Source organism: Palaemon carinicauda, chromosome 25 (assembly GCF_036898095.1).
Source record: "Palaemon carinicauda isolate YSFRI2023 chromosome 25, ASM3689809v2, whole genome shotgun sequence".
NCBI classification, from domain to species: Eukaryota; Metazoa; Arthropoda; class Malacostraca; order Decapoda; family Palaemonidae; genus Palaemon; species Palaemon carinicauda.
The window spans coordinates 100,905,465-100,977,553 of record NC_090749.1 but is presented as its reverse complement, the minus strand read 5'-3'; the positions used below and the strand labels follow the sequence as shown (position 1 = coordinate 100,977,553).

The window sequence follows — 72,089 nt, the reverse complement described above, 5'->3', positions numbered from 1 at the left end:
CAGAAGGCAACGTTATGTAACTGCTTGATAGTCTGTGAACTGTCAAAAACTGAACTGTCAACCACAACAGGGCGTGAGGACATACTGCAACTGGTGCATTAGTAGCAGACCAGAAGGCAACGTCATGTAACTGCTTGACAGTCTGTGAGCTGGCAACAACCAAAGCTGTGTGGGGAAGCCTCAACTCCTGACTGACTAGTCTGCTGCGGGCGAGTGGCGGTAACCACAGTGGGTTGCGGAGGCTGACACACCGTGTCAAAACACGGCAGCTTGTGGTAGCTCACGCACGGCAACGGAGTGCTCCGTGTGTCTGTGGGAGTCAGCATGCGTCTGGCAGGGTCGACCTGCGCATGGGTGGAGGAGCTCTCACAACAAGAGTGTGGGAGCAGGCAGCCATGCTGGGCGCACAACCGTGGGCAGGTTGTAGGCAAACGGGGTGCATCGTCAACCTTCTCCGCAGTCGGAGTGTGGGAGCAGGCAACAACCAAAAGCGAAGTGGTGGTGCGTGGTGGGGACTGCCGTGGGTTGCGGAAACTAACGCATCGCGTCAAAACACGGCAGCTTGACTCCACCTTCCCACTGCTGATGCGGTAGCTCACGCATGTTAACGGAGGGTGCCGCACGTCGGATAACGTTAACATGCGCCTGGCAGGGTCGATTGCGCATCGGAGGTGGAGCTCTCCGCAGCCGGAGTGAGGGAACAGGCAGCCTCAGCGTGAGCTGGGCGCACAACCGTGGCAGGTTGTAGGCTAACGGGGAGCAGTGTCAACCTTCTCCGCACGAAAACTCCTGCATAACCGCAGCTAACTGAGTCTGCATAGACTGCAGTAGTAAAGACCACTTAGGGTCTACAAAAACGGCAACAGACGGAGCTACTGTCCTTTGTGACTGAGGGTCTAAAACAGCTGGTGCGGCAACAGACGGAGTTACTGCCTGTTGCGGTACCACCTTGCCTCTCTTGGGGAGGTGTGCAGTCGTCAGATGACTGCAGCGAGTCCGAACTGACCCAGTGGCTACACCTAGGCCGTTGGACTTGCGCGGAAGGGACCGACTTGCACTTAAAAAGCTGCAAGATGTGGTCCATGGTTTCTTACGAGAAACCTCTTCCGCAGACGAGGAATAAAATGGGCTCTCTCGTCTTTGTGTGGGTGGGGCGATCTTGGGTAGATACGCCCGAAACCACGGAGGGAAAAACGTCTGTTCGTTGATCAAGGCCTGTGGAACCCATAAGTCGTTCGACATTACTTCTCCCCTGGGCTTGGGAGCTTGTAAGAGGTCCCGGACTAGGTGAACGACTGCACGAACAGACGAACCCTCGGACGCAACACTGTAACACTTTGCGCATATCACTTTATCACTTTTGATTTTCTGTTTTGCACTTATTTCACTGAAATCGAAACTTTAACTGATTTCTACCTGAAACACGCAATCCTATCCTTCATTAAAAGGTAGTAATTGCGAAAACAGTCTTACAATGCAACAGAAAAACATAAATAAGATAAAGAATTCAGTGGCTGGAAAAGTGACTAAACACTAGATCAAAGAAACTACGTTTTACAATCTCTCACCGCACAAAGCCTGGGGAACAAGAGTAAAACCCTAGAAACGTTTTACCTTCTTCCCCTACAGCGACTAGGGAGGAGAGTAAAAAAAAAAAAAAAAACGAGAACGTTACCCGCTTGAACGAAACGTTTATTCTCCTCTCTCTCCCTCCGTCTCTATCTCTCTCTCTCTTCTCTCTTGATTTCGCACCTGAGAGAAGAGCCCAATTATATATCGTTAAAACATGTTATTTGCTAAAGGAAAAAAACTGAAAGGTTTTCCAAATAAAAAGTTCCTTTAATTTAGAATTTAAACCATTTAAGCTAAGAAAGAATGAACGAAACGCTAGAATCGGTTTACTCTTACTGCAAAGTGAAACCGTGATACACTCTCTCTCTATCGTAACGATAGAGCGCATGTTGAACGTTCTGAACGTCAACAACTGCGTAGACTAAAAACGGATTTTGAGCGAAGCGAAAAATCTATTTTTGGGTGAGATAGCCATGGCGTCCTGATGGAAGGTTCCTGTTTGGTAGCTTCCTTGGGTATAAGACTACTAAGATATTCCCAGAGAATTTAACCACAGGTTATCACAGAATTCTAACTTCTGGAGCGAGTATCTCAAAGGTTTCCCTTTAAGACATCGTAATACAACAGGGGACACGCATGTTTGAACGTGCCACATAGCTATCTTCACCCCGAACAGAGTTAATGCTTCGGTGTGTAAGGGCTGAGAATAGCTGGGAGCCGTTCCACAGCTAATCTCACTCGTGGCTACTACTGATACTCGAGACGTAAACAAACGGACGCCATTGCTCTGATGACGTCACGCCCGTCTTCATCCTGAAGCCAGTTGCTGCCCATCACCATGATACAATTGTGTAGGGTGGGAACAAAACTGGACAAAGTAGTAGGGAGGGTCCATCAGGACGCCATGGCTATCTCACCCAAAAATAGATTTTTCGCTTCGCTCAAAATCCGTTTTTTGGGCTCAAGCCATGGCGCTGATGGAAGAGTACCAGAGAATCAATGTATCGTGGTAGATTTTTCCCCCAGTGTTAAGTGCCTGGGCATTGACAAAACAGCAAAGTAATCTTAGGTAAAGAACCATAGGAACGAAGTATCCTGCCCCCCATTGGTAGGAAGTTCCCATGGGCTATGCCGACGTCAAAGTGGTATTGAAGGGCTATTCATCCTGACAGAAGAACTTGAAGAACTTAGAGATGAAGCAGAATGTTTGATATTTGTATAGGAACATTCTAAATTAGACCAGTGGTGGTTGGGCACTGTGTATAGAGTTCATCTCTTGGTTATCAGAAGTAAGTATTCGTGTAGGAACCTTACTGAGACAGGGTGAATATAATTTAGGATTAGACATCTTAAATTCTTCATGACCATAAGAAAGGAGGAATAAATAAAACTATGACAGTATGTATTTCATAGTAGGTAGGAGCTGAAAGAGACGCATAAGTAATAAAATAGAAATTTTATTTCACAATGCAGAAATTAAATAATTTACAGCAAAAGTAAAGTTCATTTACAGTAATAATAATGTACATAGAAATAAAGGCTTGCTCTTGAATCTGAAAAGGAATTTCAGGGTTAGTAGGTACTCGTTCTCGAGGAACGCAAGTCTTTAAACAACACATCATGCTCAAGGCATGCGGCACTTGTGTAACACTATGACATTTCACCTGGGATAAGAACAGTTATAAAAGCACTAAGTGTTTTTAGACATCACTATGAATCGCTCGAGGGTCAACATAGGCACCCGAAGAGTTAGAGTCCCAAGTAACTCACTGTTCTACGCAGAGTTAGGTGCAGGTTTCATAACACTACCTGCGGCTACCACAAAATGTTTGACTTCGTGCACTTGTTTCGCATAATGTTTAAAGAAAACTCGCGAGGACTTCCAGCCCGTAAAGTTTTTAAGGCTTTCAAAGTCCATGCTCTGAAAAAAGTTCAGAGAAGAAGCCACTTTTCTAGGATCATGACCAGCGGGTGTACTGTTCGGATCCGCTCTGCGAATGAAGTAGGTGATTTTCGCTCTTAATTGTTTCAGTGACAGGTCGCTGCCCGATGTTTCTCCTTTGAAGAGTTGGCCTCCACCAAAGTTCGAAGTTCTGCGAAGATAGACCTTGAGACTCTCTACTGGACATAGAGAGACATCCTCCTTCAGGGGGCATATTCTCCAAGGGCCCCATCTTTTGGTGGGTAATTCGTTTTTAGCGAGAAACGTCGGATCAGGGGAGAGGGTCACTTCTCCTGAATCGGCAAACAGGATGTGTCCCTCTTCTCTTGATAATGCCACTATTTCACTGACTCGAGCTCCCGAAGCGAGAGCAAATAAAAATATAACTTTCTGAGTCAGATCCTTGAGGGGGCATGAATCGTTGTCCAAGTTGGAGGCGAAATGGAGTACCTTGTCTAGTGACCAGGAGATCGGTTTCGGAGGGGGTGCTGGGCGTAGGCGAGCACATGCTTTTGGTAATTTGTTAAAGATGTCGTTGGACAGATCAATTTGGAAAGCATATAGAATTGGTCTAGTCAAGGCCGATTTGCAGGTTGAGATCGTATTGGCTGCTAATCCTTGTCCATGAAGGTGAATGAAGAAGGACATACAGAAATCAATGGTGATTTCTTTAGGATTTTTTGCCTTGACAAAGGAGACCCATTTCCTCCAGGATGATTCATATTGCCGTCTCGTGGATTCGGTCTTGTATTCCTCTAGGAAGTCTAGACTTTTCTTCGAGATCCCAAACCTCTTCTTTGCGGCAAGGGAGAGAAAATCATGAGATGAAGGTCCTTGATTTTCGATGATGAAGCGAAGACAGTCGACTTCTGTACTTGTTGAGAGAGAACTGGGCCCGGGAGAGGGATCAGCTTGGGCTGCAGCTCCAGGACCAGGGGGTACCAGTTGCTCCGGGGCCACTTGGGAGCCACTAGGGCCGCTGTCCCTTTGAAGGTTCTCAGTTTGGAGAGGACTTTCAACAGAAGGTTGGTGGGAGGGAACAGGTATATCTTTGACCATCTGTTCCAGTCCAGTGACATGGCGTCCACCGCTTCTGCTTTGGGGTCCTCGTACGGGGCTACGTACAGAGGAAGTTGATTGTTGTCGCTCGTTGCAAAGAGATCTATCTGAAGTTCTGGGACTTGATGAGAGATGAAGGAGAACGATCTTGCGTCTAGAGACCATTCCGACTCTATCGGGTTTGTCCGAGATAGAGCATCCGCTGTCACATTGCGGAATCCTTGTAGGTGAACTGCAGACAGGTGCCACTTCTTCTTCTCCGCCAGACGGAAGATTGGGAGAAGCACCTGATTTATCTGGGGCGATCTTGAGCCTTGGCGATTGAGACAACGAACTACCACCGAGTTGTCTAGGGTTAGACGGATGTGGATCGAGGGCGGCGGGGATAACTTCTTCAGAGTTAGAAGGACCGCCATGGCCTCCAAGATGTTTATGTGGAACGTCTTGAATAGTGGAGACCAGGTCCCTTGAGCCTGTTTCAGGTGGGAGTGACCTCCCCAGCCTTCCAGTGAGGCATCCGTGTGGATGTTGAGTGATGGAGGAGGGTATTGGAGAGGAATGGACCTTTTCAGGGCCTTTGCTTCCGACCACGGCTTTAGGAGGCGTCGAAGTCTGTTTGGAAGCCGTCTCTTGAGGTCTCTTCGAGCGATGGATGCCGAGCGTCTCCAGACTCCCGCGGCATCCTTTAGCTGTGCACGAAGCACTGGGTTTGTCACTGAGGCGAATTGTAGAGAGCCTAGAACTCGTTCCTGCTGTCGTCTTGAAATGCGTTTGGATTTCAGTAGTCGCTTGACAGACCCTGCTATTTCCTTCCTTTTCTTCTGGGGGATGGAAAGGCGGTGTGACTGAAGATTCCAGTGGATTCCCAACCACTGAAACTTCTGAGCTGGAGAGAGGCGAGATTTCTTCTCGTTGATCTTGAATCCCAGGTGTTCTAGGTACTGGGTAACTTCGTTGCAAGACTTTGCACACTCTTCGGGCGATGGAGCCCAGACTAGCCAGTCGTCGAGGTAGGCCATCACCTGGACGTTTCTTAGGCGGAGCTGTTGTACTATGGCATCCGCCAGTTTTGTGAAGATCCGAGGGGCCACATTGAGGCCGAATGGCATGGCCCGGAAGGCGTAGCTTTTCCTTTGGAGTCGAAATCCTAGGTAGGAGGAAGCGTGATGGTTCATTGGAATGTGCCAATAGGCATCCGCCAGGTCTATAGAGACCGTGTAGGAACCTTGAGGCAGAAGGGTCCTTATTTGTTGAAGCGTCAGCATCTTGAATTTGTTGTTCTCTATGAACTTGTTGAGGGGGGATAAGTCCAGAATGACTCTGAGTTTGTCTGAGTCCTTCTTGGGAACGCAAAACAGTCTCCCTTGGAACCTGGTGGACTTTACCTTCCTTATCACCTTCTTGTTCAAGAGGTCTAGAACATATTCTTCCAGAAGGGGGGTCGATTGCTGGAAGAACCGCTGGAAGATTGGGGGTGGTTGCGTCCAACTCCAGCCTAGACCGTTCTTGATGATGCTGTGTGCCCAGGGATCGAAGGTCCAACGATCCTGGAATTGGCGGAGTCTTCCTCCCACCGGAAGCACTTCATTGCTTCTGGTGTCCCGAGGACTTGTTGCCTCGGCCGCTAGCTCCCTTTCCTCCTCTACCTCTGGAGGGACGACGAGATGCGTCTCTGCTTGCACCCCTGAACGAGCCTCTACCTTTGGCATGAAAGGTAGTGGATGGTTGCTCAAAGGCAGGGGTGAAGACCGGTGACTGTGACAACACCGGTTGGGGGACCAATTGAAAGGTCTGTTGTGGTTGGGCAACCACTTGGGAGGTAGCGGGTCCCGGAAACTGACGTCGTTGCTGACGTTGCTGGGGTTTTGGTTTTTGAGGTTTTCTCTTAGGCTGAGGTCCTTCATCCTGAGAGGGTTTCCTTTTTCTGGACATGCCCCACTTGTGGAGAAGGTTCCTATTCTCCGTGGCGGCTCTGTCAGTTATTTCCTTGACAAGGTCAGAAGGAAACAGGTGCTTTCCCCAGATGTTGGAGGAAATCAGCCTCCGGGGTTCGTGTTTCACGGTGGCACCGGCAAACACGAATTCACGACAGGCTCTGCGAGCCTTTATGAAGTGGTACAAGTCCTTCATTACTGTCAGTAAGTGGGATTTGGCTAGTACCATGTAGTGATCTGGTACTCTTGTGTCACAGGCCATCACATCCAGTTGGACTTGATGAGAAAGAGATGCCGCAAGCCTCTCCTTCGTGTCTTGTTCCCGGCGAAGGAGGTGATCGTTGAGCTTAGGGAGGTCTTCATTAAACTGACGTCCGGCGACGTCAGGATCGAGCCTTCCCACGACGAAAGTATGCTGAACATCTTTCCAGTGTCGAGCGTCAGGGGGGGTCACGATGGAGAAGGGTCTGCACTCCTCCAGTGCAGGGCAGGGTTTCCCTTCTTCCGCCGCTTTAAGGCATGCAGCTAAGGCCTTTTCCAAGAAAGGAAGAACCGCAGTGTCAGGTGCAACGTACGTAGGATGCTTCTTGCTCAAAGCCGGAAGCTTAGAGCAGGTAAAGCCCCTACTCTTAAATGCGGAGGCTAGCATAGCCTGGGCCTTTGCGAGATCGAACACTATCTCTTCTTTAGGTTCGGTCTCTTCCTTCGAGGCAGGTTCGGAACGAAGCCGGACGTAACAGTCCGGGTAGGCCTCGAAGCTTGGGAAGAACTCCACATCTTCCAACGGGACCGTGCCGATCTTGTCACTAACAAAGATCCTGCCGGTCGCAATAACCATATGCTCTGCATACCTCCACGGGTTGGCATGAGAGCAAGCTGGGAGATCCTTGACCGAAATCTTCTTCGGTTCTCTGGATCCAATCATCGACCTGATGGACTCCTGGTTCTCCTTCAGCCTGTCGTCCATGACGGCTCTAATCAGCTGGATCAGTTCTTGGGTAGAAGAGGAAGGATCCGGAGTTGAGGAGGTAGACGGAACAGACATTTCCGTCGGTGTAGGAGTAGGAGGAGGGATGGACGAGGGAGCAGCTCCAAGCTCCGACTCGGTGTACTCCACCTTGTCTTCGTCCTCTTCGGCTCCTTGAGCCATAAGCGTCTTCTCCGTGTCTTCCGAGACGTCTGAGATCTGTTCATCATCCTCGGAATCTAAACGACACTCGTGCATGGACTGAGCCATGACCACATCAGGTTCCACCGTAATTTGGACAGTGGGGATCGTATCTTTTGGTACCACTGAGTCAGAGGAGGCCTTAGGGAACAACAGGGACCTCAGTTCTTCGGTGGCCAGGTACGGTCCAGTAGCATTTTTCTGAAAGCCACGCACCCACTTGCGCAGCTTTTCACGAGAAATGTCTCTAACCTCCGCTGAGGGAGGGTTATGGAAGGCCTCAACTAGGTGGGCCTGGCAGACCGTACAATCCAGTGGATTCCAAAACTTCAAATCCCCTTTCTTGTCTGCACAAGGGGCGTGAGTCCTGCAAGCCGTATGCCCGTAAAACTGCGGGCGTTTCACAGCGCAGAAGGCGAAGTCACACTTCATCTGCTCCTCCTGTGGAAGAAAGAGAAAATGAGTATGGGGGAGTCATAAGAATGGCTCTTAAACTAAGTTAATATTAATCATTAATTTTAACTTAAAGAAGGTGTGATGCATAGAGAATGAAAACAGTAAAGGAGAACATGCTCCATGCATCCCGCCCGGCTGGTTACCACAAGCTTGGTCCTTGGATAATCCAAATGACCGAGATCATTGGATATAGTTTCCTAGGATTCCCAGTATTTTGGAACTCCATGGAAAACCAAGGACAAGATTGGGATCGAATTCATTCGGTTCCCAGTTAAGAGCCAGAAGGCCTCATTAAAGGGTAACTGCTTCTGGCAACCAGCCGCGCTAAGATGCACATAGCATGCTGGAAATAGAAGAATGCAAAGAGACAGCATGATCACTAATAGAGCAGTACTAGGTACTGATCTTAATAGCGGAAGCAGCTTATCTGTTTGCGATATAGGGCTATCCTAGTCTTATGATAGCTACAGTAAGGGGGTGCAAGTATTCTTGACGCCTCCGGGGCATCCGGCAAGCCGCCGGCATGCCGGAGCTCGCTCCAGCATAGATTCTGGCATTAGAACAGACGATTTTCAAAAGTCAGTTAAATACCAGGATGGCGGCCGCCGGCACAACGGCGGCACGCCGGCAGGAAGCGGCGGCTCCGGCAGTCGGAGGATGCCAGGTTGGTGACTGGGATAAGGATGGTAAAGGCAGTATCGGGTTGCCGGCAGTATATGCCGGCACTCCGGTGATCGACCGGCAAGCGGACGATTAGATAGGAGTAGGAGAGCCGCCGGTGGTAGCCGGCGGCAGCCGGCAGTCCCTTGGTACACGGGGGGCTGGCGGCAAGGGTAGGGAAGTCACCAAGTAGGAGGCAGGTATTGCCGACAGTAGAGGCGGCAAGAGACCGGCACCCGGATAGAAAGAGAGACAGGGGGAGGGGGGAAGGGATGCAGGAAGTACCGTCAGGGTTCCAGACATCCCTCCCCCTCCCTGAGGGGGTGTACCCATGATAGAGGCAGGCTCTAACATCCATGAGCAGGGGTCACTAGGGACCGGGAGCTAGGTAGCCCAAGGGAGGGCTAGGGAACACCCAAGAGGGGGGGGGGAGACTCCCATATGCAGAACTATACTAGTAACTAACCTTATAGGACACTATGAGGGTATATGTACCAGAGTGGACTGCACAAGGAAGCTCGGGTAGCCCTACTCTTCCACCCTAAGGAGGAGTTGTAGGACAGGGGACAGATGAGTATAAACTAACCTAAGCATAGGCTAGGCTATACAAGAGATAGGTGGGGAGGGAGAAGAGAGAAGTCTTCCCAGGAAGGGTTTCTGTACCAGAGCGGCCACTAAGGGAAGGGAGGACACTCCCTAACCTAAGATCAGGCTGATCGGCTAAAACGGTGCAAGAGTACCGTTTCAGCATGGAACAGAGAAACCTTCCTAACCCGACCTAGAACAGGGCTAAAAGTCCTGAACTAGACAAGGAAGAAGACATATCGCTATCGCAGGAAAGTCATAGACTATCCTAGCCATAGAGGTAGGCTAGCCTAACCTCACTCTCAGACGCAGCCCTAAAGGGGGTTCATTCCTTTAGGGAGGACAGAGAGGCGATATATACTCTATTAGACAATTAATCCCTTTACTCAGAAAAGGGATCAAGGCTAAATAGAGGGAGTGCCAAGGCAGGGGATGAAGGAAGCATATAGGGGTCCTAAAATTAGGTTAGGCTAGAAAGAATCACTGACTAGCCTATCCCCCATATGGTCCCTGAAGGCGAAAACATTTGCATCACTGTCAAAAGTATTGTAAAATAATAATGCCACTATCTTCATAACTTAGTCTAGGATCACTAATAAATCATGCATGAACACTTGTATGTAGGCTCCTGGCCTGGGGGCTATAGTAGCCGACTGGTATGAGGTCAATCGATGACCGATAAAAAGCGTCTAAACACGATATAAAAGTTCCTAGCTATGAAGACTAAATAAACTAATGTATTCGATTAGTATATAATGCCGGAAGCGTTGTTGTGGCTAACTAAATAAGACATGCAAAACAACAACGACGCCATAAAATGGCGGGTCCGGTAGAGGCACAGCTCTGCCACAAAACATCAATTATTTCGCAAAATAATATTTACTTTACGGCCAGAGCTTAATTAAACAATACTGGAACCTTGTACTCAACTTTCCAGAAGAAGGCGAGGCTGAAGGTAACGACATAGCGAAGATGCAAAGCGATAAAGATAACACAAGGGAAAATCCGTCTAAGTAGGGCAGCTACTAAACAAAGGATGAAGACGGGCGTGACGTCATCAGAGCAATGGCGTCCGTTTGTTTACGTCTCGAGTATCAGTAGTAGCCACGAGTGAGATTAGCTGTGGAACGGCTCCCAGCTATTCTCAGCCCTTACACACCGAAGCATTAACTCTGTTCGGGGTGAAGATAGCTATGTGGCACGTTCAAACATGCGTGTCCCCTGTTGTATTACGATGTCTTAAAGGGAAACCTTTGAGATACTCGCTCCAGAAGTTAGAATTCTGTGATAACCTGTGGTTAAATTCTCTGGGAATATCTTAGTAGTCTTATACCCAAGGAAGCTACCAAACAGGAACCTTCCATCAGGACGCCATGGCTTGAGCCCAAAAAACTAAACGTTAGTTCATCTTTGAAAACAGTACGAGACTATCAAAGAAATTCTTTCATAAAACATTAAAATTAAAAAAGTATTAAATTCTTTAAAGGTTAAATACGATATAACGGGCTCAATGTTAATTAACTTCGGTTCCAAGTTAGGACCGCCTACTATTAGGAAAGGTCGCATATAAACAAACATAAAAATTTATTTTTTATAAGTTTATAATAAATGGAAAGTTAATCGAAGAGGCCTATAAAGGCGGAGAGATATAAAATAAATAGAACTATAACGTGTTAAGCAAAATTACCAAAAACCTAAACACACTTCCGTCTAAGGGAAGGGTCGGCCATTTAAAAGTGAAAGAGAGTCCATACTCTCTTCGTCACCATAATTAAATCTATCCAAAACGAGTTCAAGTTTTGAAATGATGAAAAAACCCCTGCATAGCGAAAGCTCAAAACTGGAATAGTGTACTTCACCAAATCGTTGTGAAAACAAATCCAGTTAGGGACGGCGTATTTAGTAGGTCTTGCCAGTGGCACGACAGAGAGAAAATTGGTTCTATGTTGACATCGAGTACTTGAGTACCTACTTGACAGATGGCGCTGTTGATGTACACCCCCACCTGTATAGCGATCGCTGGCGTATTCCGCCCGTAGGTTTTTTCTGTCGGGCAGCAGAGCTGACAGCTATATGATCATCGGGTAAGTTTAATATTGAAAAAGATGAATTTCTGGAGTTTTAGTACTGATCAGGAGTAACAGAGAAATCCATTACATAATTCCTACCTAAAAGTGGCAGGAAGAGCTATCCATGCACTGCTTCCCTTTGCGTAGACATGTCTTTGGGAGACAGGCTTTTCAAGTCCTTTGCAAATCCTGTTTTATTAAACTGATGCCATCCTTTGTTATTGGCGTCCCTGGAAAATCCAATAACGAAGGGTCAGATAGGGGAAAATATTGGCTCTTAAAAGAAGGTTTCTGTTTCTTGTTTTCTTAAGAGGAAGAAGCAGAAGGGAACAATCTATTTTAGCTTTCCTCTTATGACAGCTACTGAATTTCTCCTGTTAGGATTACTTCGACATGCAAGACACAAACAATAGGGATCTACCTTCAACCGACTCATGGAGGTACCATAAGGACGACCTTCAGGGGCAGAGCAGGTTTCCATACATACTTGAGAAGCACTCATGATCACAACAATTGAAAAGGAAAAGCACATTGTGGATACCGGTCAAGCAGAGGTCCGTTTGATGCAGCAACCAAGACTGAAGTGGAGATTGAGACACCGGCTCCCACACGCCTACCCAGCGCAAGTTGGAGCAGAGGACAACCATACAATGGTGCCAGACCCACAGGATTCCCTTTATTTTGGTCATAGCAAACCAGGAATAGAGTGTAACCCATATAAATGATGAGGGTTTGTATTTGCGTAGGAACAAATGGAGCATTTAGCAAAATAATTTCAAAGGGCTTCTATTACTGTACATAATAAAACAATTCTGTACAAGCAGGTTTTAATCAACTTAACTGATGGCCATATCGTCAACAATTATGCTGCAAAAACACTTGCACTTTTGAGTAAAGAAAAAGAGATTCTAAACCAAAGATGATTTTGGTTACATCTGCATGAAACACATTATGTGGCGTTTTAATTCTGGATTTTCAGGAACATATCTATAATCTTTAGATAATGCAAGTATGTGCAGATAAAATGTTATACCTAACTTGAGAAGGAAATCAGAGCTTGAGAATGTGTACAGTTACAGAAATAAGACCCAGTGATACTCACATGCTGATACTGGCAAGAGTCCAGACAGGAGATGGTGTGACGTTCGGTTCACAATTGAGAAGTAGTTCTTGGAGGTTAGACTAGACCAAGCTTCTATGTGACCCGAGGCCATCGGCAGCAGCTTCCATGTCGTGTCATGGCTTGTTTCCTTTCTGCTCTTGATAAACATTGAATTGGTTCCCTGGAGAATAAAAATAAGAATCAAACCATAATGTAATAAGGATAATCTGGTTAGATTGGATTAGAGAATTGGGCCTTGGGAAGCCTTCAAGCAGACGTGTAACATGTGGGAAAACCCCATAGTTGCAGTATGAAGGACAAGCAGAGAGGTTGGAGAGCCAGATGCAAGAAAGGAAGTGGGAAAGAGGTACTGTATAGCAAAAGGTTAAAAAGGATGCCTACAGTGAACCACTTGTAGTGTGTTGGTGGCACTACTCTTCTCTCAGGGTTATATAATTTACAATATGGAAAAAAGGACAGAAACATATTTTATGATGTGGAAAACTAAAAAGACACAGGGAAGACAGGAATAGGAAAGGAAACCAGTTGATCGGAATCCACCAACAGTTGTCCACGAAACAACTTAATGTTTGAAGGCAAATGTTTGAAAGTGAGGTTTGAACAAAGTTTGAAAGCAAAATTTGAACATACAGTTTGAAAGCGAAGTTTGAACATACAGTTTGAAAGCGAAGTTTGAACATAAAGTTTGAACGTAATGTTTAAAAGCAAGGTTTGAACGTAGTTTGAAAAAGAGCTGAGAACATAAAGTTTGAAATGGAGGTTTGAATGTAGTGTTTGAACGCAAGGTTAGAACAATGTTTGAAAGTGAGGTTTGAATGTAAAGTTTGAAAGCGAGGTTTGAATGTTATGCTTGAAGGCAAGGTTAGAAAGTTATGTTTGAAAGCGAGATTTGAACATACAATTTGAAAGAAGTTTGAACCTAAGTTTGAAAGCGAGGCTTGAACTTAAAGTTTGAGAGCAAGGTTTGAACCTAATGTTTGAGAGCGAGGCTTGAACCTAATGTTTGAGAGCAAAGTTTGAACATGTTAGCAAGCAGGGTTTGAACATAATGTTAGTAAGCGAGGTTTGAACATAAAGTTTGCAAGCTAGGTTTGAACATAAAACTTGAGCGAGATTTGAACCTAATGTTTGAAAGTGAGATTTGAATGTAAAGTTTGGAAAAGACGTTTGAACGTAAAGTTCGAAAGCGAGGTTTGAACATAAAGTTTGAAAGCAAGGTATAAACGTAATGATTGAAAGCAAAATTTGAACATAATGTTTAAAAGCAAAATCTGAACATACAGTTTGAATATAATTTGAACGCGAGGTTTGAACATGTTTGAAAGCAAGGTTAGAACGTAAAGTTTGAAAGTGATGTTTGAACGCGGTGTTCAAAAGCAAGGTTAGACCAATCTTTCAAAGTGAGGCTTGAATGTAAAGTCTGAAAGTGAGGTTTGAACGTAATGTTTGAGGGCGAGGTTTGAACACGAAATTTGAGCATTCAGTTTGAAAACGAGGCTTAAACGTAATGTTTGAAAGCAAGGTTTGAACCTAATGCTTGAGAGCGAAATTTGAACGTAGTGTTTGAGAGCGAGGTTTGAACGTAGTGTTTGAAAGCGAGGTTTGAACGTAGTGTTTGATAGCTAGGTTTGAACCTAATGTTTGAGAGATTTCAACCTGTTTGATAGCGAGGTTTGAACGTAGAGTTTGAACGTAGTTTGAGAGGTTGGAACGTAGTGTTTGAAAGCAAGTATGAACGTAGTGTTGAGAGCGAGGTTTAAACGTAGTGTTTAAGAGCGAGGTTTGAACGTAGTGTTTAAAAGCGAAGTTTGAACGTATTGTTTGAGAGCGAGGTTTGAACGTGGTGTTTAAGATCAAGGTTTGAACCTAATGTTTGAGGGAGATTTGAACCTAATGATTGATGGCAAGGTTTGAACGTAGGGTTTGAATGTAGAGTTTGAACGTAGGGTTTGAGAGCAAGGTTTGAACCTAGTGTTTGAGAGCAAGGTTTGAACCTAGTGTTTGACAGCGAAGTTTGAACATAGTGTTTAAGAGTGAGGTTTGTACGTAAAGTTTGAAAGAGGTCTAAACGTAATGTCCAAGCTAAGTTTGAATGTAATATTTGAAGGTACGGTCTGAAAGTAAAGTTTGAAGATAAGGTTTGAACAAAATTTAAAAGTTAGGTTTGAACGTTGTAATTGAAAGCGCGGTTTGAACGTAAAGTTTGAAAGCGAGGTTTGAACGTAGTGTTTGAGATCGAGGTTTGAACGGTGTATGAGAGCCAGGTTTGATCGTAGTGTTTGAGAGCGAAGTTTGTACGTAAAGTTTGAAAGAGAGGTCTAAACGTAATGTCCGAGCTAAGTTTGAACGTAATGTTTGAGCAAGGTTTGAATGTAATGTTTGAGAACAAGGTTTGAATGTAATGTTTGAGAACAAGGTTTGAATGTAATATTTAAAGGGACGGTCTGAAAGTAAAGTTTGAAAATAAGGTTTGAACAAAATTTGAAAGTGACGTTTGAACGTTGATATTGAAAGCGAGGTTTGAACGTAAAGTTTGAAAGCGAGGTTTGAACAAAGTTTGAAAGCAAGGTTTGAACGTAGTGTTTGAGATCGAGGTTTGAACGTAGTGTATGAGAGCCAGGTTTGAACGTAGTGTTTGAGAGCGAGGTTTGAACGTAAAGTTTGAAAGAGAGGTCTAAACGTAATGTCCGAGCTAAGTTTGAACGTAATGTTTGAGCAAGGTTTGAACGTAATGTTTGAGAGCAAGGTTTGAATGTATTATTTGAAGGTACAGTCTGAAAAGGTTTGAACAAAATTTGAAAGTGAGGTTTGAAAGTTTAAATTGGAAGCGAGGTTTGAACGTAAAGTTTGAAAGCAAAGTTTGAACGCAATATTCTAAACCAAAGTTTGAGCATACAGTTTGAAAGCAAAATTTGAACATAGTTTGAAAGCAAGGTTTGAATGTAGTTTGAAAGTGAGGTTAGACCGTAAAGTTTGTAAATCAGGTTTGAATGTGAAGTTTGAAAATGAAGTCTGAATGTGAAATTTGGAAGTGAAGCTTAAATGTGAGGTTCAAAATGCATCACATTTAAGAAAGGGAAAGGGAAAGGGAAAGGGAAAGGGAAAGGGAAAGGGAAAGGTACATTCTGGAAATTTTGGAAATTTTTGTAAGTTATAACTTCATGAAACAAAGTACTCGGCTATTTGAGAGTACAGTACAGTATAACAAGGATACTCGAGTATTATATTCATTTCCGGATAAGTCTTCCAATTTCATCGTATTTTCCTGCCTATTGAATAACTGTATAGAATAATAATTGCTCTGTATATTTCAAAACCTCAACAAGTGACATTGGCTGACCAAATATCAATGAAATGGATTTTACACAACAGAACATTGTTCACTGAACTTTACATCTCATCGAACAAAGATCAGTAAAGGCCTTTATGCTTACATCCAAACAATGACAGTTGGACAGTGAGAGCCTGGTGGTGGTGACTAGTGATGGCAGCACGAGTGGTTGGTGTACGATTAACGAGAAAATAGTCGTACGTGCAAAAAGATTTTTTTAGTGTGTGTACTGTACTAGAAAAAATAAGAAAGTAAGAAAATTGGGTGCAGAGATAAGAAAATTTGGGAAGTCTTGTAACAGTAATACTCGTGGGAGTTGGGAAGCGAATAGGAACTAGATTTCACATATTATACGAGAATGGATCCAAATACATTTAATAATCTCATCTCGAAACTGGATATTTCTGCTGAAGCCCCATTACAGGAAACCTTCCTTTTCCTGTTAACAAGATGCAACTATGCACCACTTCAATACAATAAAAGGATTTCCGGTGTCAGCCATTATCGGCGGATATATTAAGGTATATCTCACTAATTATTCATTAGCACCAAAAATAAATGTCTTTTGCGTTTAAATTGGGAGTTTTCCTACTAAAAAAGTATTTTTTTAATTAGAAAATGTTGTTCTGACCGGAACTATAATAAAATAAAACCAATTTGTCTTGTCTATACAGAATTGGTGAAAAAAACCTAACTTCATACTTAAGGCAACGATTTTATCAAACTCATCTCCCCAATCTTTGTCCCCCAGGTACAAGTCTCGTTGCTTTGGTAAAAGCTCCCAAAATTTGATAAAAACTATACAGGTCTTTATTCGCTGCTTCTACGCTTCTGACGTCACCTTAAAGTTCATTGTGTGGACGGAGCCTCAGAGTTTTGTATATTTCTCTTAATTACAAAATTTTCTACAGACAACAGAAGAAACAGCCTACGATGTACAGTGAACCCTCGTTTATCGCGGTAGATAGGTTCCAGTCGCGGCCGCGATAGGTGAAAATCCGCGAAGTAGTGACACCATATTTACCTATTTATTCAACATGTATATTCAGACTTTTAAAACCTTCCCTTGTACGTAGTACTGTTAACAAACTACCCTTTAATGTACAGAACATTTAATGCATGTACTACAGTACCCTAAACTAAAACAGGCACAAATAGTAAAGGTGATTTTATATCATGCATTTCCTAAACATGCTAAAAAGCACGATAAAAAATGGCAACCAATGTTTTGTTTACATTTATCTCTGATCATAATGTAGAAACAAACTGGAGGTAGAGCTTTGCTTATTACCCAGACATATTTCCCATACTTTTCCCTTAGAACTACATCACATCTTCCTACTTTAGATATATATATATATATATATATATATATATATATATATATATATATGTGTGTGTGTGTATATATATATATATTTATATGTATACACATATACATACCTACATATATACATAAATACATGCATACATATATATATATATATATATATATATATATATATATATATATATATATATTACTGTATATATATGGGTTATGGAAAAAATCCGCGAAGTGGTGAATCCGCGATGGTCGAACCGCGAAGTAGCGAGGGTTCACTGTATTCTGTTCTGAAATGCTGCACCTGACACAGAAGGGGGGGGGGGGGGGTTTTGACCTAAGTCAGGTTAGGTGGAGGTACCTTAGGCCAGGACACATCCCATTGATGTTATTGCAAATAAAACAACGGCAAAGGCAGTCGGTTACAGCACAGGATAAGATTACGTATAGAATGCAAAGACCCTTGAATAATGCATACAGGGCAGAATTTATGGGGTACTGTCAACTGCAAAAACCTTAAAAACGGATTTTGAGCGAAGCGAAAAATCTATTTTTGGGTGAGATAGCCATGGCGTCCTGATGGAAGGTTCCTTTTTGGTAGCTTCCTTGGGTATATAACTACTAAATATTCCCAGAGAATTTAACCACAGGTTATCACAGAATTCTAACTTCTGAAGCGAGTATCCTAAAGGTTTCCCTTTAAGACATCGTATATCAACAGGGGACGCATGTATTAACGCGCCACATAGCTATCTACACCCCACATAGAGTTAACACTTTGATGTGTAGGGGCGGAGAATAGCTGGGGAGCCGTTCCACAGCTAATCTCGTTCGTGGCTACTTTTGGTACTCGAGACGTAAACAAACGGGCGCCATTGCTAAATGACGTCACGTCCGTCCTCATCCTGAAGCCAGTTGCTTGCTGATCACCATGATACAGCAGAGCAGGGTAGGACCTGAAAAACTGGACGAAGTAGCAGGGAGGGTCCATAAGGACGCCATGGCTATCTCACCCAAAAATAGATTTTTCGCTTCACTCAAAATCCGTTTTTTGGGCTCAAGCCATGGCGTCCTGATGGAAGAATACCAGAGTATCGTGGTAGATTTTCCCCTTTTAGTGTAAATGCCGAGGGCTTTGAACAGGTTAGCATAGTAATCTTAATAGAAGAACCGTAAGGAAGAGAACTTCCTGCCCCCCTGGCAGTGAAGTCCCCACGGGCCATGCTGAAGATCAAAGTGGTCATCGAAGGGCTACTCACCTTGCTGGGAGAACATGAAGAACTTGGAGACAAGACTGAATGGTTGGCATTCATATAGGAACATTCTCAAGGGCAGACAAGTGGTGGTTAGGCACTATGTTAATAGAGAATCGTCTGGTCTCTAAGATATGAAGTAAGTAAGTATTTGTGTAGGAATATTACATTGCACAGGTGAGTATATAATAAGGGTTGAAACCTTAGTAATCTTCATCGAATATAAGAGGAAGGGGATAAAACTATGACAGTCATGTATTTCATAGTATAAGTGGGAGCGGATTGAGACGCACAAGTAATAAAATAGAAATGTTATTTTCCTTAGTAAAATAAATTTTTGAATATACTTACCCGATGATCATAAAGCTGTCAGCTCTGCTGCCCGACAGAAAAACCTACGGGCGGAATACGCCAGCGATCGCTATAGAGGTGGGGGTGTACATCAACAGCGCCATCTGTCAAGTAGGTACTCAAGTACTCGATGTCAACAAAGAACCAATTTTCTCCTCTGTCCACTGGGTCTCTATTGGGGAGGATGGGTGGGTCCTTTAATTTATGATCATCGGGTAAGTATATTCAAAAATTTATTTTACTAAGGAAAAATGTTATTTTTCTTAGTAAAATAAATTTTTGAATATACTTACCCGATGATCATATAGCTGTCAGCTCTGCTGCCCGACAGAAAAAACCTACGGGCGGAATACGCCAGCGATCGCTATACAGGTGGGGGTGTACATCAACAGCGCCATCTGTCAAGTAGGTACTCAAGTACTCGATGTCAACATAGAACCAATTTTCTCCTCTGTCCACTGGGTCTCTATTGGGGAGGAAGGGTGGGTCCTTTAATTTATGATCATCGGGTAAGTATATTCAAAAATTTATTTTACTAAGGAAAATAATATTTTTCAATATTAAACTTACCCGATGATCATATAGCTGATTCACACCCAGGGGGGTGGGTAGAGACCAGCATTACATGTTGACATTATATGAGCTAAGTATTCCGTATTTCATTTTAGCAGTTATTCAAAATAACAAGCATAAAATAAATAAGTACCTGGTAAGGAAGACGACTTGAACAATTACTCTGCCTTTTTAAGTACGTCTTCCTTACCGAGCCTCGCGATCCTCATAGGATGCTGAGTGACTCCTAGGAGCTGAAGTATGAAGGGTTGCAACCCATACTAAAGGTCCTCCTCAAAACCTCTAATCTAGGCGCTTCTCAAGAAATGACTTTGACCACCTGCCAAATCAAGTAGGATGCGAAAGGCTTCTTAGCCTTACGGACAACCCAAAAATATTTCAAGAGAAAGATTAAAAAGGTTCTGGAATTAGGGAATTGTAGTGGTGGAGCCCTCACCACTACTGCACTCGTTGCTACTAATGGTCCCAGAGTGTAGCAGTTCTCGTAAAGAGACTGGACATTCTTAAGATAAAAGACGCGAACACTGATTTGCTTTTCCAGTAGGTTGCGTCGAATATACTTTGCAGAGATCTATTTTGTTTAAAGGCCACGGAAGTTGCGACAGCTCTAACTTCGTGTGTCCTTACCTTCAGCAAAGCTTGGTCTTCCTCATTCAGATGGGAATGAGCTTCTCGTATTAACAGTCTGATAAAATAGGATAAAGAATTCTCTGACAAAGGCAAAGATGGATTCTTAACTGAACACCATAAAGCTTCAGACGGGCCTCGTAAAGGTTTTTAAATAGAACTTAAGAGCTCTTACAGGACATAATACTCTTTCTAGTTCATTTCAAACCATGCGATAAGTTTGGAATATCGAACGATATTGGTCAAGGCCGAGAAGGCAGCTCGTGTTTGGCTAGAAAACCAAGTTGTAGAACATGTAGCCGTTTCGGATGAGAATCCGATGTTCTTGCTGAAGGCATGAATCTCACTGACTCTTTTAGCTGTGGTTAAGCATATCAGGAAAAGTCTTAAAGGTGAGATCTTTCAGGGAGGCTGATTGAAGCGGTTCGAACCTGTCTGACATAAGGAATCTTAGTACCACGTCTAAATTCCAACCAGGTGTAACCAAACGACGCTCCTTCGTGGTCTCAAAAGACTTAAGGAGGTCTTGTAGATCTTTATTGTTGGAAAGATCTAAGCCTCTGTGACGGAAGACTGATGCCAACATGCTTCTGTAACCCTTGATAGTGGAAGCTGAAAGAGATCGTTCTTTCCTCAGATATAAGAGAAAGTCAGCTATTTGAGTTACAGAGGTACTGGTCGAGGATACGGATACTGACTTGCACCAGTTTCGGAAGATTTCCCACTTCGATTGGTAGATTCTAAGGGTGGATGTTCTCCTTGCTCTAGCAAACGCTCTGGTTGCCTCCTTCGAAAAGCCTCTAGCTCTCGAGTCTTTCGATAGTCTGAAGGCAGTCAGCGTGGAGGCCTTGGTGTACCTTCTTTACGCGTGGCTGACGTAGAAGGTCCACCCTTAGGGGAAGTGTTCTGGGAACGTCTACTAGCCATCGAAGTACCTCGGTGAGTTATTCTCTCGCGGGCCAGAGGGAAGCAACTAGCGTCAACCTTGTCCCTTCGTGAGAGGCGAACTTCTGCAGTACCTTGTTGACAATCTTGAACGGAGGGAATGCATATAGATCTAGATGTGACCAATCTAGTAGAAAGGCATCTATATGAACTACTGCTGGGTCCGGGATAGGTGAGCAAACTATTGGGAGCCTCTTGGTCATCGAGGTTGCGAAGAGATCTATGGTTGGCTGGCCCCAGGTGGCCCAAAGTCTCTTGCATACATCCTTGTGGAGGGTCCAATCTGTTGGAATTATTTGTCCCTTCCTACTGAGACAATCTGCTATGACATTCAAGTTGCCTTGGATGAACCTCGTTACAAGTGAAAAGTCTAGACCTGTTGACCAGGTGAGGAGGTCCCTTGCGATCTCGTACCATGTCAGAGAGTAGGTCCCTCCTTGCTTGGAGATGTACGTCAAAGCCGGGTGTTGTCCGAGTTCACCTCCACCACTTTGCCTTGAAGGAGAGACCTGAAGCTTTTCCGGGTCAGACGTACTGTCAGTAGCTTCTTGCAGTTGAAATGCATTGTCCTTTGACTCGAGTTCCATAATCCCGAGCATTCCCTACCGCCTAATGTCGCACCCCAGCCTACGTCCGATGCGTCCGAGAAGAGAACGTGGTTGGGAGTCTGAACAGACAGGGGAAGACCCTTTCTAAGGTTGATAAAGTCCTTTCACCAAGTCAGACCAGACTTTATCTTTCCGGAAACCGGGATCGAGACCGCTTCTAGCGTCTTGTCCTTTTTCCAGTGAAAAGCTAGATGATACAGAAGAGGACGGAGGTGTAGTCTTCCAAGTGACACAAAAGAACCACGGATGACAGTGTCCTTACCAGACTCATCCACAGCCTGACAGGGCAGCGTTCCTTCTTCAGCATCTTCTGGATGGATAGCAGGGCTGGGGGTTGATCGTCTAGTTCAGCAACGTCCTCATCAGAGGGTTCCTTATCCGAAACTGATGAGGAAACGGCAACGGAGTGGGCAACGTCTGACTCGCTGAATCCGGTCGCACTGGTGGATGCGTGACGGAGCCGGACGCAATATCATGGTACTGCTGCACAGTCTGTGAACTATCAACCATGGGGACGCGAGGAAGTACAGCGTCAACCCGAAACTGTCTAGACTCTCTGGGTTGTGCAGTCAACACCCTACCGGGTTGCTGAGGTTGACACACTGCGTCACAACAAGTCACCTCTGCTGGTTGTTGAACGTCTTCCTAGTGACACACTTCAACAACCACCTCCGAGTGTCGCTTAACGTCAACGTGCGACTGGCAACCCACACTGGGTCGCATCGGTGGAGGAACCACCTCAACTGGCGGACGCGAGTAGGATACCTCAGTGTCAACAGGGCGCACAACCAACCGGTAGGAAGGTTGTTGGCCAGAAGGTTCTTCTCCGTAAAAAGTCCTCTATCAAGGACACAAGCTTGGACTGCATGTCTTGCAGCAAAGCCCATTAGGGTCTACGGGAGCAGGTGTGGCAACAGACGGGGTTAGCGACTGAAGCAGAACCATTTACCATCCCTGGAAGCCTTGTAATGCTTTAATTAAAGTCCATAGGAGGCTAAGCAGCTTAAGGCTCCTCTCCAAATGACAGAGTCCTCAAAGGAATATCAGTAGGAGGGAGAACAGCACTTTCTCATCTACAGGAACCTTGTCCGAGAAAAGCTAGGTTATCTCAGTGAGGGTCTCACTGGTGCATAAGCAGCAGACCAGAAGGCAACGTTATGTAACTGCTTGACAGTCTGTGAACTGTCAAAAACTGAACTGTCAACCACAACAGGTGCGTGAGGACATACAGCACTGGTGCATTAGTAGCAGACCAGAAGGCAACGTCATGTAACAGCTTGACAGTCTGTGAAGTGGCAACAACCAAAGCTGTGTGGGGAAGCCTCAACTCCTGACTGACTAGTCTGCTGCGGGCGAGTGGCGGTAACCACAGTGGGTTGCGGAGGCTGACACACCGTGTCAAAACACGGCAGCTTAACTCCACCCTCCTGTTGTTGTGGTAGCTCACGCACGGCAACGGAGTGCTCCGTGCGTCTGTGGGAGTCAGCATGCGTCTGGCAGGGTCGACTGCGCATGGGTGGAGGAGCTCTCACAGCCGGAGTGTGGGAGCAGGCAGCCTCAGCGTCTGCTGGGCGCACAACCGTGGCAGGTTGTAGGCTAACGGGTGCAGCGCCAACCTCTCCGCAGCCGGAGTGTGGGAGCAGGCAGCCTCAGCGTGAGCTGGGCGCCCAACCGTGGCAGGTTGTAGGCTAACGGGTGCAGCGCCAACCTCTCCGCAGCCGGAGTGTGGGCGCACGAAACTCCTGCATAACCGCAGCTAACTGAGTCTGCATAGACTGCAGTAAAGACCACTTAGGGTCTACAAAAGCGGCAACAGACGGAGCTACTGTCCGTTGTGACTGAGGGTCTAAAACAGCGGGTGCGGCAACAGACGGAGTTACTGCCTGTTGCGGTACCGCTTTACTGTACCTCTCTTAGGAGGTGTGCAGTCATCGGAAGACTGCAGCGAGTCCGAACTGACCCAGTGGCTACACCTGGGCCGTTGGACTTGCGCGGAAGGGACCGACTTGCACTTAATAAGCTGCGAGACCTTGGTCCAAGGTTTCTTACGAGAAACCTCTTCCGCAGACGAGAAGTAAATGGGCTCTCTCGTCTTTGTGTGGGTGGGGCGATCTTGGGTAGATACGCCCGAAACCACGGAGGGAAACGTCTGTTCGTTGATCAAGGCCTGAGGAACCCATAAGTCGTTCGACATTACTTCTCCCCTGGGCTTGGGAGCTTGCAAGAGGTCCCGGACTAGGTGAACGACAGGCACGAACAGACGAACCCTCGGACGCAACACTGTAACACTTTGCGCATATCACTTTATCACTTTGATTTTTTGTTTTGCACTTATTTCACTGAAATCGAAACTTTTACTGATTTCTACCTGAAACACGCAATCCTACCCTTCATTAAAAGGTAGTAATTGCGAAAACAGTCGTATAATGCAACAGAAAACATATATAAAGATAAAGAATTCAGTGGCTGGGAAAGAGACTAAACACTAGTTCAAATAAACTACGTTAACAATCTCTCACCGCACATAGCCTGGGAACACGAATAAAACCCTAGAAACGTTTTACCTTCTACCCTACAGCGACTAGGGAGGAGAGTAAAACGAGAACAACGTTACCCGCTTGAACGAAACGTTTTTTTCTCCTCTCTCTCCCTCCGTCTCTATCTCTCTCTTTCTCTCTAGATTTCGCACCTGAGAGAAGAGCCCAATTATATATCGTCAAAACATGATATATGCTAAAGGAAAAAACTGAAAGGTTTTCCAAATAAAAAGTTCCTTTAATTTAGAATTAAAACCATTAAAGCTAAGAAAGAATGAACGAAACGCTAGAATCGGTTTACTCTTACTGCAAAGTGAAACCGTGAAAAACTCTCTCTCTATCGTAACGATAGAGCGCATGTTGAACGTCCTGAACGTCAACAACTGCGTAGACTAAAAAACTAAACGTTAGTTCATCTTTGAAAACAGTACGAGACTATCAAAGAAATTCTTTCATAAAACATTAAATTTAAAAAGTTATAAATTCTTTAAAGGTTAAATACGATATAACGGGCTCAACGTTGATTAACTTCGGTTCCAAGTAAGGACCGCCTACTATTAGGAAAGGTCGCATATAAACAAAACATAAAAATTTATTTTTATATGTTTATAATAAAAGGAAAGTTAATCGAAGAGGCCTAATAAAGGCGGAGAGATATAAAATATAGATCTATAACGTGTTAAGCAAAATTACTAAAAACCTAAACACACTTCCGTCTAAGGGAAGGGTCGGCCATTTAAAAGTGAAAGAGAGTCCATACTCTCTTTGTCACCATAATTAAATCTATCCAAAACGAGTTCAAGTTTTGAAATGAAGATAAAACCCCTGAATAGCGAAAGCTCAAAACTGGAATAGTGTACTTCACCAAATAGTTGTGAAAACAAATCCAGTTAGTAACAGCGTATTTAGTAGGTCTTGCCAGTGGCACGACAGAGAGAAAATTGGTTCTTTGTTGACATCGAGTACTTGAGTACCTACTTGACAGATGGCGCTGTTGATGTACATCCCCACCTGTATAGCGATCACTGGCGTATTCCGCCCGTAGGTTTTTCTGTCGGGCAGCAGAGCTGACAGCTATATGATCATCGGGTAAGTTTAATATTGAAAAATTTTATTTCACAATTGCAGAATATTAATGAAATGCAATAAATATGTAAAAATAATTTACAACAAATTATAATGTACATAGTAATGAAAGACTTGCTCTTGAATCTGAAAGAGAATTTCAAAATTATTAGTAGGCACTCGTTCCAGAGGAACGTCAGTCTTTAAATTAAAACACATCATGCTCTAGGCATGCGGCACTCGTGTGACGACTATGACATTTCACCTGGGAGAAGAACAGTATATGAAAAAACACTAAGTGTCTTTGAAATCACTACGTATCACGCGAGGGTCAACATAGGCACCCGAGGAGTTAGAGTCCCAAGTAACTCACTGTTCTATGCAGTTAGGTGCAGGTTTCATAACACTACCTGCGGCTACCACAAAATGTTTGACTTCATGCACTTGTTTCGCATAATGTTTGAAGAAAACACGCGAGGATTTCCAGCCTGTGAAACTCTTAAGGCTTTCGAAATCCATACTCTGAAAGAAATTCAGAGACGATGCAACTTTTCTAGGATCGTGACCGGCGGGTGTACTGTCAGGATCCGCTCTGCGAATGAAGTAGGTGATTTTCGCTCTTAGTTGTTCCAGTGACAGGTCGCTGCCCGATGTTTCTCCTTTGAAGAGTTGGCCTCCACCAAAGTCCGAAGTTCTACGAAGATAGACCTTGAGGCTCTCTACTGGACATAGAGAGGCATCTTCTTTCAGGGGGCATATTCTTCAAGGGCCCCATCTTTTGGTGGGTAATTCGTTTTTGGCGAGAAACGTCGGATCCGGGAAGAGGGTAAGGTCACCTGAATCTGTAAACAGGATGTGGCCCTCGTCCCTTGATAATGCCACTATTTCGCTGACTCGGGCTCCTGAGGCAAGAGCAAAGAGAAAGATAACTTTTTGAGTCAGATCCTTGAGAGGGCACGAATCATTGTCCAAGTTGGAGGCAAAATGGAGCACCTTGTCCAGAGACCAGGAGATCGGTTTTGGTGGGGGTGCTGGGCGTAGACGAGCGCATGCTTTCGCCAGTTTATTGAAGATATCGTTGGACAGATCAATCTGGAAGGCATACATCAGTGGTCTAGTCAAGGCCGATTTGCAAGTAGAAATCGTGTTGGCTGCCAAGCCCTGTCCATGAAGGTGAATAAAGAAGGACATGCAAAAATCAATGGTGATTTCCGTAGGATTTTTTGCCTTGACGAATGAGACCCATTTTCTCCAGGATGATTCGTATTGCCGTCGTGTGGATTCGGTCTTGTATTCCTCGAGGAAGTCTAGACTTTTCTTCGAGATCCCAAACCCTTTCTTCGCGGCTAGGGAGAGAAAATCATGAGATGAAGGTCCTTGATTTTCGATGATGAAGCGAAGACAGTCGACTTCTGTACTTGCTGGGAGAGAACTGGGCCCGGGAGAGGGATCAGCGTGGGCTGCAGCTCCAGGACCAGGGGGTACCAATTGCTCCGGGGCCACTTGGGAGCCACTAGGGCCGCTGTCCCTTTGAAGGTTCTCAGCTTGGAGAGGACTTTCAGCAGAAGGTTGGTGGGAGGGAACAGGTAGATCTTGGACCATCTGTTCCAGTCCAGTGACATGATGTCCACTGCTTCTGCCTTGGGGTCCTCGTACGGGGCCACATATCGAGGAAGTTGATTGTTGTCGCTAGTTGCGAAGAGATCGATCTGAAGTTCTGGGACTTGGTGAGAGATGAAGGAGAATGATCTTGCGTCTCGAGACCATTCCGACTCTATCGGGCTTGTCCGGGATAGAGCGTCCGCCGTCACGTTGCGGAATCCTTGTAGGTGAACTGCAGACAGGTGCTATTTCTTCTTCTCTGCCAGACGGAAGATTGTCAGAAGCACCTGATTTATCTGGGGCGATCTTGAGCCTTGGCGATTGACATCGAACTACCACCGAGTTGTCTAGGGTTAGACGAATATGTATCGAGGGAGGCGGGGAGAGTTTCTTCAGCTTTAGAAGGACCGCCATGGCCTCCAAGATGTTGATGTGAAACGTCTTGAATAGGGGAGACCATGTGCCTTGAGCCTGTTTTTGGTGGGAGTGACCTCCCCAACCCTCCAGCGAAGCGTCCGTGTGGATGTTGAGTGATGGAGGTGGGTGTTGAAGAGGGATGGACCTTTTCAGGGCCTTTGCTTCCGACCACGGCTTGAGGAGCAGCCGAAGTCTGTTTGGGAGCCGTCTCTTGAGGTCTCTTCGAGCGATGGATGCAGAACGTCTCCAGACTCCCGCGGCATCCTTTAGCAGCGCACGTAGCACTGGGTTTGTCACTGAGGCGAACTGTAGAGAGCCTAGAACTCGTTCCTGCTGGCGTCTTGAGATCCGTTTGGATTTCAGCGATCGCTTGACAGACCCTGCTATTTCCTTCCTTTTCTTCTGGGGGATGGAAAGGCGGTGTGACTGAAGGTTCCACTGGATTCCTAACCATTGGAACTTCTGAGCTGGAGAGAGGCGAGATTTCTTCGCGTTTATCTTGAATCCCAGGTGTTCTAGGAACTGGGTGACTTTGCTGCAGGATCTTAAACAATCCTCGGGCGATGGAGCCCAGACTAGCCAGTCGTCGAGGTAGGCCATCACCTGGATGACTCGGAGGCGGAGCTGTTGTACGATGGTGTCCGCCTGCTTTGTGAAGATCCGAGGGGCCACGTTGAGGCCGAAGGGCATGGCCCTGAAGGCGTAGCTTTTCCTTTGGAGTCGAAATCCTAGGTAGGAGGAAGCGTGGTGGTTCATTGGAACGTGCCAGTAGGCATCCGCCAGGTCTATGGAGACCGTGTAAGAACCTCGAGGCAGAAGGGTCCTTATCTGTTGAAGAGTCAGCATCTTGAACTTGTTGTTCGCTATGAACTTGTTGAGGGGGGATAAGTCCAGAATGACTCTGAGCTTGTCGGAGTCCTTCTTGGGGACGCAAAACAGTCTCCCTTGGAACCTGGTTGACTTTACCCTCCTTATCACCTTCTTGTTCAAGAGATCTAGGACATATTCTTCCAGAAGGGGGGTTGATTGTTGGAAGAATTGCTGGAAGGTTGGGGGTGGTTGAGTCCAACTTCAGCCTAGACCCTTCTTGACGATGCTGTGTGCCCAGGGATCGAAGGTCCAGCGATCCTGGAATTGGCGGAGTCTTCCTCCCACCGGAAGCACTTCATTGCTTCTGGTGTCCCGAGGGTTTACTGCCTCGGCCGCTAGCTCCCCTTCCTCCTCTGCCTCTGGAGGGACGGCGAGATGCGTCTCTGCCTGCACCTCTGCTTGAGCCTCTACCTTTGGGACGAAAGGTAGTCGTCTGTTGCTCGAAGGCAGGGGTGAAAACCGGTGACTGGGACAAGACCGGTTGGGTGACCAGCTGAAAGGTCTGCTGTGGCTGAGCAGCCACTTGGGGAGTATCAGGTCCCGGAAACTGCCGTCTCTGTTGACGTTGCTGGGGTTTTGGCTTGGAGGATTTCCTCTTAGGTTGAGGGCCGTCGTCCTGAGAGGATTTCCTCTTCTTCGACATGCCCCACTTGTGGAGAAGGTTCCTGTTCTCCGTGGCGGCCTTGTCGGTGATCTCTTTCACAAGATCAGAGGGAAAGAGGTGCTTACCCCAGATGTTGGAGCCTTCATGAAGCTGTACAAGTCCTTAACTACAGTCGCCAGATGCGTTTTGGCGAGCACCATGTAGTGGTCGGGGACTCTAGTGTCACTGGCCATGACGTCAAGCTGTACCTGGAGGGACATGGTTGCGGCGAGCCTTTCCTTCGTGTGTTGTTCCCGACGAAGGAGATGGTCATTAAGTTTCGGGAGGTCTTCATTAAACTGACGTCCAGCAACGCCAGGATCTGACAGTTTACTTGTGAACCTAAGTTCTGGAGAGAAGAGGCGAGGCCTTTCAGACCCACTGGTTTTGCTGTGACACACCCCTGGCTCCTCCCCCCGACAGCTGTAAGCGGGCACAAACCACGCCCATCGGGGCGGAGCAACCAGAGACATGTGAGTTGACAGGAACCAACCCGCCATATTTGAAGTTGCAAGTTGCTATGAAGTATATCTATACTTACCATTCCATTTTCCTGTTGTGAGATTTATTTGAGATTGCAAATTACTACAAGTAGTAACTCAAAGTTCCAATTGTGAATTTTAACATTTTCCATTCCTCTTATATTCTAAAATAATATAATGTGACAGTAGTTCATCTCCCCTTTCCAAGATATTCCTATCTTGTTACCTAAAAGTTGCCTTTCCTCTAAGTGCAAGGATAAGAGTCTAAATATATCTTAAAGAAATTATGAATACTGTAATTGAAAAAATGTTGTGGTTGGCCTTCAGAAACATGAAAGCTGTTGACTTTGTATGTAATTACTTTAAAAATCCTTTACTTCCTCCAGAATGGTCTCCTCGGTTACGGGGGAAGGGTCGGAGGGTGAACCAGACCCTGGGTCTGAAAGGCCCCGCCTCTTCTCTCCAGAACTTAGGTTCACAAGTAAACTGTCAGTTCTAGAGAGAGAGAGGCTTCAGCCTTTCAGACCCACTGGTTTTGCTCACCCGATACTTCAGGGGGCATGAAGATGAAGTCCTGCAACGACTGCATCGAACGCTCCCTGTAGACCGAGGAGAGCATAAAATGACCCAAATACAGAGTTGCTTTCCCAATTCATTCTAGTCATTATCTCTTGCAGCGTAACTCCATTATACATCATCCTTGAAGCTGCTTGACCTCTGATAAAGTGGAAATTGGTGGAGTGTTTTCTGGCATTGGGATCAGCTCTGAAAATACAGTCCCTGAATAGCTGCCTCATCTTTGGAAGGGACATGATCTTGAAGTTTTCATCCAGCCAAATATGGTCTTTCCTATCTATGTTTCTTTCTGCACAGATTTTATTTGTGTACTCCAGATAAAAGTTTAATTGTCTAACTGGACAAATTTTTGGCTTGGTAGGGTGACACCTAAAGCTGAATTCAATAGGAGTGTAATTGTTTCTCTGATTCTTGGCCATGAAGGAAGGGTGGTTCCTTAACACGATGGTTTCTGGCGTGAAAGTGCTCCTAGAGATACATAGATGATTAAATTGGTTAGCTCTCAATGGGCAAGCCAAAGCTACGAGGAATAAGGTCTTCTGAATCATGAGCAGCATAGAATCATCTCTTGTAGTGTTGAGGAAGGAAACCACTTTATCAAGATCCCAGCCTGGAAATTGATGAGAATTGCTGGGTCTTCTTCTATTTACTCCATCAAGCATAGCTTTGATGTACTTGTCTTCTGCTAGACAATAATTGGGAAAGTATCCCTTCAAAACCGGTCCAAGAGCAGCTCGGTATCCTTTTAGTGTGTTGTATGCTAGGCCCTTGTCTATTAATTCGTTAAAATAGAGTAGCACTGATAAAAGGGGGAACTTGTTGTTACCTCCATATTTATTGTGTATGAACTCTTTAAAGCTGCTGAAGAGATTTTGGTACTTGGCCATGGAACTGTCTCTTAAATTGGAAGTAATTTTGTTGCATATCTCTGGAGGAAATATAGAAGGTAGTTGATCTTTTATATTCTGAAGGCGATCAAATTTAAGTGGTGTTGCGCTAAGGGTAAGGTACAGTCCATATGAAGTATCTGGCAGCCTTCTGCTTTGACTTTGTACCTCCGGTATTCCTTGGAGACTGTCTTGACAAGGGGAATCCATGGTTCCGTTTCCTGGGAAACAGTGCAGAAGAGCATATTGTTATTACATTCGTTATATATCTTAAAAGCAACTTTATGCAGTAAGAAGCCTGGGGGAAAAGCATAAAGAGGAGAAGAACCTTCCCAGCTAATGTGAAGAGCATTATTACTGATTGCTTTTGTGTTGGGTACGGAAGAACAAAATCTTTTACATTTAGAATTAAAGCCATTGGTGAAAAGGTCTATTTCAGGAGAGAAATTCATATCTGTGCAAATTAAATTGAATAGATTGTCGTCAAGAGTGGCTTCTGGATGTATGGAACCAAAGTCTCTCGATAGGGAATCAGCCATCACATTGCATTTCCCTTTAATCCATTTAGTTTGAATGTCTATGTTGTATTTTCCTTTGATGTTTAGTAACACTTTGATGGCCTCCTGGGCCGATTTGTTCCTAATGCTACCATGTTTTTTGATCCAGCAGTTTGTTACTTGTGAATCTATGTGAATTAGTACTACTTTGTTTTTTAGTTTGTCTCTGAAGTGTTTTATACAGTAAATGCATGCAAGTAATTCTCTAATGTTAATGTGCAGAGTATTCTCATTTTGTAGCCATGTATTATTAGTTGAGAGTATGCCATGTTCTCCTACTAATGCTCCACCCCAGCCAAAGTTGGATGCATCTGTGAATAGTTCTAGATCTACTTGATTATTAGGAATGTTTATATCACTATACATGTTAGTCTGTTTCCATTCTCCTAGAAAGGATTTGAAAGAAGGAGGAATGATTCTATATCCTTTAGCAAAATATCTATGAAATCTGTGAAGGAATTTAAGATGGTATCTACCGTAAAAGGTGTAGTAGGAACAGAAGTTAAGTGATCCTATCAATCTTTGATATAATTTGAGGTCAGATCTGTTCAAGTTGGATACTGTATTGGCAAGTCTGATACATTTATCAATATTTTTCTGCATTGGTCTCATTGTTTTGTTTTCCAAGTTATAATGAACTCCCAAGAACTCTATCTTTTGCACTGGATGAATGACAGACTTTTTAATAGATATTTGCCAGCCCAGCTCTGTGAGCACTTCAATGACTATTTGGGTGTGAGCCTCGCATTTGTGAAAGTAATCTGCTAATATGAGTATATCATCTAAGTAGTTAAAGATGAGAATATTATATTCCTTCCTAATGTATTTGACTACTGTGTATATTAGTTTGGAAAAGATGTAGGGAGCTGTCTTTAACCCGAAGGGAACAACCGTCCATTTGAATTTGCGCTTTCCTAATTTGAACGTTAAGAATCTTTGAGCACTTGAATGAAGGGGGACGTGCCAATAAGCGTCCTTTAAATCAAGTCTACATGCCCAGTTGTTTAAATGCAAATAAGGGAATAAAGTTTTAGGTTTCAGCATGGAGAAAGAAGGTTTTTTGATCATAGTATTAAGGCATTTCATATCGAAGATTAGGCGAATGCTCCCATCGGGTTTAAGCTTGTAAAATATGTGGTTAGAGTAGTAGAAAGAATTCCTGTTAATTTGTTCTATTACCCCTAGGTCTAGTAATCTGTTACATTCTCTCTCTAGTATTATTCTCTTGCTAGAAGAATAATATCTATCAACCCCTAATCTTTTCAAAGTCTTTTGAGCCTTATTTTTATTGATAAATGGGAGTCTCACACCCTTACTGATCAAGTTGCATGCAAAAGAAGAATTTGGGAGTTTTTGCCAATTTTTTAATTTATTTGTCAATGACCTACCTATCCCACTTACTGGAGGGGCGTGAGAGGTTTCCCTGGAGCTGGAGGCTTCTGAAGGAAAATTTAACTCTTCCAATATCATTGAATTGTTAGTGGGTACATTTGCCAGATTTTTATCTTTACTGTGTAGCTCCAGGTTATTTTCATCTTGGTCCGAGCAGGGCTCGATGGTATTAAGAATTAAAGAATTATTAGTTTTGTTTCTTATCTTTGACGTCTGAATTAATTGCTGTCTGTCCCCCTGTACTCCTTCCCCCTCTTCGGCCACCTCTCTTGATACCTCGCCTGTAGGGATTGAACCTATTCCTGAACCCAAAGCTTCCCCTGAAACCTCTGTAAGAGTTGAATTTCCCTCTGGGGTAGCCCTGATGCTTGCCAAAGTTGAACCTTCCACCTCTAGGGAAAATGTCCCCTCCTCTAGGAAGGGGACCGCCTCGAAAGCATGAAGCAATAGCGTTCCTATGATCATCTGATAAGACCCATATATCATTAGTTTCAGCTTTAATAATAGCATCTCTGGTATCTAAATTGAGGTTCCTGGGTAAAGTTCTACTTCTGAATGAGCGGATTAAACTTTTAATTAGATCAATGTGTTTCCTGAAAGGCCCAATTATCACTTTAGTAATGAAATCAATATCGTTAATCTTAGAGGGGTAAGCTAATTGCGCCAGAGCTGCATGCCCTTGAAAAGAAGATATAGCCATTTTAATGTTTTCAATATCAAAGTGAAATTTCTTCTTGAAATCTTCATTGAACAACCTGCCACTTGGCCAAAAGTTCAACTTTGGCAAATTTATCAATTTGAAAAGGTCTGCAAGTTCTTTATTATGATTACAAACAAAGAATTGATCATGAGAGTTCTTGTCTCCTTCACTTAATGTTAATGCAATTAGGGAGTCATTTAATTGTATTTTCCCATCTCTATGAATGGAGGGCACAGCATTGAAATTGTTAGATATATAAGTAGGAATAGGTTTGTTAAAAGTAAGTGGGTTAAATTCTTCATAGTCACTACTATCTTCATTATAAGTAGTAAATAATTCTTCATTTGCATTCTCAGGTAAATCTACTTTACGGCGAGGGCGCTTGGGAGGAGGAGTATTGTCATTCCTTTTTGCAGTCGAACCACCTCTGCAATAGGAATGAAAATCTAGACTCAAATTTGATGATAAAAGTTTAACTGATGTCTATAACATGGCTCATGAATTTACGAATCAGGTTGGACAGCAGCAGACCTAGAAGGCTGAAGCCAGGCAATCGGGTTCTAGGCTCAAATGGCCTTCATAGGTTAATTCAGGTCAATCGGCATCCTCTCACTAATATCCCATGCTTAAACTATATAGCCTCTACAGTAATAATCTTATATTATTTGTATAGCCGACCTGTCAGAAATTCTTAAGACGCAGTTCCTCATGGTAAGGGGTAAACCATTATATCGAAAGGAAACGAGTGTGATATAAAATTCTACCCATTAGCTGAGGTAGGCGCAATTATACCGCCTTTGACAGGAACCCCTCCAGTTAAATGTCGACGATAGGATCTCGGTGGGATAGGCGCAAGCAGCGGCTAATAGGTAGCCTAGATTGACGTAGTATATTAAACTTAAAATAAGAAAAAGTTAGGCTAGTTAGGCTACTCAACTCTTTGGAACGAAAGGCAAACCTAGTTAACACCTCACCTTACTGCATAAATTACCTTTGGCACACAAGTATTTAGCCCTAATAATGTTTAGGCTCACTTTACACATAGTTTAGGATTATATGATAATGTACTTCGGTCTCGAAATTTATCTATTTTCAAACTTTTACGATTATCACTACCGCACGATCCGTACCGGCTCATTGTTTACCTTTTACTGCCATGCTCGTGACGTCATCAGTCTATATCCGCTGCTATCCAAGACGTTTTTATATAAAAACAGAATATTAAACCTTACCCTTTCTCCACTAGTTTCATTAATGTTTGATTCTGTAATAATAACAATTGAAGAATTTCACTGTTGGAAGGTTCCTGGCTGGTTACTTCCGTTTTGGGACATCTCTTCCTTTTGGGTTGTGCCGGTAGAATATGGTCATCATCGCTAATTTCGCTAAGATTATGCACATCTGCTGATACTACGACTTTTTTGGACATTTTAATTGGTTGATTAAGGCGTTGTCCCTCGTAACAATAATTAGGGGAGGGTTGTAGTAATGGTGAGGTGTAACAGGTGTTACCTGTGTCCTGTCAACTTCAAATATGGCGGGTTGGTTCCTGTCAACTCACATGTCTCTGGTTGCTCCGCCCCGATGGGCGTGGTTTGTGCCCGCTTACAGCTGTCGGGGGGAGGAGCCAGGGGTGTGTCATATCAAAACCAGTGGGTCTGAAAGGCTGAAGCCTCTCTCTCTCTAGAACTAGTTTTCCCACCACGAAGGTATGCTGGATATCCTTCCAGTGTCGAACATCGGGGGAAGTAACCAGGGAGAAGGGTCTGCACTCCTCCAATGCAGGGCAAGGTTTCCCTTCTTCCACTGCCTTGTGTACTGCAGCGAAGGCCTTTTCCATGAAGGGGAGGATCGCATCATCAGGTGCGACGTAGGCAGGGTGCTTCTTGCTCAGCGCTGGAAGCTTTGAGCAGGTAAAACCCCTACTTTTAAAAGCGTTGGCCAGCATAGCCTGGGCCTTCGGGAGATCGAACACTATCACCTCCTTAGGTTCGGTCTCTTCTTTAGAGGCAGGTTCGGATCGAAGCCGGACGTAACAGTCCGGATAAGCCTCAAAACTCGGGAAGAACTCCACTTCTTCCAGGGCAACCGAGCCGACCTTCTCACTGACGAAGATCCTGCCCGTTGCGATAGGCATATGCTCAGCATACCTCCAGGGGTTGGCGTGCGAGCATGCCGGGAGGTCCTTAACCGAAATCCTTTTCGGCTCCTTGGAACTTCCCATGGTCCTGATGTATTCGTGAGTCTCACGGAGTTTCTTGTCCATAAGAGCTTCAAGCATACGGAACATCTCCTGGGCGCTGGTTGGGATGGGGTCCGGGGTGGCGGAGGTAGACGGGAGTGATACTTCCGTCGGTGTAGGAGTTGGGGCGGTGGTGGAAGGCGGGGCGACCTCTTGCTCCGCCTCGGCGTATTCCACTCGGTCCTCCTCATAGTCCAATTTTTCGGCCATGAGGTTCCTCTCCGTTGTCTCCGACACCTCCGACATACGCTCCGCGTTATCGGTATCCAGGCGACACTCGTGCATGGACTGGGCCATGACAACATCGGGTTCCACCGTGATCTGGACGGTGGGGATCTGATCCTTGGGGACCACAGAGTCTGGGGATGCCTTTGGGAACAGTAAGGCCCTCAAGTCTTCAGTGGCAAGGTACGGTCCAGTGGCGTTCTTCTGGAAGCCACGCACCCATTTGCGTAGCTTCTCTCGAGAAGCGTCCCTAACCTCCGCTGAGAGAGGGTTATTGAACGCCTCGACCAGGCGTTCCTGGCAGACCGTACAGTTCTGCGGGTCCCAGAACTTCAGATCACCTTTCTTGTTGGCACAAGGGGCGTGAGTCCTACACGCCGTGTGCCCATAAAAGTGCGGGCGCTTCACTCCACAGAAGCCGTGGTTGCACTTCACGTGCTCCTCCTGTAAGAGAAAAAGAACATGAATATGGGGGAGTCATAAGAATGACTTCTATTCTAAAGTTAAATATTAAATGATTAATCTTTAACTTAATAATAAGTGGTATAAACAATGTGATGTTCAGAGAATGGGCGGAAAAGAAGGAGATAGACACATACTCCGTGTAACCCGCCCGGCTGGTTACCGTAACCTTATCCATAGGCAATTTGTTGTGACCGAGGGCACAGGACAGAATTCAACATAGAATGCCAGGAAGGCAGTGGGAATTCTAGTGGGAATTGCCAAGGATATAAAACTGGGACTGAGGCCACTCAGACCCTAGAATTGGGAACGTAGAAGATCCCATAGGGTAACGGTTTCCGGCAACCAGCCGTGCTAAGATACACACAGCATGCTGTAAATCTGTGATATGCAAGAAGACAGCATGGTTACTAATAGAACGGTAAGATAATACCTATCTATTTATGTAATCAAACCATCTGGTTGCGATGTAGGGCTATCAGCATGAGATGATAGCTAGTAGAAGGGGTGCAAGTCGCTTTGACGCCTCCGGAAGGCTCCGGCAGACCGACGGCACGCCGGAGGCCGCTCCAGCAGAGTTTCTGGCATTAGGGAAGACAAATATATAAGTCAGGGGTAATACCAGGATGGCGGCCGCCGGCATAACGGCGGCACGCCGGCGGGGAGCGGCGGCTCCGGCAGCCGAAGGTTGCCGGCTTGGTGACAAGGACAAGGATGGGTTATAGCAGAACCGGACTGCCGGCAGTGGATGCCAGCACTCCGGGGGCCGGACCGGTGGACGGACGACCGAAGCTATGAGGTAAGAGGGAAGGCCATCGGCTGGACGCCGACGGAAGGCGGCAGTCCCCCGGCACACGGAGGACTGACGGCCCAGAAGGCAAGGGATATGTCACCAAGGTTGGGAGGTGGGTATCACCGACAGGGGAGGCGGCAAGGGACCGGCACCAGGATAGTGAAAGAGACAGAAGGAGGGATGTAGGGGTACGGCCACGGACCCCAAGACATCCCAACTGAGTGGGTGTACCCATGATAGAGGCTAGCCCTATCACCCAGAAGCAGGGGCCGCAGAGGGCCGGGAGCCAGGGTAGCCCAAGGGAGGGCTAGGGAACACCCAAGAGGGGGGAAAACCCCTGTGGACAAAACGCATCAAGTGGCTAACCCCATAGGACACTATGAAGGGTATATGTACCAGAGCGGACTACACACAGGAGCTCAAGGTAGCCCTGTCACTCCACCCTAAGGAGGAGTTGTAGGACAGGGGACAGATGGGTATAGACTAACCTAAGTATAGGCTAGGCCATACAAGAGATAGGTGGGGAGGGGAGAAGAATTAGGGTCTTCTATGGAGGAGGCTCTGTACCAAAGCGGCCACCAAGGAAGGGAGGACGCTCCCTAGCCTAAGGTAAGGCAGCCTGTCTGAGAACGGTGCATGGGTATCGTTTCAGCAAGGCACAGAACTAACTCCCCCCAAGCCTAACCTAGAGCAGGGATGTTACACCCTGAACTAGGAAGGATGGAAGACGTATCGCTATTGCAGGAAAGGTCGGACACCTAGCCCCAGCAATAGAGGAAGGACGTGCCGTTCCTCATACTCGGACGCAACCCTAAGGGGGGATCATTGCCTTGTAGCGGGATGTATACAAAACAACCCCCCCACACCCTTGATCACTCTTACTTCCAAAATATCCCACAACACAAACTTTCCCCTTACTTTACTTTAAACTAGACTCTTGGACAGAAGGAAAATGAAAACAAAACATAAGCCTTAAAACTATATTAACACAACCAAAAACAGAACACAAATCATTAAACTGACTTAACACTAGAACAAATCACTTATCACCAAACCATCCACCATATGCCATAAACCAGGAACAATCACAATTTATCATAAATTCAATAGAAAAAAACACACAAAATTCGCTGTATATATCGGTGCGTGATGGTACCGAAAACTCGCCAACAATCGAAAAACAATATCCTTTTAATGTACCCAACACCGTCAGTCCACGCACAGTACCAAAAGCACACTTAAGACTAAATAAATTACTTAATACTAAACACCAATCATATTCTGCAACACAAAAAAAATTAATGTAATGCCAAACCAAGAGAACCTCTTGGTTCACACGCAACAGTCCTTAAGCAAGTTGTAGCCTACTGGCACTGGCCAACACTATCGTACGGCCAATTCGACCATGCAATCTTATGCGGTGGTCGTCGTTATCAATTGTCGTGAGAGAAATCCGTATTTTATAGCCGGGTCATCAACGTTCAAAAATTCTGTATTTCAGCAGTCTATTCCTATATTCATTGTCCGGTCCGGGTCGTCATCATCAAGCTAATCATATACAATATACACACGGCTGGCAAACACCACCTTCCAGGCCAAACTAAAACTCCAAGGAGTATAAAGGAATCCAAAGGAGGAACTACGGCCTGCAATAAAAAAGAAAAAAACGCTTACGAAAACTCCTAACTAAACTAAACTATCATACTATAATCAAAGATAAACAATAAACTTTCTATCATTCACGAACGCGCCTAACAAAAATGAATAAAAACAGTACTTACTCAGAACATAAAAACACTAAACAGCCGGCTTCCGAAGAACAAAAAAAATGCAGAACCGACTCCTTCTATCGTTCGAGATCCAATGCTTTCGCCCAAGACATTCATCACCACCCTATCCTAGCTAAAAAGGTAAACAAACAACCTCAAATATACCAACAATCTTTCCAACTTCAAACAATCATTCGCTAATTATCCTTGTTCTTCGGCGCGCACCGCGGACACACAAAACACGCACACACAAACGCACATACACACATACTCTCTCGCGCACGCGCGATCTAACAAAACTAAGAAAAATGAAATTCTCTCTCTCTCTCTCTCTCTCTCTGACAAAACTAAAGCAAATAAACACTCTCTCTCTCTCTCTCTCTCTCTCTCTCTCTCTCTCTCTCTCTCTCTCTCTCTCTCTCACAAAACTAAGCAAATAAACACTTTCTTTCTCTTGCGGTTTGACAAAACTTAAGTAAATAAACACCCACACTCACTCACTCACTCACTCTCTCTCTCTCTCTCTCTCTCTCTCTCTCTCTAATGACAAAGCTAAAGCAAATAAAATGTCTCTATTTAACAATACTAAAACAACTCACTCTCTCTCTCTCTCTCTCTCTCTCTCTGTGACAAAACTAAAGCCAATACTGTAAACACTCTCTCTCTCTCTCTCTCTCTCTCTCTCTCTCTCTCTCTCTCTCACAAAACTTAAATAAACACTCTCTCTCTCTCTCTCTCTTGATTTGGCAAACAAAAAAATAAATTAAAATAAAATTAATCCTCCACATTCCTCCCCCCTTACTTTGCCAAATCCTCACACAACACTTACCTATTTTCTCATTACCCAGTCGCAATCAGGAACAGGGCCTCGGCTTCGGGTAACTGGGCCTTCATATACCTGCACTCTCTCATTCACTTCTTCCATGTCGTTTTCATTCAACGTACTATTACTATTCCCGTCTATGCTCTGCTCGTCTAAGATATCATTCACTATTTCATCTACCTCAGTTTCATCTGGCCCGAAAATCCCACTAATTTCTGTCAACAATTCATCCATTACATCTAAACCATTTTCTACTTTAACAAAAGAATCATTCATACTGCTTATCATTCTCCTATCTTTCATTCTCGTGTCCGTCATACGTTCTCTTGCTTCATCTAACGAAAAACCACACACACTATAAGTATCATTCATACTCATCCAAGTTTCATCTGTATTAATACATTTATCTTCCATACTCACCTGTACATTTACACCCTTGTCCTGCTTATTCTGATTCCCGCCTACAACTACAAAATTTTCCCGCCTTTTATCCCCAGTAAAATTCTCAGACTTCTTTTTCCTTCCATACTCTACTAACACCAATTGCTTATCTTCTAAACCTAATGCCTCACACATGCTCGGTTCATATTTGTTCATTTTCAGCCATTTATTCATACCATTCTCCTGAATATATCTTGGTACCTCCTTCCATTTCCGCAACTGATTGTGGTGTGCCCTAACCTTTTCCACACTACCATCCACACTTATTTTACCTAAAACATAACTCAGCCCACTAGAACCAACATCCAACACCTCATATGGACCTTCAAACTTATCACGTACCTTATTGACATTCATTCTTCCTTTTTCAATTACTTCTTTTAACACTTTCTCTCCCACTTTGTAGCTTTCAAATCTCTCATTTGCTTTCTTCCAAACATCTCTATCATTCTCGGACACACTCAATCCCGGTCTTACTATCTTTTCAAAATTCAACACAAACTTACACGGAGACATACCAGTACTCTTGTGCACAGTCGCATTATACGCCCACAACGCACGCCCAACATATAAATCCCAATCATTATCACATGTACTCATCATCCGCAAAATTTCTGTTAAGGTTCTTACAGTCCTTTCAGCCAAACCATTCGCACTTGGCATATACGGAGTCGAATACACATGTTCAATGCCCCATTCTCTCAACATCTGCTCAAACTCCCATCCAACAAACTCCGGACCATTGTCACTTAACACTTTTGCAGGCTTACACACACTCATCGGCAACATCACTTGACTTACCATTCTCGCTACAGTCTCACTTCTCTTATTCTTGATGGGTACTGCATAAGCAAACTTGCTCATATGATCGACCATGACAATCATTCCCACATGTCTCCTCGCAGTCACAGGCAACGAAACACAATCAATCACAAACATCTCAAATGGCTCTTTCATACGTAACCTCAGAACAGGCGGACTTGCATGCATGCTCTGATACTTCCCCTTCTGACAATCCTCACAAGTGGTCGCTACATCCCTACAAATTTGACTCAACCCAGGCGTAAACAACCTCTCTCGCATGCATTCCCACAATTTATTCTTCCCCATATGCCCATACCTGTCATGCACTACCATACACATACTTACAGCTGCATGCATTGGAAATACAGGAACATATATATCTTCATCCATTCCCCTATGCAAAAAGTACACAATATTCTTACAAACAATAAATCTTTTAACAACTTTCTTATACGCTTCCAAATCACACGGCCATTCTTCCACCCTAATACCATTTAAAATACATTCACGTAACCTATTTATTTCGAAACATTCACCTTGCATTTCTTCCACCTCTTCTTTGCTTAACAAATCATCTTCACTCTTTGCAATATCAATCATGCCAACAAAATTCGCCATGTATACACTGTTATCCTCAATTACTATTACCTTACAGCCACTCTTTGAAAGCAAACCCTTACCAACATCAACTGACACATGGTGCAACCTCAAAAAATCTATTCCCATCAAAAAACAACTAGGCATTTCATTCTCTCCCATTACAATAAAATTATGTTCAACTTCCATACTCCCTAGTTTCACCTTCAACCTCACTTCTTCCCAAACAAGTAAACTTCCCTGACCTATTCCATGAATTCTCACACTCGTACACTGTCTTTTCACTTCCCAATTGTACCTCTCAATTTCCCTGATAACCGACTCATTTACTAATGACACTTGAGCACCCGTATCAATTAAACTACAATATTCATTCTCATTTATATTCACATATGTCATCATCCTTCCTTTTACACCATGCATACATACATTTACTCTCCTTTCAATTCTGTCACTCACTTCACCAATATGTTCATCATCATGTTCACTGTCCTCTATACCCCCATATCTTAGATTAAGGTCACTTGCACCATTATCCTTCTCGCTCAACAATTTGCAACATTCCTCCTTACATTGAATCCTCAAAATATATTCCCTATCATTCTCCTTACATGCCCTATATTCCATCGGTCGATTCCATCCAAAATACAAAGATACAGTTACACCATACAACATACTTACCACCAATAATATCCTTGATAATACTTCCCCTTCTAGTACACTACTCTCCTCCTCATATACCATTTCTTTTGACACTTCATTCATCACCCTTCTTTTAAGCTCGCTTACGCTACCTGGTATTTCCGTATCTAACCCCTCTTGTATTAACTTACTTAAACCCATTAGGATACACTTATACACCATATCTTCCCCTTCATAACTCTGCTCCACAACTAAACCTTCAGGCAACCTTTCAGAATTCTGATTACTCTCTTTATCTTCCATCCTCCCATGCATCCTTGACATCGCATCCGCTATCACATTCTTATTTCCCGGTACATATTCTAACCTGAAATCAAATTCATTCAAATCCTCTATGGTCCTAGCAACCCTTGCATTCACACACTCTTTCCTTATCATGTACACTAGGGGCTGATGGTCAGTACGCACAATGAATTTTACACCATACAAAAATACTTTCAATGCTTTCACACAAAATCGTATTGCAGCCAATTCCCTGTCAATCGTCGAATACTTCCGCTCAGCTTTATTAAACGCTTTACTAACATACGCTATTACTCTCAATTGCTCTTCTCCATTTACTCTCTGCATTTGAACCAAACAACCACCCATACTAACCCCACTCGCATCCGTATACAACTCTAGCATATTCGCATTTTCACTGTAGTCCGGAAATGCCAAAGTGACGTCTTTTGCGGCCTCTTCCTTCAACCTTTCAAACGCTTCTATCATCCGATCATCCCATTTTAATTTTGTACTATTCCTTTTACCCGTCCATTCATTCAAAGGCTTCCCTATACCTGAACAATCTCTAACAAACTTGCGCCCAAACTCAACCAAACCAAGAAAACCTCGCAACTCACGCACAGTCCGGGGACGTGGAAATTCTCGCACCTTATTCACAAACTTGTCGCTCTTCCTTATACCAGATTCACCCACTACATGCCCAAGAAATTCCACCTCCCTGGACAACCATGTACACTTCTCAAGCTTAATTTTCACACTAACTTCAATTAACCGCATCAACACTGCCTCAAGCAACCTCATATGTTCCTCAACAGTCTCGCTCGCAATCAGAATATCATCTATAAAAACAGTCACCTTCTGTCTATCAAACCCAGCCAATACAACATTCATCGCTCTTTGGAAGGCAGCAGGCGCATTAGCAAGACCAAAACTCAACCTTTTAAATTGAAAGTGACAATTTGTACTTGAAAATGCGGTAATGGGCCTGCTCCCCTCTGCCAGAGGCATCTGGTAATAGCCACGCACCAAATCTAATTTAGTAAAAACTTTCATTCCATGCATCTTATAAACACAATCAGACACCACATTCATCGGAAAACGTTCTTTAACAGTCACCTCATTCACCTTCCTATAATCAATACACATACGTAAACTTCCATCAGGCTTTCGTACAGGGACAATAGGGCTATTCCAGGCACTCTCACTCCTTTCTATTACACCCATACGCTCTAGTTCCTGACACTGCTCCTCTATCTCCTTGGCAATAGGCGGAGAAAAATGCCTGGGACGCTGATATATGGGGGTATCATCACTGAGAACTATTTTAAATTCTGGCAGGTCTGACCCCCCACAATCATCGTCACCGAGACTCATAACTCTCCGCTTATCCCATAACATCTTAAGCAATCGTTCCCTTTCGACCTCACTTATACTCTCATCTAACTTAATTCTTCCTTTCAACGTATCGTAATCCCAATCGTCATTGTTCTTTACCTTACCAGCCATTACCTGTCTCGCCTTAACATATCTTCCATCCTCTACATTGATCAGTGTATACATACATCCCATGCAATCGCCCTCACGTATTCCACGTACTCTCTTCCTCCTAACACTCGGCAACAACCTTACATACACCTTGGGTTCCTGCATATTCATAACACCATCATATACATACGCACTCGTTTTCACCAAATTACCTGCTTCCATACCTTCCACTACATATTCATCCTTGTCACTATTTGAAATTCCCAGACTGCTCGGCCATGCAACTTTTACACTAATAACCTCACCTTTCTTACCCGATAACTTTACACTTTCCTTTGCTACCAACGGCACTCCCTTCCACACCTTCGTACTCACTCTGCCGTCTTCCTTTAAATAAAATTCCCCACAAATATTACCTTTAACCTTTATTTCAATCATATTCACACTTGGATGTACAATCATACCACATTTTTTCAGAAATTTATACCCAAGCAGTACGTCATATTTCTCATTTGCTCCCTCAACCACGTAAAAATCATTATCCTCCATCATCAGCCCCCCAATCATAACATTTTCCCGCAACTTTCCTTGCACAGGCATACGCAAATTACCAATACCTTTTACTTCACCCTTACATCCCTTAAATTCACAAACCTCTTTTACCTTATCATATGCATTCCTAAACATTAAATTGACACCACAACCAGTATCAATCAAACCAACCAACTCTACACCATTAAAAATTATTTTCACACCCATGCAATCATGTGCTCTTTCTCCCATCACATCTTCATGCAATAAACCCTCACGAACATGCATCACATTCACTCCCCACACACACGAGGACTCACCCAGCTGAACCCTCTGATTAATTAGTTTCCCGAACATCCTGGCTGACTTGATCCCTTCTTTCTACAAACCCTAGCTACATGCCCATCTTCACCACATTCAGTACACTTACCCCGCTGCTCCTTGCACATTCTAGCATAATGACCATCCTTACCACAATTACCACAAATTACATTCATACGATTATTACGGCATCCACTCGCTATGTGTCCAGTCATACCACACCGATAACACTTAACCACTTTCTCTTTCTTACAGTCGCTAATACGATGCCCTGTCTCTCCACACCAGAAACATGCTCCTAATGCCCATCTACACTCGTTCTTTTTATGTCCTACCTTCCCACACCTATAACACCTCTCTTCACGGATACCACTACCTAACCTAACTTGCTGCGTACTAGCACTTCTATCTCTCCAAACTTGATTTCCCTGTCTAAACCCGTCATTTCTCGGCATAGGTATTCCTACATTACTCACCCTAACACTTCTATCTATTACACTATCAGCTGCCCTCATTGGCCCTCTCATAACAGCATCTCTAAAACTACCAAATTCTGGCACACATTCCTCCATTCCAGTTCTTACACTCACAGATTTACTTTCTTTCATACACCTATCCAACTCGTAATCCTCAACTATCTCTAAAATATCATCCCAAGTCAATCTCTCTCTAGTCCACCTCATTTTCTCCTTCCGTTTCAAATTAATAAACTCACACACACTCTCTGGTACTGTACCCAAAAACTTCTTCATTAGTTCCTTATTTTCATTTATTCCTTCGTCCCCATACTTCTTCCTAGCCAATGTTTCTAACCGACATACATACATCGAGATTGCTTCACCCACCTTCATTCGTGCTTCATCAAAATCATTTTTTCGCTTATACTTAACACTACCTTTCATACGTTTTACCTGTTCAATTATCCTCCTCTTTACACTTTCATACTCAACCTCTCCTACACTCATTATCACCCCATACATCGTCAACAAATATCCTGACAAAAATTCTCCCAACTCCCTAGCCCAAACTCTCTCACTATCCCCATACTTAGCCTGACAAAACTTTTCATATTCCCTAAAGAAGTCATATACATCCCTACTGCTATGTTCATTAAACCTTTCACACCTAGGTACCTCTCTCATAAACACTGTCTTACAAACTTCCTCTACTTCATTCTCACTACTATCTTCACTGTCTACTCCCTTCTTGTTGCCTTCTTCTTCATTTGAATACAATGAATCTAGTTCTACACTCAAAGTCCTATCTTTAACTATTCCCTTCTTAACCTTTTTCTTATTTACCACCTTCACCCAATCATGATCATCCTCACTCACACCCTGACCTTTCTTCTTTTCTTTCTTCACATTATCTTTACCTTTCTTCTCCTTCTTCCTATCACCCTTTGTTCCAATCTTACTATGTCTAGGCCCTTTACTTTCAATATCACTATCACTACCTTCCCCATTATCACTTACCCTATCCTCTTCCACAATCAACCCGTTACCAGAAGCAGAAGCCACTCCTCCGACTGCACCTTCACCTATAACAGTTTTCATCATCCCCATTACTTGCCCTATCATAGCTTCCATTCGTTTCTCATTTTCTCGCATCCTCATCTCAACACCCTCTTCCACTCTCTCTACAGTTCCCTGAAGTTCCCTAAGTTTCCTTTGCATCTCCTCATTCTCACTACTTAACCTCGCATTCTCCAACAACAACCTCTCCTCTCGCTCATTAGAAAACCGCAATTCCTCCTTTAAAATATGCAACTGTTCTTCCATTAACTCCATTTCAATACCATTAATATTTTAAGTAATTCCAAAACCTATTTACCCCTGTCCAAAAGTCCAGTTTCAATCCCACCTTCAACAGTCGTCCCTGTTCGGGCGCCAAATTTATGTAGCGGGATGTATACAAAACAACCCCCCCCCCACCCTTGATCACTCTTACTTCCAAAATATCCCACAACACAAATTTTCCCCTTACTTTACTTTAAACTAGACTCTTGGACAGAAGGAAAATGAAAACAAAACATAAGCCTTAAAACTATATTAACGCAACCAAAAACAGAACACAAATCATTAAACTGACTTAACACTAGAACAAATCACTTATCACCAAACCATCCACCATATGCCATAAACCAGGAACAATCACAATTTATCATAAATTCAATAGAAAAAAACACACAAAATTCGCTGTATATATCGGTGCGTGATGGTACCGAAAACTCGCCAACAATCGAAAAACAATATCCTTTTAATGTACCCAACACCGTCAGTCCACGCACAGTACCAAAAGCACACTTAAGACTAAATAAATTACTTAATACTAAACACCAATCATATTCTGCAACACAAAAAAAATTAATGTAATGCCAAACCAAGAGAACCTCTTGGTTCACACGCAACAGTCCTTAAGCAAGTTGTAGCCTACTGGCACTGGCCAACACTATCGTACGGCCAATTCGACCATGCAATCTTATGCGGTGGTCGTCGTTATCAATTGTCGTGAGAGAAATCCGTATTTTATAGCCGGGTCATCAACGTTCAAAAATTCTGTATTTCAGCAGTCTATTCCTATATTCATTGTCCGGTCCGGGTCGTCATCATCAAGCTAATCATATACAATATACACACGGCTGGCAAACACCACCTTCCAGGCCAAACTAAAACTCCAAGGAGTATAAAGGAATCCAAAGGAGGAACTACGGCCTGCAATAAAAAAGAAAAAAACGCTTACGAAAACTCCTAACTAAACTAAACTATCGTACTATAATCAAAGTGGGGGAATAGAGTAGGTGGATGTAAAAGGGAGCTAGTGAGGGTTGAAGAGCTAATAAAACCGGGGGTAAAAAGTAAATATCAGGAAAGGTTGAAAATGGCATATGACGAGGTGAGAGTAAGAGAAACTGGTAATTTAGAGGAGGAGTGGAAGTTAGCAAAAGAAAATTTTGTTGGGATTGCAAGTGATGTATGTGGCAAGAAGGTTGTTGGAGGCAGCATGAGGAAGGGCAGTGAATGGTGGAATGAAGGAGTGAAGGTAAAAGTGGAAGAGAAAAAGAGGGCCTTTGAAGAATGGCTGCAGAGTAATAGTATAGAGAAGTATGAAAAATATAGAGAGAAAAAGGTGGAAGTAAAACGCAAGGTACGTGAGGCAAAGAGGGCAGCTGACCTGAGGTGGGGTCAGGGACTGGGTCAGTCATATGAAGAGAATAAGAAGAAGTTTTGGAAAGAAGTGAAGAGAGTAAGGAAGGTCGGCGGAAGAATTGAAGAGACAGTGAAAGATGGAAATGGAAGGTTGTTAAAAGGAGAGGAGGTAAGGAAAAGGTGGGCGGAATATTTTGAAAATTTGCTGAATGTTGAGGATGATAGGGAGGCAGATATAATTGCGGTTCCAGGTGTTGAGGTGCCAGTGATGGGAGATGAGAATGAGAGAGAGATTACAATAGAGGAAGTGAGGAGAGCACTAGATGAAACGAGAGTAGGAAAAGCATCGGGTATGGATGGTGTGAAAGCTGAGATGTTGAAGGAAGGGGGTGTGACTGTACTTGAATGGTTGGTGAGATTGTTTAATGTGTGTTTTGTGTTGTCAATGGTACCAGTAGATTGGGTCTGTGCATGTATTGTACCACTATATAAGGGTAAGGGAGATGTGCATGAGTGTTGTAATTCAAGAGGTATTAGTTTGTTGAGTGTAGTTGGAAAAGTGTATGGTAGAATACTGATTAATAGGATTAAGGATAAAACAGAGAATGCAATCTTGGAAGTACAGGGTGGTTTTAGAAGAGGTAGGGGTTGTATGAATCAGATTTTTACAGTTAGGCAGATATGCGAGAAATATTTAGCAAAAGGTAAGGAGGTGTATGTTGCGTTTATGGATCTGGAGAAAGCATATGATAGAGTTGATAGGGAAGCAATGTGGAATGTGATGAGGTTATATGGAGTTGGTGGAAGGTTGTTGCAAGCAGTGAAAAGTTTCTACACAGGTAGTAAAGCATGTGTTAGAATAGGAAATGAGGTGAGCGATTGGTTTCCGGTGAGAGTGGGGCTGAGACAGGGATGTGTGATGTCGCCGTGGTTGTTTAACTTGTATGTTGATGGAGTGGTGAGAGAGGTGAATGCTAGAGTGCTTGGACGAGGATTAAAACTGGTAGGCGAGAATGATCATGAATGGGAGGTAAATCAGTTGTTGTTTGCGGATGATACTGTACTGGTAGCAGACACAGAAGAGAAGCTTGACCGACTAGTGACAGAATTTGGAAGGGTGTGTGAGAGAAGGAAGTTGAGAGTTAATGTGGGTAAGAGTAAGGTTATGAGATGTACGAGAAGGGAAGGTGGTGCAAGGTTGAATGTCATGTTGAATGGAGAGTTACTTGAGGAGGTGGATCAGTTTAAGTACTTGGGGTCTGTTGTTGCAGCAAATGGTGGAGTGGAAGCAGATGTACGTCAGAGAGTGAATGAAGGTTGCAAAGTGTTGGGGGCAGTTAAGGGAGTAGTAAAAAATAGAGGATTGGGCATGAATGTAAAGAGAGTTCTATATGAGAAAGTGATTGTACCAACTGTGATGTATGGATCGGAGTTGTGGGGAATGAAAGTGATGGAGAGACAGAAATTGAATGTGTTTGAGATGAAGTGTCTGAGGAGTATGGCTGGTGTATCTCGAGTAGATAGGTTTAGGAACGAAGTGGTGAGGGTGAGAACGGGTGTAAGAAATGAGTTAGCGGCTAGAGTGGATATGAATGTGTTGAGGTGGTTTGGCCATGTTGAGAGAATGGAAAATAGCTGTCTGCTAAAGAAGGTGATGAATGCAAGAGTTGATGGGAGAAGTACAAGAGGAAGGCCAAGGTTTGGGTGGATGGATGGTGTGAAGAAAGCTCTGGGTGATAGGAGGATAGATGTGAGAGAGGCAAGAGAGCGTGCTAGAAATAGGAATGAATGGCGAGCGATTGTGACGCAGTTCCGGTAGGCCCTGCTGCTTCCTCTGGTGCCTTAGATGACCGCGGAGGTAGCAGCAGTAGGGGACTCAGCAGTATGAAGCTTCATCTGTGGTGGAAATGTGGGAGGTTGGGCTGTGGCACCCTAGCAGTACCAGCTGAACTCGGCTGAGTCCCTGGTTAGGCTGGAGGAACGTAGAGAGTAGAGGTCCCCTTTTTGTTTTGTTTCTTGTTGTTGTCGGCTACCCCCCAAAATTGGGGGAAGTGCCTTTGGTATATGTATGTATGTATGTATAATCAAAGATAAACAATAAACTTTCTATCAATCACGAACGCGCCTAACAAAAATGAATAAAAACAGTACTTACTCAGAACATAAAAACACTAAACAGCCGGCTTCCGAAGAACAAAAAAAATGCAGAACCGAGATCGAGATCCAATGCTTTCGCCCAAGACATTCATCACCACCCTATCCTAGCTAAAAAGGTAAACAAACAACCTCAAATATACCAACAATCTTTCCAACTTCAAACAATCATTCGCTAATTATCCTTGTTCTTCGGCGCGCACCGCGGACACACAAAACACGCACATACACACATACTCTCTCGCGCACGCGCGATCTAACAAAACTAAGAAAAATGAAATTCTCTCTCTCTCTCTCTCTCTCTCTGACAAAACTAAAGCAAATAAACACTTTCTTTCTTTCTCTCTCTCTCTCTCTCTCTCTCACAAAACTAAGCAAATAAACACTTTCTTTCTCTTGCGGTTTGACAAAACTTAAGTAAATATACACCCACACTCACTCACTCACTCACTCTCTCTCTCTCTCTCTCTCTCTCTCTAATGACAAAGCTAAAGCAAATAAAATGTCTCTATTTAACAATACTAAAACAACTCACTCTCTCTCTCTCTCTCTCTCTCTCTGTGACAAAACTAAAGCCAATACTGTAAACACTTTCTCTCTCTCTCTCTCTCTCTCTCTCTCTCTCTCTCTCTCTCTCTCTCTCTCTCTCTCTCTCTCTCTCACAAAACTTAAATAAACACTCTCTCTCTCTCTCTCTCTCTCTCTCTCTCTCTCTCTCTCTCTCTCTCTGTCTCTCTCTTGATTTGGCAAACAAAAAATAAATTAAAATAAAATTAATCCTCCACACCCTTAGGGAGGACAGAGAAGCGATATATACTCTGATATGAGCTTGATCCCCTTACGTGGTAGGGGGAGCAAGACTACACAGAGGGGATGCCCTAAGGCAGGGGATGAAGGAAGCATATAGGGGTCCTACTTATAGGTTAGGTTAGAAAGGCACACTATCTAACCTATCCCCTATATGGTCCCTGAAGGCGAAAACACTTGCATCACAGTCAATAGTATTGTAAAATAATGCCACTATCTTCATAATTAAACCTAGGATCACTGAAATATATCATGCATGACCACCGATGTTAGGCGCTCTGGCCTAGGGGCTAGACTAGCGAACTGGTATGGGGTCAGATGATGACCGATAACAAGGCATCAAAACACGATATATAAAGTTCCTATCTATGAAGACTAAATAACTAATAGTATCGATTAGTTAATGAGGCCGGAAAACGCTGTTGAGGCTAGCTAAATAAGGCATGCAAAACAACAGTGACGCCATAAAATGGCCGGTCCGGTCGAGGCACAGCTCTGCCACAAAACATAAAATATCTCGAAAAGTAAAAGTTACTTTACGGTCAGAGCTTATTTAAACAATACTGGAACCTTGTACTCAACTTTCCAGAAGAAGGCGAGGCCGAGGGTAGAGACATGGCTAAGATGCAAGTCGATAAAGTACGCACAGGGAAAAATCCGACTAGTAAGGCAAGCTACTAAGCGAAGGATGAGGACGGACGTGACGTCATTTAGCAATGGCGCCCGTTTGTTTACGTCTCGAGTACCAAAAGTAGCCACGGACGAGATTAGCTGTGGAACGGCCCCCCAGCTATTCTCTGCCCCTACACATCGAAGTGTTAACTCTATGTGGGGTGCAGATAGCTATGTGGCGCGTTAATACATGCGTCCCCTGTTGATATACGATGTCTTAAAGGGAAACCTTTAGGATACTCGCTCCAGAAGTTAGAATTCTGTGATAACTTGTGGTTAAATTCTCTGGGAATATTTAGTAGTTATATACCCAAGGAAGCTACCAAAGAGGAACCTTCCATCAGGACGCCACGGCTTGAGCCCAAAAATCTATATTTTCCTTCAGGACAAATTTCCTTGAGGAACAAACTGTTTTTCCTTCTGTTTGCAATTAATTTCAAGTTTATCTAAATCATAAATAATGATGTTTTCCTTCCAACTAAACCACCGGTTCCCACCACGTGTCAGTTGGGAAGGGACAATGGCAGAACGGTTCATTTGCCGATATTTAATGAAGGAAAAGAGGTTTTTCCCCTATAGAAGTTTTGTCCTGTATTAAACTAAAACAATAACCATATTTTGACCTTTATACAGCATGAGCACTAAAAGAAGCCTGGATTATGAATGACTTTACTGAAGTAGGCACAGAATGAAGCACACCAGAGCTCTCCCAAGTCGGTTCACATTCAACATTCTTATTCTACATTTTACAGATAACTTCTGAGTTTGTCACCTCTAACTATAAGTTAACTTAACAATAAAGTTACATAACTTAGATTATAACACGGTTAATGTCTAGGAGAGGGCCGCATGAAGATATCACTGATATTCAATTTATTTTTACTAGAATATGTAGGAATGTATGTATATAATGGTATACCAGTGAGATAATTTAGTGAAAATCAATAATAGTCGAAATATCGACGATCAAACTCACGCTACTCTTGTCTTCCTCCCAGATTTTTCTAAGTCTGTTGTTATTGTTGACTGTGTCTTATTTTTGCTCAAATGAGCCCTCTAACCACTATAATCCGCAGACAAACTAGTCCACTGTGACGTCTTCACGTTTGGCCAATCACAGTGCGACAATACATTTTCTTACCCAGCCATTTTATTTCGTTCCTAGACATGGAAGCCGTAGCAAGCACGTCATCTGATATTGCACAAGAAGTTTGGAAACTAAGACTTAACTCTTACACACAAAATGTAAGCTTAAACCTACTACTACAATTATGGGGGACCCCAGTGGGAAGCGGGGTTTTAGGGTGGGGGGAGGAGGAGAAAAGTGATTTTTCGGGGCACTACCAAACCTAATACAACCAACTAACCTACTCTGGGGGGCCTGTACCCCTTGGAGGAAAAATAACTGGAGATGCCCTGACCCGGATTAAGGGAAGCCAGGTTTTTATCCTTCTAACTGTCATTTCTTGATCCTTCAAGTTAATCTCTGTCAATGTATTGGAATTTGTAGTCAGTTCTATTCAGACCTTTGTTTGGAGACCGTAACCCTTATTGTGCTTTCATTAGCGATGGCTCCTTCCTGTGCTGCTCTTGGTTGTACGAAAAAAATCAGTAGCCTGCCTTTAGGCAAAAATCAGTAACAATAGTTGTGAGATTATCACAAGCTGTGTTCAATGTCATCCATTGACGGCTATAAAGGTCAACGACTTTACTGTAGTTCATTATTCCAAGGAGTTTATAACTGATTCATCAATAAGTTGAGCAACAAGTTTAACATTATTTATTTTTTTTTTTTGATAAAGCATCACAGGAAGGGACCATCACTAATAAAATAGCACAAGAAAATAGTTATCGGCTATAAACAAAAGTCTGTGTGAAACAGACTAAGTACCAGTACGCTGTCGGAGGATTAACTTGGGATCGAAATTTGACAGTTTGAAGGGGTCAATCTGTCCAAACCCTGCCCTCACGGGTTCAGGAAAGAATTGCGATTCAGGGCATCTCCAGTAGTATTAATCCTCCTAGCTGTACCCCTACCTAGGCCTACCGGGGGGGCGAGTTCGCCCCCCCTGCGACCCCCCCCCCCTTAAGGCCACAGTGATTTTCTGGGCACCACCGAACCTAATACACCCACCTAACCTAGCCTAATAGCCCTGTACCCCTAACGGGGGGGGGGGGGGCTTCGCTCCCCATGCGACCCCCCCTTAAGGACACTACTTAACACATCCATCAAACCAAATCCAAAGTGATGGTACTGCTGTATACATCGTTATACTATCACCATTATAATATACTCCATAAATTAATGAAGCTTACCTTAACCTGTTGGTTCATAAAGATGTGCTGCTGTTTTGAGGAAAACGTGAAGCCGTTGCGAAGGTTCCCTGACATGCAGGACAATTTTTATTGGAACTACTGTAAAAATTTACCCTTTTTTATTCATTTCCTCGTGTTTCTATGCAATGTGCAACAATAATCTGGTTGTTTTTTGCCGTTTTTCGTCGTTAATACTTGAAAAACGGGTGCGGCCTTCTCCTAGACAGTAACCTATAACACTAATACTTACAACAGTAACTGAAAACGCACATAAATATATAAAACTTGTGGTCTGAGAAGACATTTTTTCCAGTGTTACCACTTTATCAGCCATATTGTTAATGAAAGGAAATCCCTAAACAAACCAAAAAAATATCAAAATTCCCCTAAAATAAGTCAATTTTCTCCCTAGCATTCTTCAACACAGTCTAAACTACGTGTTATGTATTGTCTTATTGTTATACTGTGTTATATAATTTCCTTAAGGCATTTTTGTGACCATAAATAATATAATTTTGCTTAAATCTTCAAAATAATTTCCAAAACTTGTCCTCGAAATCCCCAGATTTTCCTTATTTGGGAACAATTTCCCCAGAAGCAGACGCCATGACACAAGACCTAAAACGAACCTATATGTCAACAAGCCTAAATACAAAATATCATATTGAAAAGCATATCTAAATATTAATTTGAAATTATAACTATTGTATAAGCTTTCGAATTATGTCTATTAAATGTTACTTTTTATAAATTATATTGTCCATATAAGTATTAGTATTGAATTTATTACTTTTTTATGTATGTTGCAAAAGTTAGTCTGCTTGTGATATAACTTTTGTAAAAACTTTCAAATTAGAAAATAATAAAAATTACTATTTTATACCAACAATTTTCTATTCAGATTTGAAATGTGATATATTAAAGGTACATTGCAGATATTAGTTGGTATTACTAAAACAGCTGATTTTTAGCAAGACCTCGTCTGCCAAAATGGAAAAGAATATATGAATAAAGAATGATAGACTTTCTCGGGAATTTCAAACTGATCACTCGAAATTCCCGCCATTTAACTCCACCTACGTTACGTCAAATTGGAGGGAGGGTTGAGAGCAAGATGGAATAAGATAAGGTGAGTTACCGCGTATGGTGCCGGGAGCTCGGCTGTGCTCTGTGACGTCACCTGGAGAGTTTCGAGCGTTTATTTGAGAGCCGTCCTGTACAAACAGCCTTATGATTTATGCCTATTTTTGGATTCCGGACATTGCATTTATGAAATTAGGCTGATATTAATGTCTTTATGACTATAATACCAAAATACATGTTATGATAGGGAATATAATAGCAATGGAAATAAAAATTCACGCATGACAAAAGCTTTATTCCTATATTTCATTAAAAATCTTAATATAATCATTCTCTCTCTCTCTCTCTCTCTCTCTCTCTCTCTCTCTCTCTCTCTCTCTCTCTCTCTCTCTCTCTCTCTCTCTCTCTCTCTCTCTCTCTCTCTCTCTCTCTCTCTCTCTCGTTTCAATGAAATAAATTTTCAATATTACTGAACAATTTCTTTTATCTTTTTTTCACAACTTTGCTATAAACATTTTCCTTCTTAGTTTATTTTTATTCTAAAATTTAGCCAACTTCTAATAATAAAAATCTCATTACCTCCTCGGGAACATCAATATTGGTGGCTTTGAATATTTCAACAAGATATGAAACGGCTTTGACTCCTGGTTTTAGACCATGACCATGGGAAATTTTGAATAAATATTGCATATTTGTAGATTTTCTCTAAAATGATTACATGACCTATATAATACCCTTTTCTTTACAAGTGATATCCTATTATCGACTTTCATCTACATAAACTGAGCCTAATGATGTATACTTATTTCTAAATTTAAAAGCCACGAACCCTCCCATCAAAGAACTTAAGGACTCATATCCTATCAGTGTTTCAGGTTTTATCTCTCTTAAATCTTTTACTTGATTTTCCTGCCTCGGTCTCATTGTTAACAGAAAGAAGGTGCTTCATGAGACACTCAGAGATATATAACTTGGAATCTAGATGATTGGGAGCAATATTTAACCTTTGACATGAACCACTTATATTTAAGCACTCTGTAATGACACAAGCTGTACAGTAGCTTCATCATTATTACAAACATTAAGACCTTAACTCGTTAATTATTCTTTTTACCTACTATGTATAACCGTAGTATATATTGAAACTCCAAAGGTTATGGATGACCGTGGCAATGACCAATTTGTCTTATGTAAGAAAAGGGATGTTAGAATGTGTCTTGGCATAGCCGTCTTGTCATCAAGAACTGTAATCCTTACAGACCATGCAACGTATTAAACGATAATCCTTTTAATGGGACGAAACCTTTTTGCCTTTCACTTTAGCATTAATAACAAAATATAGCATCTATTTCAACTTGACGTGGACAGTTCGAGAAAGCACCTCTACCTTTCTTTACGACATACTTCATTTACAAGTTATTCAAGCCAAACCAACTAAAAATCAAAGATATAAGATCCGATGTTTCATTTCAAAACTGTCATTTCAATAAGCCTTTGTTACTACAAAATTTGATGTAATAAGCCACTAAGGAAGTGAGTAGTTGAACTGCTGTTTCTCACATTGACGTTTATAACCTCACACGTTCAAGTGACTCATTAATTTTGTAGTATATTTTGAGATTATTTACTGATAAAGGTACGATGTTTTACATAGATTTTGAGATAATGATTATATCTCCAACCTGAAAACCATAGTCTTTTAAATAATTTTGAATCAAGTTGATTAGATGGGGTGGTTCTGCCGAGACGAAAACTTTTCAAAAATTTCGAAGCAACAAAATTTATCATTTATTATAATCTGAAGCTTAAATAATAGTATTTATACATACGAAAAATTTTCTTATAAAATTCTCTCTCTCTCTCTCTCTCTCTCTCTCTCTCTCTCTCTCTCTCTCTCTCTCTCTCTCTCTCTCTCTCTCTCTCTCTCTCTCTCTCTCATCTTCATAAACATTCTTTCCATCGTAGCTAAATATTTACTTGGATGAGGAATATGATTGATATATCCATATATTCTCGTGTTTTTTTTTAAGTGAGCCTATTCATATACAGTTCACCAAGTTGCCCAAAATGCTAAATGCAACGTATGCCTAGTAAATGAAACTAAAGTGACGAAATATTAGTGATAGGCTTACCCGAACCCCAATAGTAATTACATTATTATAAAGATTTTATGTCAGTATGGCAGTCTTAGGGCAACAATTGAGCAACTCGTGCCTATGGTTTCTGGAAAAATCATTGGGTTGGAAATGTGACGAACAAATTACTGCATATTTGGCATTGATACCATCATTTTCTTTGCATATATTCACCTACTTCTTACTTAGTTCTGCATCTTTTGGGAAACGGGAAAATCTATTTACTTTTCACCACCAACAGTTATAGTGGTCTTATAGGAATTGGAGCAACCATATATTACAAACATAACCATTATGAATCTGTCAACGCAAAAGAAAACAAGAACGCCTGTTTAAAAAAAAAAAAAAAAACTGCATATTTCCCGCCTATATGTCGCCTGGCTGAACTATCCAGGTGACGTCATGCGCGTGAGTGTAGAAAACGGGACCGCTAGGTAACTCACCTTATCTTATTCCATCTTGGTTGAGAGTGTTAGAATATTAAACTTTTATTTATGATGCATTAGTGATGTTGATTATGCGCTTGGGTACAATCATTTGTTTTTACCCATAATTCTTGTCATGATGTGCGTGGCGTGACGCCGCTTTCTTTTGTCCGTGTAGTGTAACCGGCAAGTTCATGGCCGAAGGAACTGTGTACTGCTGCCTCCCACATTCTCCATTAAAGTGACTCTTTTAGTGATAATCTTTTATTATAACCCACCATCATGTCCTTCGAGCTCACACACACACACACACACATATATATATATATATATATAATATATATATATATATATATAAACAAATGCAGTCGTTTATAGTACTGTATACTGCAGAACAAAGGCCTCAGATATGTCCTTATTCATGTTTGAGGTTTGGACAATTTTAATCACCCCGCTGGCTGGTGCAGATTGGTGATGGTGGGAGACTTTTGTCTGATCACTCACAGTAACCCAACCTAGTATTGGTGACCCAGACAATTTAAATTAGAAATGATAATTGTTGGCAGATTTTGATATCAAAATTTTATTCTTCATAAAACATCAAGAAGAGAATTGCAAGTAAAATCACTTAGATGAAATAATAGATTTTGAGTATTTTGATCCTTAATAATAATTGTTTTTATTCAAATGTAAAAAGAGAAATGATAAAGGTGTTTTCCTTATAAGATTTGGCAAAAGAAGATGATTCTTCTGTTTCAGATTTTACCAGACAACTTTAGAAAAATACCTTTTAAATTTAATTATATTACAAATAAGTAAAGCATTTATAAACATATTAACATAAATTATCTTTATGTAATAATATACTGTAGTATTTAATGACTCAAATTGATTTTATATAGCAAAATTTGAAGTCAAAATGATAGTTATACATTAGACAAGCCTTAAAGCATGTTTCTTAGCTACTCTATTTAAACGTATTTATTTTCATATAATTCTAGTTATATCTTGATACATTAAGACTGCAAGAAAACTAGAATAGGATTATTATTTTAAAATAAGCAATTTTAACCAAAAATTTGCAAATATTTGCAAGATATCAAAGGCAATGCAATCTGTGTTTACATACAAAGTTGCCATATACCCTTAATTCATTGTTATTGTCAACTGTTATTTTAACTTTTGTCAAAGTTGTTATTTTCACTAGGGAATTTAGCGCCAAATTCAAACTTTATCAAAAGACGTAAAATATTCCATATTTTGAAAAATATATCGCTTTTGTGGTATTTTTTCTATATCATATGTGGCGATTTATCACCGGTTTATACAAAATAGCCCGATGTACTGGGCAGATCACAAAGTCTGAGGGACAAGCTACTCAAAACCATCGGGGGAGTAATTAGAATATGGGCATCTTTAACAAATTTTATTACAAAAATAATCTAATACGTAGGAAACATGAAAAATTAAACTTTACTTAACATTCGAGAACATGTGACTGAAAAAAAACTATGTCCACTTCGGACTCAAGATAACAACAAATTAATTAATCATTCATAAAGTTACCTCGATAAAACCCTTATCGAGACCCCTAGACGTGCTTTACACAATACCAATGATCCCCTGGCACAAGGATCGACAAAATATCAACAGATGAAAAACTTTACAACAACTATCAAGACCTACACGGAAACCGACCTGGTACAATAGGCGTGGGGAGAGAGAACAATTAGAAGGGACTTACTGTGGTTGGGGACGTTGGATCAAAGGGGACGAGCTAGCCTTGCAACCTCCGACGTCACCTTTTTGGCGCAATTTGTCCTGAACCTAAATTTCTAGATTGGATTTTTTTATCATGTTACAACAGAATGACGTTATTTTTCCTAATCTTAAATTACCAGCAATTGATTTTATTAGTCTCAGCGTCTTCCTACCAGGCGGTTTCCCTTTTTGGTTCTAAACGTTCACGTCTGGAACTACATTCATTCGCCCGCGAGTTTTCTCCTCTCCCTCCAATTTGACGTAGTCGTAGGTGGAGTCAAATGGCGGGAATTTCGATTGATCGGGTCGAAATTCCCGACATCATAAGTAAACTTTAATGAAATATAAGGTATTTTCACTGAAATTTCTATTATTTTTTATTTATAAATTCTTTTCCATTTTGGCAGACGAGGTCTTGCTAAAAATCAGCTGTTTTTAGTAATACCAACTAATATCTGCAATGTACCTTTAATATATCACATTTCAAATCTGAATAGAAAATTGTTGGTATAAAATAGTAATTTTTATTATTTTCTAATTTGAAAGTTTTTACAAAAGTTATATCACAAGCAGACTAACTTTTGCAACATAGGCTACATAAAAAAGTAATAAATTCAATACTAATACTTATATGGACAATATAATTTATAAAAAGTAACATTTAATAGACATAATTCGAAAGCTTATACAATAGTTATAATTTCAAATTAATATTTAGATATGCTTTTCAATATGATATTTTGTATTTAGGCTTGTTGACATATAGGTTCGTTTTAGGTCTTGTGTCATGGCGTCTGCTTCTGGGGAAATTGTTCCCAAATAAGGAAAATCTGGGGATTTCGAGGACAAGTTTTGGAAATTATTTTGAAGATTTAAGCAAAATTATATTATTTATGGTCACAAAAATGCCTTAAGGAAATTATATAACACAGTATAACAATAAGACAATACATAACACGTAGTTTAGACTGTGTTGAAGAATGCTAGGGAGAAAATTGACTTATTTTAGGGGAATTTTGATATTTTTTTGGTTTGTTTAGGGATTTCCTTTCATTAACAATATGGCTGATAAAGTGGTAACACTGGAAAAAATGTCTTCTCAGACCACAAGTTTTATATATTTATGTGCGTTTTCAGTGATTTTGCTGTAAGTATGTGTGTTATAATCTAAGTTATGTAACTTTATCGTTAAGTTAAACTATAATTAGAGGTGGCATATTCAGAAATTATCTGTAAAATGTAGAATAAGAATGTCGAATGTGAACCGACTTGGGAGAGCTCTGGTGTGCTTCATTCTGTGCCTACTTCAGTAAAGTCATTCATAATCCAGGCTTCTTTTAGTGCTCATGTTGTATAAAGGTCAAAATATGGTCTATTAAGGTAGAATTATAGTTTTAATTTAATACAGGACAAAATTTCTATAGGAAAAAAAATTCTTTTCCTTCATTAAATCTCCGCAAATGAACCGTTCTGCCATTGTCCCTTCCCAACTGACACGTGGGAACCGGTGGTTTAGTTGGAAGGAAAACAGGAAAATCCTCTTTATTTATGATTTAAATAAACTTGAAATTAATTGCAAACAGAAGGAAAAACAGTTTGTCCCTCAAGGAAATTTGTCCTGAAGGAAAGCATGAATTTTGAGGTTTTGCACTATTGACAGTACTCCATAAATTCTGCCCTGTATGCATTATTCAAGGATCTTTGCATTCTATACATAATTTTATCCTATGCTTTAACCGACTGCCTTTGCCGTTGTTTTATTTGCAATGACATCAATGGGATGTGTCCTGGCCTAAGGTACCTCCACCTAACCTGACTTAGGTTATAACCTCCCCCCCCACCTGTGTCAGGTACAGCATTTCAAAACAGAATACATGTAGGCTGTGTCTTCGGTTATCTGTACTAAATGTTGTAATTAAGAGAAATATACAAAATTCTGAGGCTCTGTCCACACAATGAACTTTGTTTGAAGTGATGTCAGAAGTGTAGAAGCAGCGAACAAAGTTTTGTATAGTTTTTATCGTATTTTGGGCATTTTTACCAAAGTAATGAGACCTGTGCCCGATGGTTAGAGATTGCCTTAAGCACAAAGTTAAGTGTTTTCACCAATTCCTATGATATATCATTTCTGCATTCTCTTCTTTAAAGTTTAAACGTCCAAGTTTTATTGGCCCATGACGCAACTTTAAACTTGTAGAGTTGTCTAAACAACACCTCTGCAGCCTTTTGGGGTGTGAAAAGGGCCGATGTTTACAGAGATCGTAATGCTTCAAGTTGCAGCAATTTTCATTATAACTTGGGACCTTGATGTTATTGAAGAAGAGGTAAAGTCCAAAATAGCACTTCTTCACAGTCTATATAGACAAGAAATGCGGCAAATAAACAAGTCGAAGAAATCTCTTTTCTTTGGACTCCATAAATCTTTTTGTAAATTTCAGGTATAATTTTACACAAACGCCTCTTGCCAATCCTCGTATTGTGTATTGGTGTATACGATGAAATCAGGAACTTATCTGCAAATAAATATAATTCTCAATTATCCTTTACGTACTTTCTAATTTGCCGAGTTCGTAATTTCCATGAAGTTGTACCATGAGAAAATATTCCAGATATCAAAACTATATGACAGAGCAAGACAGAGTTGAAGCAATTTCAATTAGATATTTTTCAATATTAAACTTACCCGATAATCATGTAGCTGTCAACTCCGTTGCCCGACAGAATTCTATGGAGGGATACGCCAGCTATCACAATACTAGAAGGGGGTGTACTTACCAGCGCCACCTGTGGCCAGGTACTCAATCATTTGTTGTTGACACCTCCTCAATTATTCCTCTGTCGTGCTTCCGGCTAGACGTTCTGGGATACGCTTATGGTCTTCGAGTTTATTCATGGATTTGGTGAAGTATTCTCTTAGATTAACGGCTGTCGCATTACTGGAATCTTCTTTATATTAGCTAGATAGCTTTTATATAAATACTGGTTAGAGGTAGAGTTAGTTAATGAATTTTTGCTTGTTTTTGGATCACCCTTTGACTAACTCTTTGAAACAAGATGTCTGACGTTTCGCAAGCTCCCTCCCATAGACGATGTAGGTCTTGCAATAGGCGTATTCCGAAGGCCTCGGTAGATCCTCACACCGCTTGTTCTGACTGTAGGGACAGGCCCTGTCTATTAGAAAATCGATGTGAGGAGTGCGCCGGACTTTCGGAATTGGAATTTGTCCGTCTTTTAAAATATTCATCTAAGTTAGAGAGAGGTAGAGTTAGGAGAAGTTCTTCTCACTCTTCTATGTTTTCCTCACCTCATGATCCCCTACCTTTTCCTACCCCTGTAGTGGCTACCCCCGAACCTACTGTGTGCCCTCCGCCTGATATGTCAACTGTTTTGCGTGCTATTCAGGCTTTAGGAGATAAAGTAGAATCAGTGGTAAGTGACCATAAGTCTCTGATGGCCGAGGTTAAATAACTGAAGGTCAAGAGTGCAGTGGGTGGAAATAGTGCCAGTGCTGTGACGAGTGCTAGTGTCTGTGCAGTGCCAAGTGCTAGTGGTGCCAGTGTGGTGCGTGAGGTTTTTTCTGTGCGAGCCAGTCGTCCTCCCAGTCCGGGACCTCTTGCAAGCTCCCATGCCCAGGGGAGAAGCAATGTCGAAGGGCTTAAGGGTTCGACAGGCCTTGTTAGGCGCACAGAATTATCCTCGGTGGTTGCGGGCGTGTCTTCCTTAGACCGTCACTCCCACCTGCAGACGATTGAGCCCGTCTTCTCGTCCGCTGATCTACATGCAGGGAAGAAACGTTGGTCTCAGGTCTCGAGACCGCTTAAACGGAGAGTTCAGTCAGCGAGTGCTCAGCCAGGTTGTAGTCATTGGCTCAGCTCCGACTCGCCTCAGTCATCGGTCGACTGTACTCCGCCCAAGAGGAGTAAGGTTCTGCCTATACAGAGCCCGACTGTGACTTTACCTCAGTCTGTTATCGTTTCTGCCGACCCCAAGTGGACCCTGCTTCAGTCCATGCAAGCTCAGCTTTCGGACTTGATGCGTGAGTGTCGGGCTGAGAGTGTTGCACCTCCTCCTCCGCCTACACTCCCTCCACCTGTTCTCGCTCCGCCTGTGCTCGCCCAGCCTGCACCTGCTCCGCCTGGTCGCAGCACCATCTGCCAGGCGTACGATGTTGAGCCACTTTCGGAGTTTGCTGTTCCCAGTGTTGTTCAGGCTCAGCCTTCTTTAAGGCAACCCTTGCTTTGGGATCAGGAGAGTTATTCCAAGCAGACGTTCACAATGGAGACGACCAAGTCGGTCTTAGCAGCGGTCAGACAGGAGGACTGGATGGTCTCCTTGGACTTGAAAGATGCATACTTTCACGTTCCCATTCATCCAGACTCCCAACCTTTCCTGAGATTCGTTTTCGGAAAGGTTGTCTATCAGTTCCAAGCCCTGTGTTTTGGCCTAAGCACAGCTCCTATGGTCTTTACTCATCTGATGAGGAATGTAGCGAAATTCCTGCACTTATCGAACATCAGAGCCTCCCTCTACCTAGACGACTGGCTGTTGAGAGCCTCCACGAGTCGTCGTTGTCTGGAGAACCTCTCTTGGACTTTAGATCTAATCAGAGACCTAGGTCTATTAGTCAATATAGAGAAATCTCAACTCATTCCCTCCCAATCCATTGTGTACCTGGGAATGGAGATTCAGAGTCAGGATTTTCGGGCTTTTCCATCGGCCCCCAGGATAAACCAAGCCCTAGAGTGCATCATGAGCATGCTGAAGAGGAGCAATTGCTCAGTGAGACAGTGGATGAGTCTCACAGGGACCCTCTCATCTCTGGCCCTGTTTGTCGAGCTAGGGAGACTCCACCTCCGCCCTCTTCAATTCCATCTTGCGGCTCATTGGGACAAGGGCTCGACTCTAGAAGCAGTCTCTATCCCTATCAACCAAGAGATGAAGACCACTCTCCTGTGGTGGAAGCACAATCTCCTTCTCAAGGAGGGTCTATCATTGGCCATCCAGACCCCCCATCTTCATCTCTTCTCGGATGCATCGGACTCGGGCTGGGGTGCGACCTTGGACGGACGGGAATGCTCAGGAGTATGGAACAAGGAACAAGGATTACTCCACATCAATTGCAAGGAACTGTTAGCAGTTCATCTTGCCCTGTTGAACTTCAAGTCCCTCCTGCTAGGCAAAGTGGTGGAGGTGAATTCAGACAACACCACAGCCTTGGCTTACATCTCCAAGCAAGGAGGGACCCATTCGAGGAGCCTTTACGAGATCGCAAGGGACCTCCTCATTTGGTCAAGAGGTCTAAACCTCACTCTGGTCACGAGGTTCATCCAGGGCGATATGAATGTTTCAGCAGATCGCCTCAGCAGAAGGAATCAGGTCATTCCCACGGAATGGACCCTCCACAAGAGTGTGTGCAACAGACTTTGGACCTTGTGGGGTCAACCTACCATAGATCTGTTTGCCACCTCCATCACCAAGAGACTTCCGCTTTATTGTTCCCCTGTTCCAGACCCTGCAGCGGTTCATGTGGATGCTTTTCTTCTGAACTGGTCCCATCTCGACCTGTACGCATTCCCTCCGTTCAAGATAATAAACTAAGTTCTGCAGAAATTCGTCTCGCACGAAGGGACACGGCTGACGCTGGTTGCTCCCCTTTGGCCTGCAAGAGAATGGTACACAGAGGTACTTCAATGGCTAGTCGACTTCCCCAGGACTCTACCTCTAAGAGTGGACCTTCTACGTCAACCACACGTAGACAGGTTGCACCCAAACCTCCACGCTCTTCGACTGACTGCCTTCAGACTGTCGAAAGATTCGCTAGAGCTAGAGGCTTTTCGAAGGAGGCAGCCAGTGCGATTGCCAGAGCTAGAAGAATTTCCACTCGTAGAGTCTACCAGTCTAAGTGGGAGGTCTTCCGAAGCTGGTGTAGAGCCAATTCAATATCCTCTACCAATACCTCTGTGATCCAAATAGCTGACTTCCTTCTTCATCTTAGGAATGAGAGATCCCTTTCAACACCTACGATTAAAGGGTATAGGAGCATGTTGGCCTCAGTTCTCCGCCACAGGGGTTTGGACCTGTCTTCCAACAAGGACCTTCAAGACATTCTCAAGTCTTTTGAAACGTCTAAAGAATGTCGTCTTTCCACTCCAGGCTGGAATCTAGACGTAGTCTTAAGGTTCCTTATGACATCTAGGTTCGAACCTCTCCAGTCAGCTTCCTTCAAGGATCTTACCCTCAAGACTGCTTTTCTCGTTTGCCTTGCAACAGCTAAGAGAGTCAGTGAGGTTCATGCCTTCAGCAAGAACATTGGTTTCACAACCGAATCTGCAACATGTTCTTTTCAGCTTGGATTCCTAGCAAAGAACGAGCTTCCTTCACGTCCTTGGCCTAGATCGTTCGAAATACCTAGCCTCTCCAACATGGTAGGTAACGAACTTGAGAGAGTTCTTTGCCCTGTCAGAGCTCTCAAATATTATCTGAAGAGGTCTAAACCTATTCGAGGACAGTCAGAAGCCTTATGGTGTGCCATCAAGAAACCCTCGAGACCCATGTCCAAGAATGGGCTTTCGTACTATATAAGGCTTCTGATCAGAGAAGCACATTCTCACTTAAAGGAGGAAGACCTTGCATTGCTGAAGGTAAGGACCCACGAAGTAAGAGCTGTAGCTACTTCGTTGGCCTTTAATAAAAACCGTTCTCTGCAGAGCATTATGGATGCAACCTATTGGAGGAGCAAGTCAGTGTTTGCATCATTTTATCTGAAAGATGTCCAGTCTCTTTACGAGAACTGCTACACCCTGGGACCATTCGTAGCAGCGAGTGCAGTAGTAGGTGAGGGCTCAGCCACTACATTCCCATAATCCCATAACCTTTTTAACCTTTCTCTTGAATACTTTTATTGTTGTTTTTATGGTTGTTACGGTAGGCTAAGAAGCCTTCCGCATCCTTGGATTTGGCGGGTGGTCTATTCATTCTTGAGAAGCGCCTGGGTTAAAGGTTTGGTAGAGGTCCTTTAGTAGGGTTGCAACCCCTTGTACTTTGGCACCTTTGGGTTGATTCAGCCTCCAAGAGGAACGCTGCGCTCAGTAAGGAAGACAAACTTTAAATAAAAGGCAGAGTAACGGTTCTATTCGACTTCCTTACCAGGTACTTATTATTTCATTGTTATTTGAGATAACTGTTATATGAAATTTGGGATACTTAGCTATCCTTTAATCATGTACACTGGTTTTCACCCACCTCCCTGGGTGTGAATCAGCTACATGATTATCGGGTAAGTTTAATATTGAAAAATGTTATTTTTATTAATAAAATAAATTTTTGAATATACTTACCCGATAATCATGATTTAATCGACCCTCCCTTTCCTCCCCAGAGAGAACCAGTGGACCGAGGAATAATTGAGGAGGTGTCAACAACAAATGATTGAGTACCTGGCCACAGGTGGCGCTGGTAAGTACACCCCCTTCTAGTATTGTGATAGCTGGCGTATCCCTCCATAGAATTCTGTCGGGCAACGGAGTTGACAGCTACATGATTATCGGGTAAGTATATTCAAAAATTTATTTTATTAATAAAAATAACATTTTCCAACATTCAGTATTTTGAAATAAAACTGCCTTCAATATAGACCCTAAATGATCAGTTAATTTATTCAGTGTTTGAATACTGAGTTTAATTGATTTGTGTTTTTTATGAAGACCAAAATGTTGCTTCTCTGATAATCATAAAATGTACCTTTTATGAATGCGAGTCATTTTCAAACTTTAATTTCAGACCACGATCAAACCTCTTCCAAACTTCACTTTCAAAATTTACTTCCAAACCTCACTTTCAAACTACTACTTAACCTCACTTTCAAACTAAACCTTTGAACCTTGCTTTTAAACTTAATTTTCAAACTCTACATCCAAAAATCTTTTTTAAACCATTTCCAAACTTCACGTTCACACCTTTGCTTTAAAACCTCACGATCAAAACCTTGTTAAGTTCCACTTTCAATATTTTTGCGCAAACCTTACTTTTAAACTTTATGTTCACACTTCACTTTCAAACCACTTCCAAACCTCAATATTAAACTTCACGTTCGAACCTCACATCCAAACTTCACATCCAAACCTCACTCTCAGACTACTACCAAACTTCAAATTTAAACCTCACTTTGACTACTTCCAAACTTCACATTCAAACTTCATTTCCAAAATATTCAAACTTCTTTCAAACTGCATTTCCAAACTTCACATTCAAACCTCACTTTCAAACTTCACATTTAAACCGTAGCTTCAAACTTCGTGTTTAAACCGCAGCCTCAAACTACATGTTTAAATCTCACTTTCAAACTTCCGGCTCAAACCTCACTTTCAAAATCTAACTTTCAAACCGTGTTCAAACCTAATTTTCAAACCTAACTTTCTAACTTCATTTTCTAACTTGCATTCCTACTTGTTACAAAATTTGTGTTCAAACCTTACTCTCAAACTTCATTTTCAAACCTCCTTTCAAACTTCATATGCAAACTTCACTTTAATTATGTTCAAACCTCACTTTCAAACTTCATTTACAAACTTCATATTCAAACCTCAATTCCTAATTACTTCCAAACTTCACTTTTAAACCTCACTTTTAAACTTTGTGTTCAAACCTCCCCTTCAGACTTAATGTCTTAACCTTCTCCTCAAACTTCATGTTCAAACCTCACTTTCAAATTACCCAAACTTCGTGTTCAAATGTCACTTTCAAACTTCACATTCAAACCTCACTTTCAAACTTCATGTTCAAAATTAACTTTTAAATTATGTTCAAACCTCACCTTCAAACTTCATTTTAAAACCACGTTCAAATCTTAAAAACTTCACGTTCAAACCTCTTTCAAACCACTTTCGAACTACATTTCAAACCTCTTTCAAACTTTATTCTTCAACTTGGGGTTCAAACCTCATTTTCTAAGTTCACTTTCAAACTTTACATTCAATCAAACCTCACTATCAATCTTCATTTTCTAAACCCGTGTTCAAACTTCACATTTAAACTTCCCTTTGACACATCACATTTCAAACGTAAATTTGAAGTTTTATTATCAGGGACTGCTGTTGGTGGATTCCGATCAACTGGTTTCCTTTCCTATTCGGGTTTTCCATCTAATTTTTAGTTTTTCACATCATAAAATGTTTTTGTCTCTTACTGTATATTGTATACAGTACGTCACCCTCAAAAGAGTAGTGCTAACAACACACTTCAAGTGGCTCACTGTAGGCATCCATTTTAGACTTTTTCCTTACCTCCATTCCTACATCCTATCTTTCATCTTGCTGTCCAACCTCTCAACTTGTCCTTCATACTGCAACTAAGGGGTTTTCCACATGTCTGCTTAAAGGCTCTCCAGGCCCCAATTCTTAAATCCAATGTAACCAGATTATCCTTCTTATTACATTATGTTTTGATTATTTTTTATTCACCAGGGAACCAATGGAGCGGAGAGGATTCAAGCCATGACAGGCCAAGGAAGCTGCTGCCAATGGCCTCGGGTCACATAGCAGCTTGGTCTTTCTCACTGGAACCCCTGTCCAACATATCAAGGTCCCTGCCATATCTGATGCCAAACCTCTCGCCATGAGTCTTAACTTTTTAGAACTTCTTTTCGACTGTGAATCGAACATCACACCATCTCCTGTCTTGACTATTGCCAGTATCAACGTTTGAGTATGTCTTGGTCTTATTACTGTAACCTTACACGTTGTTCAGCTCTGATTTCTTTCTTGTGTTAGTCATGCAGGTTGTATCTGCACATACTTGCATGATATAGATTATAAATGTCCTGAAAAAAGCCACAATGAAAAAACCACGCAATATGTTTCGTGCAGACATAACAAAATCATCTGTTATGAGTTGGTTTGGTATTGTCTTCTGAAAGAATCTGTTTTCTTTACTCAAAAGTGCAAATATTTTCATGACAGTTGTTTAAAATATGGCCATCAGTTAAGTTGATTATTTTTTTTTTTTTTTTTTACAGTAATAGAAGCCCTTCCAAATTATTTTGCTATAAACCCCGTATTTTCATACGCAAATACAAATCCTCATCATTTATGTGGTTACACGTTATAGCAGTTGTTCCGTAACCAAAATACAAAACACGCTATTTACATGGGGTTTTACTTTCGGCTTAGCTGAAATGAAGAGCCATTAGAATTTTAACGAGGGTTAATTACCCCCGCGCTAGTTAGCAAGGGGGTAGGGGCGTGGTAGCTAGCTACCCCTCCCCCCTCACACACCGGTGAACTGCTTCACTTCACTTTTGGCTCGGGCGATGAGCAGACACCTCTGCTTCGCCCTCGCTTTATTGACAGCCTTAATTTTGTTTTGCTTATTCTTTCAGCTTGTGTGCTTGAAGTTGGCCTCGGTCTTCCTTCCCATCATGCGGAAGTGCCCTGGACTTCCCGACCGCCCTTATGGAACGTTCATGTCGGCGGTCGATACGGACCCTCACTCCTTATGCCCGCAGTGTCGAGGTCAACGATGTGAAAGGGATAATACCTGTAGTGAGTGCAGGGAGTGGCCTACCTCCCAGTGGGAGTGGTTTGCCCGGCGGCGTAAGAAGAAGCCTAAGCGTGACCGTTCTCCTTCAAGAAGGAAGGTTCCAAGGACTCTTCTTCCACCGCCCGAACCTCCTCCGAAGCTCCCACTCGATCGGTCTCTCGTGAGAGGCCGGCGAGTGGTAGCGCAGGCCCTTCTTTTGTTTCCTAATCTCGGGGTTCGGGAGAAGGCATTGCCTCCCATAGCGAGGCAGCTCCTCCTCCCACTCCGGGGGAGGGTATTGATTCTGTTGATGACCATGTTACTAACGATGATCTCTTACAGCTTTGGGCTTCCTTGGGGCTTAAGGGCTCGCCCTCCAAGGAAGCCCTGTTTGACCTGATCCAGTTGGGTGCAGCTGTCAAACAGTCGCCGGTAATAGCAGAGGTAGATCCTCTGTCTATTGTCGACGTTGTGGCAGAGGCTTCCGACGGGTCGGGTCAAACCCCTGCTGCGGTTGCGGTTGTTGCTGAAGGCTCAGTTCCCCCCTCCGAACATCCTTCGAGGGAGGAGCTGGGTCCAACGGTCTCTCCTGCGGGTGACTCTCCCCCTTGGGGGAGTGCACTTACAGAGACTCCACTTCGGAGGACAGACGATGGTGTTGCTGTGCCTCGAGGTAGTCTTCGCCGTAAGGTTCGCCCTCCTCTTCGCTGTAGAGGCCTTCCTTCTCCCTATAAGGGAGTTAGGAGGCGCCTCTTCGGATCTTCGCCTTCGACTTCCCCCGCAGAGGATCCTACTCGTCGAGAGCAGACCGTTACAGCTGCTTCCTCGGACCTCTCCGCAGATCGTTCGCTATCTCCGACGCCTGCCAGACCTTCCAGTCTTCCATCTCCGTTCCTGGACGCTGATGCGCAGTGGGTGCTCACGCACCCCGTTGTCCAACGGGCACCGGTCCCTTCGGGGCAGGAGGGCTCTTCCCACAATGTGGGTGAATCCCTCGAGCGCCAGGTCTTGCCTGCGCACGCGCGCAGTCCTAGAGGTTCCTTAGCTAGCGCACTGGCGCTCACAGGTCCCTCTGGACTCGCTGCGCCCGGACGATCTCCTGAGTCTCGCCGTAGATCTCCTGCTCGCCAGTGCCCTCCTGCACGCCAACGCTCACCTACGCACCAGCGCTCTCCTGTGCTACAGAGACCTCCTGTGTGCCAGCGTTCTCCAGCTCGCCAGCGCACTTCTGTTCCTGCTGCGCGCCATCGGTCTCCTGTGCGTTCACGATCTCCTGCTCATCAGCTCACTACGGCGCGCCCTGTTCCTGATGACCGCCATGCGCGTCATCGTTCGCCCGCTCGCCCACGATCTCCGGATCTGGGCGCAGGCAGGGACACTGTCCCTCCACCTCCATCGCCTGGGCGCCATTGCGCGCACTCTCCTGTGCGCACTTCTAAGTCAACCCGAGTTCCTGCGCGGCGCGCCCACGAGATGTCTCCTGAGCCCGCCCACGAGCGTTCGCCTTTGCGCACATTCTCTCCCTCTGGTCCTGCGCCCCAGTTGGTTCCTTCTGAACTCGCAACTGCGCGTCAGCGACCTCCACGCGCCCGCGCGATCCTTTGCCTGCGCACAAGCACTCTCCTACGTGCCCCCGTGCCAGATTGCTACAGGTCTTCGACACGCCCACGCGCCAACTCGCCTGTGCGTAGTCGTTCGCCTGTTCGCGCTACGCGCCATCATTAGCCAACACGCCATCGCTCGCCAATGCGCCGTCACTCGCCAATGCGCCACCTACCGCCTACGCGCCATCGTTCTCCCGACCGCCAGCACTCGCCCTTGCAGCCACGCGCACCCTCGCCTGCGTGCCGACGCGCACCTTCGTCTGCGCGCCCACTCGCCCGCGCGCCCGCGCCTTCATCTCCGCGCCAGTGTTGCCAACCCTACAGGCAGTCATGTCCCTACAACTGTAGCAAAAAGTCCCTACGTGTCCCTACTCCTGCAGCAAATGTCCCTCTGTGAGATTGAATGTTCAATGTCTCTACAGTGGTATGAAATTTTTGAGCAATTGTGATATGATCATAAATTTCTTTTTTTATCAGTAAGTCCAATGGCCTGCAAACTATATACTAGGTTATATACTGCAATAAAAGGAAAACACAGGTATTACACAAAATTCATTTTCTTGATAAACAAAAATACATATACATAAAATCATGCTGAAAAATATAGCATGATGTAAGCTGGTAGGCTTGCAATAACCTATACTAAATGAAAATAATTTCACTTTTTTATTATTCCAATTTCAAATTGATAATTCAAAATAATGTTTGTTGCTTTACATGTATGCAATGGTTAACTACTC

General features: G+C 43.1%; 1 long non-coding RNA gene across 1 annotated transcript; it reads right to left on the bottom strand.

Annotated features, from left to right (window-relative positions):
- Positions 1 to 11,536: 11,536 nt before the first annotated feature.
- LOC137619297 (uncharacterized) lies at positions 11,537 to 54,153 on the bottom strand. The gene is made up of 3 exons (XR_011039896.1): positions 54,077 to 54,153; positions 12,548 to 12,728; positions 11,537 to 11,675 (listed from the first exon to the last, which is right to left on the bottom strand). It is a non-coding gene; the product is annotated as an uncharacterized lncRNA (long non-coding RNA).
- Positions 54,154 to 72,089: the final 17,936 nt, after the last annotated feature.